Below are 72,089 nucleotides of genomic sequence, written 5' to 3'. Positions count from 1 at the left end.
TTTGGACACCGAAATAGTCTGTTCCTTTTTTGACAAGGGTAGATTCCCCAAGGTGAATAAAACTGAACTGTTTAAAAATTATGCCTTGATGAAAAAAGTGTTAATTCACTGAACACTTGAAATTTAATCAAAACCTACACGTGGTGGTGAGCACAAAACTGTTTTGCCGGATTCCTACGCAGTGTTTTATGGTGTAAAAACGCAGTTAGTACAACTGCTGTTCCTACTGACAGCATTTGACATCTCAGCAAAAATTCTCCCCTCGTATTCATTTTTAAGATGGGAATGACTGAAAAGATTTAGTATAGATAATCTTTTGACAAGCAGACCCAGGATATACTCTGGCTTTTTCCATATCCCTGCCATAGCGTCATCTTGACTATGCTTTCATGCCTGAATATTGTGATCAGTATCAATTGTAAAAATGTCTTTGTAATCGTAGTGAAGTACATGCTGTGGCTAAAACCGCAGGTTTAAGGAGAGAGAGTGCTGGGTGCACATCACACACTTCTGTTCCTTCATGTCAGGGCACCTCAGGGAACGATTTAGCCCCACTGGGCGTGTGATTCCCTCAATGGTAACATTGGGACAGTAAAATCGACCTTCTTTGGTAAAATGATGATGATGGTTAAAGTAAACTATACATTCAAAATGCCTCGGACAAAGCACGGCGCTTGGAATGTCGGGTGTAACTGTCATCCGTGATGAGAGTAAGAGCAGTTCTGGTATCCATGGCACCCATTGTGTGAGGTGGGCATGGGCCATGATTCCGAGCATGGCGGGAACGCATGAACGGCACTCAGGACTGCTGCCTCTCGCTGCAGAAGTGTCCAGAGAGGTTCAGGCTGCATCCTACTTGATAAGGAAAAAGAGATATTTAAACATTTTTCTTAACCTTCACACCAAAGGCTTTTTCTCCCAAGAATGAAGTGTAAGGTAACATAAAAATTGTTTTAGAAACTTTATTTTGCTAGGACGCATTTCCTATGGCTGGACATTCTACTTGGGACTATAAATAAGGTCATGGAGCAGTGTATTCGTTTTGAGATTCTTCCAGAGAGATACCAGATCTCGATGATTACCTATGTATACACTAAGTAGTCTTTGTCCTATAATACACAAGCTTTATACTGTTGTATGTGTTTCCAGAAAAACACTTTTAATCACTCTCCCTATAGTGGGCTTAGAAATGAATGTGTTACCGCTAAAGATTTAAACCGTTAACTGTAGAAAGGAGGATTATAATAGTATCAAAGGCTTGATCTGTCACCTTGTCTCTCTCCTTATTCGTCATTTTTCCCTTTATATGTTTCTTTTAAATCTTGAGCAAGATTAGTTTAAGGAAATAATTACTCTCTAAGGCTTATAAATTAAGAGAAAGCGAATAAACTCCTTTTGATGAAAAATTTATGAAAGACCAAGGAGCATAGGAATTAAATGACATAAATTCTTTTCCCTGCTTTATGGAAAAAGTTATTGAGGACATTTTTTTTCCTTACCTCACCCACAATTTTTTTAATTGCTCAGTGAATTAAACTTTTCATAAAAGCTTCAGATTTCCCTAACAATCCATTTCTCATTCTATGAAATTCTGGAGTCAGAAGAGATCCCGATACATGAAACACCCATAGAAATTATTCTTTATTAATGCCAAAGGTAAAAATGCCAACAATAACATTTGTCAGGTGAATTTCGGACACCAAAATTATCTGTTCCTTTTTTGACAAAGGTAGATTTCCCAAAGTGAGTAAAACGTAACTGTTTAAAAATTATACCTACTTTAAAAAGTGTTAATTCAGTGAACGCTTGAAATATAATCAAAAGCGCCCCATGGTGGGGAGCACAAAACTGTTTTTCCCGGATTCCTTCTCACTGTCTCAGGGTGTAAAAGCACAGTTAGTACAACTGCTATTCCTATGAACTGCATTTGACATCTCAGCAAAAATTCTCCCCTCAGAATTCATTTTTAAGATGGGAATGACTGTAAAGATTTAGCATAGATAATTTTTTGACAAGTAGACCCTGGGCATACTCTGGATATTTCCATGTCACTGCCATAACGTCGTCTTGAAAATGCTTTCATGCCTGAATATTATGATCAGTATCAAGTGTGAAAAGGTCTTTGTAATCGCAGTGAAGTACATGCAGTGGCTAAAACCGCACTTTTAAGGAGAGAGAGTGCTGGGTTCAGATTACGTTCTCCTATTCCTTCACATCAGGGCACCTCAGGAAACGATTTAAACTCACTGGGGGTGTGATTCCCTCAATGGTAACATAGGGACAGTAAAACTGACCTTTCTTGGTAAAATGATTATGAAGGTTAAAGAAAACAATACATTCAAAATGCTTCAGACAAAGCACAGCGCTTTGAACGTCGGGTGTAACTGAAATCCGTGATGAGAGCAAGAGCAGTTCTGGTATCCATGGCACCCATTGTGTGAGGTGGGCATGTGCCATGATTCCGAGCAAGGCGCGAACGCATGAACGGCACTCAGGACTGCTGCCCCTCGCTGCAGAAGTGCCCAGAGAGGTTCGGGCTGCATCCTACTTGTTAAGGAAAAAGAGATATTTAAACATTTTTCTTAACCTTCACACCAAAGGCATTCTCTCCCAAGAAAGAAGTGTAAGGTATCATAAAAACCGTTTTAGAACGTTCATTTTGCTAGGACGCATTTCCTATGGCTGGACATTCTACTTGGGACTATAAATAAGGTCATGGAGCAGTGTATTCGTTTTGAGATTCTTCCAGAGAGTTACCAGATCTCGACGATTACCTATGTATGCACTAAGTAGTCTTTGTCCTATAATACACAAGCTTTATACTGTTGTATGTGTTTCCAGAAAAACACTTTTAATCACTCTCCCTATAGTGTGCTTAGAAATGAATGTGTTACCGCTAAAGATTTGAACCATTAACTGTAGAAAGGAAGATTATAATGGTATCAAAGGCTAGATCTGTCACCGTGTCTCTCTCCTTATTCATCATTTTATCCTTTATCTGTTTCTTTTAAATCTTAAGCAATATTACTTTAAGGAATAATTACTCTCTAAGCGTTAGAAATGAAGAGAAAACGAATAAACTCCTTTTCATGTAAAATTTACGAATGACAAAGGAGCATAGGAAATAAATGATGTAAATTCTTTTCCCTCCTTTATGGAAAAGGTTATTGAGCCATTTTTCTTTCCTTACCTCACCCACAATTGTTTTGAATGTTCAGTGAAATAGACTTTTCATACTAGCTTCGGATTTCCCCAACAAACCATTTCTCATTCTATGAAATCCTGGAGTCAGATCTATCCCGATACATGAAACGCCCTTTTAAATTATACTTTTATTAATGCCAAAAGCAATAAAGTCAACAATAATATTTGTCAGGTGAATTTTGGACACCGAAATAGTCTGTTCCTTTTTTGACAAGGGTAGATTCCCCAAGGTGAATAAAACTGAACTGTTTAAAAATTATGCCTTGATGAAAAAAGTGTTAATTCACTGAACACTTGAAATTTAATCAAAACCTACACGTGGTGGTGAGCACAAAACTGTTTTGCCGGATTCCTACGCAGTGTTTTATGGTGTAAAAACGCAGTTAGTACAACTGCTGTTCCTACTGACAGCATTTGACATCTCAGCAAAAATTCTCCCCTCGTATTCATTTTTAAGATGGGAATGACTGAAAAGATTTAGTATAGATAATCTTTTGACAAGCAGACCCAGGATATACTCTGGCTTTTTCCATATCCCTGCCATAGCGTCATCTTGACTATGCTTTCATGCCTGAATATTGTGATCAGTATCAATTGTAAAAATGTCTTTGTAATCGTAGTGAAGTACATGCTGTGGCTAAAACCGCAGGTTTAAGGAGAGAGAGTGCTGGGTGCACATCACACACTTCTGTTCCTTCATGTCAGGGCACCTCAGGGAACGATTTAGCCCCACTGGGCGTGTGATTCCCTCAATGGTAACATTGGGACAGTAAAATCGACCTTCTTTGGTAAAATGATGATGATGGTTAAAGTAAACTATACATTCAAAATGCCTCGGACAAAGCACGGCGCTTGGAATGTCGGGTGTAACTGTCATCCGTGATGAGAGTAAGAGCAGTTCTGGTATCCATGGCACCCATTGTGTGAGGTGGGCATGGGCCATGATTCCGAGCATGGCGGGAACGCATGAACGGCACTCAGGACTGCTGCCTCTCGCTGCAGAAGTGTCCAGAGAGGTTCAGGCTGCATCCTACTTGATAAGGAAAAAGAGATATTTAAACATTTTTCTTAAACTTCACACCAAAGGCTTTTTCTCCCAAGAATGAAGTGTAAGGTAACATAAAAACTGTTTTAGAACGTTTATTTTGCTAGGACGCATTTCCTATGGCTGGACATTCTACTTGGGACTACAAATAAGGTCATGGAGCAGTGTATTCGTTTTGAGATTCTTCCAGAGAGATACTAGATCTCGACGATTACCTATGTATACACTAAGTAGTCTTTGTCCTATAATACACAAGCTTTATACTGTTTTATGTGTTTCCAGAAAAACACTTTTAATCACTCTCCCTATAGTGGGCTTAGAAATGAATGTGTTACCGCTAAAGATTTAAACCGTTAACTGTAGAAAGGAGGATTATAATAGTATCAAAGGCTTGATCTGTCACCTTGTCTCTCTCCTTATTCGTCATTTTTCCCTTTATATGTTTCTTTTAAATCTTGAGCAAGATTAGTTTAAGGAAATAATTACTCTCTAAGGCTTATAAATTAAGAGAAAGCGAATAAACTCCTTTTGATGAAAAATTTATGAAAGACCAAGGAGCATAGGAATTAAATGACATAAATTCTTTTCCCTGCTTTATGGAAAAAGTTATTGAGGACATTTTTTTTCCTTACCTCACCCACAATTTTTTTAATTGCTCAGTGAATTAAACTTTTCATAAAAGCTTCAGATTTCCCTAACAATCCATTTCTCATTCTATGAAATTCTGGAGTCAGAAGAGATCACGATACATGAAACACCCATAGAAATTATTCTTTATTAATGCCAAAAGTAAAAATGCCAACAATAACATTTGTCAGGTGAATTTCGGACACCAAAATTATCTGTTCCTTTTTTGACAAAGGTAGATTTCCCAAAGTGAGTAAAACGTAACTGTTTAAAAATTATACCTACTTTAAAAAGTGTTAATTCAGTGAACGCTTGAAATATAATCAAAAGCGCCCCATGGTGGGGAGCACAAAACTGTTTTTCCCGGATTCCTTCTCACTGTCTCAGGGTGTAAAAGCACAGTTAGTACAACTGCTATTCCTATGAACTGCATTTGACATCTCAGCAAAAATTCTCCCCTCAGAATTCATTTTTAAGATGGGAATGACTGTAAAGATTTAGCATAGATAATTTTTTGACAAGTAGACCCTGGGCATACTCTGGATATTTCCATGTCACTGCCATAACGTCGTCTTGAAAATGCTTTCATGCCTGAATATTATGATCAGTATCAAGTGTGAAAAGGTCTTTGTAATCGCAGTGAAGTACATGCAGTGGCTAAAACCGCACTTTTAAGGAGAGAGAGTGCTGGGTTCAGATTACGTTCTCCTATTCCTTCACATCAGGGCACCTCAGGAAACGATTTAAACTCACTGGGGGTGTGATTCCCTCAATGGTAACATAGGGACAGTAAAACTGACCTTTCTTGGTAAAATGATTATGAAGGTTAAAGAAAACAATACATTCAAAATGCTTCAGACAAAGCACAGCGCTTTGAACGTCGGGTGTAACTGAAATCCGTGATGAGAGCAAGAGCAGTTCTGGTATCCATGGCACCCATTGTGTGAGGTGGGCATGTGCCATGATTCCGAGCAAGGCGCGAACGCATGAACGGCACTCAGGACTGCTGCCCCTCGCTGCAGAAGTGCCCAGAGAGGTTCGGGCTGCATCCTACTTGTTAAGGAAAAAGAGATATTTAAACATTTTTCTTAACCTTCACACCAAAGGCATTCTCTCCCAAGAAAGAAGTGTAAGGTATCATAAAAACCGTTTTAGAACGTTCATTTTGCTAGGACGCATTCCTATGGCTGGACATTCTACTTGGGACTATAAATAAGGTCATGGAGCAGTGTATTCGTTTTGAGATTCTTCCAGAGAGTTACCAGATCTCGACGATTACCTATGTATGCACTAAGTAGACTTTGTCCTATAATACACAAGCTTTATACTGTTGTATGTGTTTCCAGAAAAACACTTTTAATCACTCTCCCTATAGTGTGCTTAGAAATGAATGTGTTACCGCTAAAGATTTGAACCATTAACTGTAGAAAGGAAGATTATAATGGTATCAAAGGCTAGATCTGTCACCGTGTCTCTCTCCTTATTCATCATTTTATCCTTTATCTGTTTCTTTTAAATCTTAAGCAATATTACTTTAAGGAATAATTACTCTCTAAGCGTTAGAAATGAAGAGAAAACGAATAAACTCCTTTTCATGTAAAATTTACGAATGACAAAGGAGCATAGGAAATAAATGATGTAAATTCTTTTCCCTCCTTTATGGAAAAGGTTATTGAGCCATTTTTCTTTCCTTATCTCACCCACAATTGTTTTGAATGTTCAGTGAAATAGACTTTTCATACTAGCTTCGGATTTCCCCAACAAACCATTTCTCATTCTATGAAATCCTGGAGTCAGATCTATCCCGATACATGAAACGCCCTTTTAAATTATACTTTTATTAATGCCAAAAGCAATAAAGTCAACAATAATATTTGTCAGGTGAATTTTGGACACCGAAATAGTCTGTTCCTTTTTTGACAAGGGTAGATTCCCCAAGGTGAATAAAACTGAACTGTTTAAAAATTATGCCTTGATGAAAAAAGTGTTAATTCACTGAACACTTGAAATTTAATCAAAACCTACACGTGGTGGTGAGCACAAAACTGTTTTGCCGGATTCCTACGCAGTGTTTTATGGTGTAAAAACGCAGTTAGTACAACTGCTGTTCCTACTGACAGCATTTGACATCTCAGCAAAAATTCTCCCCTCGTATTCATTTTTAAGATGGGAATGACTGAAAAGATTTAGTATAGATAATCTTTTGACAAGCAGACCCAGGATATACTCTGGCTTTTTCCATATCCCTGCCATAGCGTCATCTTGACTATGCTTTCATGCCTGAATATTGTGATCAGTATCAATTGTAAAAATGTCTTTGTAATCGTAGTGAAGTACATGCTGTGGCTAAAACCGCAGGTTTAAGGAGAGAGAGTGCTGGGTGCACATCACACACTTCTGTTCCTTCATGTCAGGGCACCTCAGGGAACGATTTAGCCCCACTGGGCGTGTGATTCCCTCAATGGTAACATTGGGACAGTAAAATCGACCTTCTTTGGTAAAATGATGATGATGGTTAAAGTAAACTATACATTCAAAATGCCTCGGACAAAGCACGGCGCTTGGAATGTCGGGTGTAACTGTCATCCGTGATGAGAGTAAGAGCAGTTCTGGTATCCATGGCACCCATTGTGTGAGGTGGGCATGGGCCATGATTCCGAGCATGGCGGGAACGCATGAACGGCACTCAGGACTGCTGCCTCTCGCTGCAGAAGTGTCCAGAGAGGTTCAGGCTGCATCCTACTTGATAAGGAAAAAGAGATATTTAAACATTTTTCTTAAACTTCACACCAAAGGCTTTTTCTCCCAAGAATGAAGTGTAAGGTAACATAAAAACTGTTTTAGAACGTTTATTTTGCTAGGACGCATTTCCTATGGCTGGACATTCTACTTGGGACTACAAATAAGGTCATGGAGCAGTGTATTCGTTTTGAGATTCTTCCAGAGAGATACTAGATCTCGACGATTACCTATGTATACACTAAGTAGTCTTTGTCCTATAATACACAAGCTTTATACTGTTTTATGTGTTTCCAGAAAAACACTTTTAATCACTCTCCCTATAGTGGGCTTAGAAATGAATGTGTTACCGCTAAAGATTTAAACCGTTAACTGTAGAAAGGAGGATTATAATAGTATCAAAGGCTTGATCTGTCACCTTGTCTCTCTCCTTATTCGTCATTTTTCCCTTTATATGTTTCTTTTAAATCTTGAGCAAGATTAGTTTAAGGAAATAATTACTCTCTAAGGCTTATAAATTAAGAGAAAGCGAATAAACTCCTTTTGATGAAAAATTTATGAAAGACCAAGGAGCATAGGAATTAAATGACATAAATTCTTTTCCCTGCTTTATGGAAAAAGTTATTGAGGACATTTTTTTTCCTTACCTCACCCACAATTTTTTTAATTGCTCAGTGAATTAAACTTTTCATAAAAGCTTCAGATTTCCCTAACAATCCATTTCTCATTCTATGAAATTCTGGAGTCAGAAGAGATCACGATACATGAAACACCCATAGAAATTATTCTTTATTAATGCCAAAAGTAAAAATGCCAACAATAACATTTGTCAGGTGAATTTCGGACACCAAAATTATCTGTTCCTTTTTTGACAAAGGTAGATTTCCCAAAGTGAGTAAAACGTAACTGTTTAAAAATTATACCTACTTTAAAAAGTGTTAATTCAGTGAACGCTTGAAATATAATCAAAAGCGCCCCATGGTGGGGAGCACAAAACTGTTTTTCCCGGATTCCTTCTCACTGTCTCAGGGTGTAAAAGCACAGTTAGTACAACTGCTATTCCTATGAACTGCATTTGACATCTCAGCAAAAATTCTCCCCTCAGAATTCATTTTTAAGATGGGAATGACTGTAAAGATTTAGCATAGATAATTTTTTGACAAGTAGACCCTGGGCATACTCTGGATATTTCCATGTCACTGCCATAACGTCGTCTTGAAAATGCTTTCATGCCTGAATATTATGATCAGTATCAAGTGTGAAAAGGTCTTTGTAATCGCAGTGAAGTACATGCAGTGGCTAAAACCGCACTTTTAAGGAGAGAGAGTGCTGGGTTCAGATTACGTTCTCCTATTCCTTCACATCAGGGCACCTCAGGAAACGATTTAAACTCACTGGGGGTGTGATTCCCTCAATGGTAACATAGGGACAGTAAAACTGACCTTTCTTGGTAAAATGATTATGAAGGTTAAAGAAAACAATACATTCAAAATGCTTCAGACAAAGCACAGCGCTTTGAACGTCGGGTGTAACTGAAATCCGTGATGAGAGCAAGAGCAGTTCTGGTATCCATGGCACCCATTGTGTGAGGTGGGCATGTGCCATGATTCCGAGCAAGGCGCGAACGCATGAACGGCACTCAGGACTGCTGCCCCTCGCTGCAGAAGTGCCCAGAGAGGTTCGGGCTGCATCCTACTTGTTAAGGAAAAAGAGATATTTAAACATTTTTCTTAACCTTCACACCAAAGGCATTCTCTCCCAAGAAAGAAGTGTAAGGTATCATAAAAACCGTTTTAGAACGTTCATTTTGCTAGGACGCATTCCTATGGCTGGACATTCTACTTGGGACTATAAATAAGGTCATGGAGCAGTGTATTCGTTTTGAGATTCTTCCAGAGAGTTACCAGATCTCGACGATTACCTATGTATGCACTAAGTAGACTTTGTCCTATAATACACAAGCTTTATACTGTTGTATGTGTTTCCAGAAAAACACTTTTAATCACTCTCCCTATAGTGTGCTTAGAAATGAATGTGTTACCGCTAAAGATTTGAACCATTAACTGTAGAAAGGAAGATTATAATGGTATCAAAGGCTAGATCTGTCACCGTGTCTCTCTCCTTATTCATCATTTTATCCTTTATCTGTTTCTTTTAAATCTTAAGCAATATTACTTTAAGGAATAATTACTCTCTAAGCGTTAGAAATGAAGAGAAAACGAATAAACTCCTTTTCATGTAAAATTTACGAATGACAAAGGAGCATAGGAAATAAATGATGTAAATTCTTTTCCCTCCTTTATGGAAAAGGTTATTGAGCCATTTTTCTTTCCTTACCTCACCCACAATTGTTTTGAATGTTCAGTGAAATAGACTTTTCATACTAGCTTCGGATTTCCCCAACAAACCATTTCTCATTCTATGAAATCCTGGAGTCAGATCTATCCCGATACATGAAACGCCCTTTTAAATTATACTTTTATTAATGCCAAAAGCAATAAAGTCAACAATAATATTTGTCAGGTGAATTTTGGACACCGAAATAGTCTGTTCCTTTTTTGACAAGGGTAGATTCCCCAAGGTGAATAAAACTGAACTGTTTAAAAATTATGCCTTGATGAAAAAAGTGTTAATTCACTGAACACTTGAAATTTAATCAAAACCTACACGTGGTGGTGAGCACAAAACTGTTTTGCCGGATTCCTACGCAGTGTTTTATGGTGTAAAAACGCAGTTAGTACAACTGCTGTTCCTACTGACAGCATTTGACATCTCAGCAAAAATTCTCCCCTCGTATTCATTTTTAAGATGGGAATGACTGAAAAGATTTAGTATAGATAATCTTTTGACAAGCAGACCCAGGATATACTCTGGCTTTTTCCATATCCCTGCCATAGCGTCATCTTGACTATGCTTTCATGCCTGAATATTGTGATCAGTATCAATTGTAAAAATGTCTTTGTAATCGTAGTGAAGTACATGCTGTGGCTAAAACCGCAGGTTTAAGGAGAGAGAGTGCTGGGTGCACATCACACACTTCTGTTCCTTCATGTCAGGGCACCTCAGGGAACGATTTAGCCCCACTGGGCGTGTGATTCCCTCAATGGTAACCTTGGGACAGTAAAATCGACCTTCTTTGGTAAAATGATTATGATGGTTAAAGTAAACTATACATTCAAAATGCCTCGGACAAAGCACGGCGCTTGGAATGTCGGGTGTAACTGTCATCCGTGATGAGAGTAAGAGCAGTTCTGGTATCCATGGCACCGATTGTGTGAGGTGGGCTTGGGCCATGATTCCGAGCATGGCGGGAACGCATGAACGGCACTCAGGACTGCTCCTCTCGCTGCAGAAGTGTCCAGAGAGGTTCAGGCTGCATCCTACTTGATAAGGAAAAAGAGATATTTAAACATTTTTCTTAACCTTCACACCAAAGGCTTTTTCTCCCAAGAATGAAGTGTAAGGTAACATAAAAACTGTTTTAGAACGTTTATTTTGCTAGGACGCATTTCCTATGGCTGGACATTCTACTTGGGACTATAAATAAGGTCATGGAGCAGTGAATTCGTTTTGAGATTCTTCCAGAGAGATACCAGATCTCGATGACTACCTATGTATACACTAAGTAGTCTTTGTCCTATAATACACAAGCTTTATACTGTTGTATGTGTTTCCAGAAAAACACTTTTAATCACTCTCCCTATAGTGGGCTTAGAAATGAATGTGTTACCGCTAAAGATTTAAACCGTTAACTGTAGAAAGGAGGATTATAATAGTATCAAAGGCTTGATCTGTCACCTTGTCTCTCTCCTTATTCGTCATTTTTCCCTTTATATGTTTCTTTTAAATCTTGAGCAAGATTAGTTTAAGGAAATAATTACTCTCTAAGGCTTATAAATTAAGAGAAAGCGAATAAACTCCTTTTGATGAAAAATTTATGAAAGACCAAGGAGCATAGGAATTAAATGACATAAATTCTTTTCCCTGCTTTATGGAAAAAGTTATTGAGGACATTTTTTTTCCTTACCTCACCCACAATTTTTTTAATTGCTCAGTGAATTAAACTTTTCATAAAAGCTTCAGATTTCCCTAACAATCCATTTCTCATTCTATGAAATTCTGGAGTCAGAAGAGATCCCGATACATGAAACACCCATAGAAATTATTCTTTATTAATGCCAAAAGTAAAAATGCCAACAATAACATTTGTCAGGTGAATTTCGGACACCAAAATTATCTGTTCCTTTTTTGACAAAGGTAGATTTCCCAAAGTGAGTAAAACGTAACTGTTTAAAAATTATACCTACTTTAAAAAGTGTTAATTCAGTGAACGCTTGAAATATAATCAAAAGCGCCCCATGGTGGGGAGCACAAAACTGTTTTTCCCGGATTCCTTCTCACTGTCTCAGGGTGTAAAAGCACAGTTAGTACAACTGCTATTCCTATGAACTGCATTTGACATCTCAGCAAAAATTCTCCCCTCAGAATTCATTTTTAAGATGGGAATGACTGTAAAGATTTAGCATAGATAATTTTTTGACAAGTAGACCCTGGGCATACTCTGGATATTTCCATGTCACTGCCATAACGTCGTCTTGAAAATGCTTTCATGCCTGAATATTATGATCAGTATCAAGTGTGAAAAGGTCTTTGTAATCGCAGTGAAGTACATGCAGTGGCTAAAACCGCACTTTTAAGGAGAGAGAGTGCTGGGTTCAGATTACGTTCTCCTATTCCTTCACATCAGGGCACCTCAGGAAACGATTTAAACTCACTGGGGGTGTGATTCCCTCAATGGTAACATAGGGACAGTAAAACTGACCTTTCTTGGTAAAATGATTATGAAGGTTAAAGAAAACAATACATTCAAAATGCTTCAGACAAAGCACAGCGCTTTGAACGTCGGGTGTAACTGAAATCCGTGATGAGAGCAAGAGCAGTTCTGGTATCCATGGCACCCATTGTGTGAGGTGGGCATGTGCCATGATTCCGAGCAAGGCGCGAACGCATGAACGGCACTCAGGACTGCTGCCCCTCGCTGCAGAAGTGCCCAGAGAGGTTCGGGCTGCATCCTACTTGTTAAGGAAAAAGAGATATTTAAACATTTTTCTTAACCTTCACACCAAAGGCATTCTCTCCCAAGAAAGAAGTGTAAGGTATCATAAAAACCGTTTTAGAACGTTCATTTTGCTAGGACGCATTCCTATGGCTGGACATTCTACTTGGGACTATAAATAAGGTCATGGAGCAGTGTATTCGTTTTGAGATTCTTCCAGAGAGTTACCAGATCTCGACGATTACCTATGTATGCACTAAGTAGACTTTGTCCTATAATACACAAGCTTTATACTGTTGTATGTGTTTCCAGAAAAACACTTTTAATCACTCTCCCTATAGTGTGCTTAGAAATGAATGTGTTACCGCTAAAGATTTGAACCATTAACTGTAGAAAGGAAGATTATAATGGTATCAAAGGCTAGATCTGTCACCGTGTCTCTCTCCTTATTCATCATTTTATCCTTTATCTGTTTCTTTTAAATCTTAAGCAATATTACTTTAAGGAATAATTACTCTCTAAGCGTTAGAAATGAAGAGAAAACGAATAAACTCCTTTTCATGTAAAATTTACGAATGACAAAGGAGCATAGGAAATAAATGATGTAAATTCTTTTCCCTCCTTTATGGAAAAGGTTATTGAGCCATTTTTCTTTCCTTACCTCACCCACAATTGTTTTGAATGTTCAGTGAAATAGACTTTTCATACTAGCTTCGGATTTCCCCAACAAACCATTTCTCATTCTATGAAATCCTGGAGTCAGATCTATCCCGATACATGAAACGCCCTTTTAAATTATACTTTTATTAATGCCAAAAGCAATAAAGTCAACAATAATATTTGTCAGGTGAATTTTGGACACCGAAATAGTCTGTTCCTTTTTTGACAAGGGTAGATTCCCCAAGGTGAATAAAACTGAACTGTTTAAAAATTATGCCTTGATGAAAAAAGTGTTAATTCACTGAACACTTGAAATTTAATCAAAACCTACACGTGGTGGTGAGCACAAAACTGTTTTGCCGGATTCCTACGCAGTGTTTTATGGTGTAAAAACGCAGTTAGTACAACTGCTGTTCCTACTGACAGCATTTGACATCTCAGCAAAAATTCTCCCCTCGTATTCATTTTTAAGATGGGAATGACTGAAAAGATTTAGTATAGATAATCTTTTGACAAGCAGACCCAGGATATACTCTGGCTTTTTCCATATCCCTGCCATAGCGTCATCTTGACTATGCTTTCATGCCTGAATATTGTGATCAGTATCAATTGTAAAAATGTCTTTGTAATCGTAGTGAAGTACATGCTGTGGCTAAAACCGCAGGTTTAAGGAGAGAGAGTGCTGGGTGCACATCACACACTTCTGTTCCTTCATGTCAGGGCACCTCAGGGAACGATTTAGCCCCACTGGGCGTGTGATTCCCTCAATGGTAACCTTGGGACAGTAAAATCGACCTTCTTTGGTAAAATGATTATGATGGTTAAAGTAAACTATACATTCAAAATGCCTCGGACAAAGCACGGCGCTTGGAATGTCGGGTGTAACTGTCATCCGTGATGAGAGTAAGAGCAGTTCTGGTATCCATGGCACCGATTGTGTGAGGTGGGCTTGGGCCATGATTCCGAGCATGGCGGGAACGCATGAACGGCACTCAGGACTGCTCCTCTCGCTGCAGAAGTGTCCAGAGAGGTTCAGGCTGCATCCTACTTGATAAGGAAAAAGAGATATTTAAACATTTTTCTTAACCTTCACACCAAAGGCTTTTTCTCCCAAGAATGAAGTGTAAGGTAACATAAAAACTGTTTTAGAACGTTTATTTTGCTAGGACGCATTTCCTATGGCTGGACATTCTACTTGGGACTATAAATAAGGTCATGGAGCAGTGAATTCGTTTTGAGATTCTTCCAGAGAGATACCAGATCTCGATGACTACCTATGTATACACTAAGTAGTCTTTGTCCTATAATACACAAGCTTTATACTGTTGTATGTGTTTCCAGAAAAACACTTTTAATCACTCTCCCTATAGTGGGCTTAGAAATGAATGTGTTACCGCTAAAGATTTAAACCGTTAACTGTAGAAAGGAGGATTATAATAGTATCAAAGGCTTGATCTGTCACCTTGTCTCTCTCCTTATTCGTCATTTTTCCCTTTATATGTTTCTTTTAAATCTTGAGCAAGATTAGTTTAAGGAAATAATTACTCTCTAAGGCTTATAAATTAAGAGAAAGCGAATAAACTCCTTTTGATGAAAAATTTATGAAAGACCAAGGAGCATAGGAATTAAATGACATAAATTCTTTTCCCTGCTTTATGGAAAAAGTTATTGAGGACATTTTTTTTCCTTACCTCACCCACAATTTTTTTAATTGCTCAGTGAATTAAACTTTTCATAAAAGCTTCAGATTTCCCTAACAATCCATTTCTCATTCTATGAAATTCTGGAGTCAGAAGAGATCCCGATACATGAAACACCCATAGAAATTATTCTTTATTAATGCCAAAAGTAAAAATGCCAACAATAACATTTGTCAGGTGAATTTCGGACACCAAAATTATCTGTTCCTTTTTTGACAAAGGTAGATTTCCCAAAGTGAGTAAAACGTAACTGTTTAAAAATTATACCTACTTTAAAAAGTGTTAATTCAGTGAACGCTTGAAATATAATCAAAAGCGCCCCATGGTGGGGAGCACAAAACTGTTTTTCCCGGATTCCTTCTCACTGTCTCAGGGTGTAAAAGCACAGTTAGTACAACTGCTATTCCTATGAACTGCATTTGACATCTCAGCAAAAATTCTCCCCTCAGAATTCATTTTTAAGATGGGAATGACTGTAAAGATTTAGCATAGATAATTTTTTGACAAGTAGACCCTGGGCATACTCTGGATATTTCCATGTCACTGCCATAACGTCGTCTTGAAAATGCTTTCATGCCTGAATATTATGATCAGTATCAAGTGTGAAAAGGTCTTTGTAATCGCAGTGAAGTACATGCAGTGGCTAAAACCGCACTTTTAAGGAGAGAGAGTGCTGGGTTCAGATTACGTTCTCCTATTCCTTCACATCAGGGCACCTCAGGAAACGATTTAAACTCACTGGGGGTGTGATTCCCTCAATGGTAACATAGGGACAGTAAAACTGACCTTTCTTGGTAAAATGATTATGAAGGTTAAAGAAAACAATACATTCAAAATGCTTCAGACAAAGCACAGCGCTTTGAACGTCGGGTGTAACTGAAATCCGTGATGAGAGCAAGAGCAGTTCTGGTATCCATGGCACCCATTGTGTGAGGTGGGCATGTGCCATGATTCCGAGCAAGGCGCGAACGCATGAACGGCACTCAGGACTGCTGCCCCTCGCTGCAGAAGTGCCCAGAGAGGTTCGGGCTGCATCCTACTTGTTAAGGAAAAAGAGATATTTAAACATTTTTCTTAACCTTCACACCAAAGGCATTCTCTCCCAAGAAAGAAGTGTAAGGTATCATAAAAACCGTTTTAGAACGTTCATTTTGCTAGGACGCATTCCTATGGCTGGACATTCTACTTGGGACTATAAATAAGGTCATGGAGCAGTGTATTCGTTTTGAGATTCTTCCAGAGAGTTACCAGATCTCGACGATTACCTATGTATGCACTAAGTAGACTTTGTCCTAAAATACACAAGCTTTATACTGTTGTATGTGTTTCCAGAAAAACACTTTTAATCACTCTCCCTATAGTGTGCTTAGAAATGAATGTGTTACCGCTAAAGATTTAAACCATTAACTGTAGAAAGGAAGGTTATAATGGTATCAAAGGCTAGATCTGTCACCGTGTCTCTCTCCTTATTCATCATTTTATCCTTTATCTGTTTCTTTTAAATCTTAAGCAATATTACTTTAAGGAATAATTACTCTCTAAGCGTTAGAAATGAAGAGAAAACGAATAAACTCCTTTTCATGTAAAATTTACGAATGACAAAGGAGCATAGGAAATAAATGATGTAAATTCTTTTCCCTCCTTTATGGAAAAGGTTATTGAGCCATTTTTCTTTCCTTACCTCACCCACAATTGTTTTGAATGTTCAGTGAAATAGACTTTTCATACTAGCTTCGGATTTCCCCAACAAACCATTTCTCATTCTATGAAATCCTGGAGTCAGATCTATCCCGATACATGAAACGCCCTTTTAAATTATACTTTTATTAATGCCAAAAGCAATAAAGTCAACAATAATATTTGTCAGGTGAATTTTGGACACCGAAATAGTCTGTTCCTTTTTTGACAAGGGTAGATTCCCCAAGGTGAATAAAACTGAACTGTTTAAATATTATGCCTTGATGAAAAAAGTGTTAATTCACTGAACACTTGAAATTTAATCAAAACCTACACGTGGTGGTGAGCACAAAACTGTTTTGCCGGATTCCTACGCAGTGTTTTATGGTGTAAAAACGCAGTTAGTACAACTGCTGTTCCTACTGACAGCATTTGACATCTCAGCAAAAATTCTCCCCTCGTATTCATTTTTAAGATGGGAATGACTGAAAAGATTTAGTATAGATAATCTTTTGACAAGCAGACCCAGGATATACTCTGGCTTTTTCCATATCCCTGCCATAGCGTCATCTTGACTATGCTTTCATGCCTGAATATTGTGATCAGTATCAATTGTAAAAATGTCTTTGTAATCGTAGTGAAGTACATGCTGTGGCTAAAACCGCAGGTTTAAGGAGAGAGAGTGCTGGGTGCACATCACACACTTCTGTTCCTTCATGTCAGGGCACCTCAGGGAACGATTTAGCCCCACTGGGCGTGTGATTCCCTCAATGGTAACCTTGGGACAGTAAAATCGACCTTCTTTGGTAAAATGATTATGATGGTTAAAGTAAACTATACATTCAAAATGCCTCGGACAAAGCACGGCGCTTGGAATGTCGGGTGTAACTGTCATCCGTGATGAGAGTAAGAGCAGTTCTGGTATCCATGGCACCGATTGTGTGAGGTGGGCTTGGGCCATGATTCCGAGCATGGCGGGAACGCATGAACGGCACTCAGGACTGCTCCTCTCGCTGCAGAAGTGTCCAGAGAGGTTCAGGCTGCATCCTACTTGATAAGGAAAAAGAGATATTTAAACATTTTTCTTAACCTTCACACCAAAGGCTTTTTCTCCCAAGAATGAAGTGTAAGGTAACATAAAAACTGTTTTAGAACGTTTATTTTGCTAGGACGCATTTCCTATGGCTGGACATTCTACTTGGGACTATAAATAAGGTCATGGAGCAGTGAATTCGTTTTGAGATTCTTCCAGAGAGATACCAGATCTCGATGACTACCTATGTATACACTAAGTAGTCTTTGTCCTATAATACACAAGCTTTATACTGTTGTATGTGTTTCCAGAAAAACACTTTTAATCACTCTCCCTATAGTGGGCTTAGAAATGAATGTGTTACCGCTAAAGATTTAAACCGTTAACTGTAGAAAGGAGGATTATAATAGTATCAAAGGCTTGATCTGTCACCTTGTCTCTCTCCTTATTCGTCATTTTTCCCTTTATATGTTTCTTTTAAATCTTGAGCAAGATTAGTTTAAGGAAATAATTACTCTCTAAGGCTTATAAATTAAGAGAAAGCGAATAAACTCCTTTTGATGAAAAATTTATGAAAGACCAAGGAGCATAGGAATTAAATGACATAAATTCTTTTCCCTGCTTTATGGAAAAAGTTATTGAGGACATTTTTTTTCCTTACCTCACCCACAATTTTTTTAATTGCTCAGTGAATTAAACTTTTCATAAAAGCTTCAGATTTCCCTAACAATCCATTTCTCATTCTATGAAATTCTGGAGTCAGAAGAGATCCCGATACATGAAACACCCATAGAAATTATTCTTTATTAATGCCAAAAGTAAAAATGCCAACAATAACATTTGTCAGGTGAATTTCGGACACCAAAATTATCTGTTCCTTTTTTGACAAAGGTAGATTTCCCAAAGTGAGTAAAACGTAACTGTTTAAAAATTATACCTACTTTAAAAAGTGTTAATTCAGTGAACGCTTGAAATATAATCAAAAGCGCCCCATGGTGGGGAGCACAAAACTGTTTTTCCCGGATTCCTTCTCACTGTCTCAGGGTGTAAAAGCACAGTTAGTACAACTGCTATTCCTATGAACTGCATTTGACATCTCAGCAAAAATTCTCCCCTCAGAATTCATTTTTAAGATGGGAATGACTGTAAAGATTTAGCATAGATAATTTTTTGACAAGTAGACCCTGGGCATACTCTGGATATTTCCATGTCACTGCCATAACGTCGTCTTGAAAATGCTTTCATGCCTGAATATTATGATCAGTATCAAGTGTGAAAAGGTCTTTGTAATCGCAGTGAAGTACATGCAGTGGCTAAAACCGCACTTTTAAGGAGAGAGAGTGCTGGGTTCAGATTACGTTCTCCTATTCCTTCACATCAGGGCACCTCAGGAAACGATTTAAACTCACTGGGGGTGTGATTCCCTCAATGGTAACATAGGGACAGTAAAACTGACCTTTCTTGGTAAAATGATTATGAAGGTTAAAGAAAACAATACATTCAAAATGCTTCAGACAAAGCACAGCGCTTTGAACGTCGGGTGTAACTGAAATCCGTGATGAGAGCAAGAGCAGTTCTGGTATCCATGGCACCCATTGTGTGAGGTGGGCATGTGCCATGATTCCGAGCAAGGCGCGAACGCATGAACGGCACTCAGGACTGCTGCCCCTCGCTGCAGAAGTGCCCAGAGAGGTTCGGGCTGCATCCTACTTGTTAAGGAAAAAGAGATATTTAAACATTTTTCTTAACCTTCACACCAAAGGCATTCTCTCCCAAGAAAGAAGTGTAAGGTATCATAAAAACCGTTTTAGAACGTTCATTTTGCTAGGACGCATTCCTATGGCTGGACATTCTACTTGGGACTATAAATAAGGTCATGGAGCAGTGTATTCGTTTTGAGATTCTTCCAGAGAGTTACCAGATCTCGACGATTACCTATGTATGCACTAAGTAGACTTTGTCCTATAATACACAAGCTTTATACTGTTGTATGTGTTTCCAGAAAAACACTTTTAATCACTCTCCCTATAGTGTGCTTAGAAATGAATGTGTTACCGCTAAAGATTTGAACCATTAACTGTAGAAAGGAAGATTATAATGGTATCAAAGGCTAGATCTGTCACCGTGTCTCTCTCCTTATTCATCATTTTATCCTTTATCTGTTTCTTTTAAATCTTAAGCAATATTACTTTAAGGAATAATTACTCTCTAAGCGTTAGAAATGAAGAGAAAACGAATAAACTCCTTTTCATGTAAAATTTACGAATGACAAAGGAGCATAGGAAATAAATGATGTAAATTCTTTTCCCTCCTTTATGGAAAAGGTTATTGAGCCATTTTTCTTTCCTTACCTCACCCACAATTGTTTTGAATGTTCAGTGAAATAGACTTTTCATACTAGCTTCGGATTTCCCCAACAAACCATTTCTCATTCTATGAAATCCTGGAGTCAGATCTATCCCGATACATGAAACGCCCTTTTAAATTATACTTTTATTAATGCCAAAAGCAATAAAGTCAACAATAATATTTGTCAGGTGAATTTTGGACACCGAAATAGTCTGTTCCTTTTTTGACAAGGGTAGATTCCCCAAGGTGAATAAAACTGAACTGTTTAAAAATTATGCCTTGATGAAAAAAGTGTTAATTCACTGAACACTTGAAATTTAATCAAAACCTACACGTGGTGGTGAGCACAAAACTGTTTTGCCGGATTCCTACGCAGTGTTTTATGGTGTAAAAACGCAGTTAGTACAACTGCTGTTCCTACTGACAGCATTTGACATCTCAGCAAAAATTCTCCCCTCGTATTCATTTTTAAGATGGGAATGACTGAAAAGATTTAGTATAGATAATCTTTTGACAAGCAGACCCAGGATATACTCTGGCTTTTTCCATATCCCTGCCATAGCGTCATCTTGACTATGCTTTCATGCCTGAATATTGTGATCAGTATCAATTGTAAAAATGTCTTTGTAATCGTAGTGAAGTACATGCTGTGGCTAAAACCGCAGGTTTAAGGAGAGAGAGTGCTGGGTGCACATCACACACTTCTGTTCCTTCATGTCAGGGCACCTCAGGGAACGATTTAGCCCCACTGGGCGTGTGATTCCCTCAATGGTAACCTTGGGACAGTAAAATCGACCTTCTTTGGTAAAATGATTATGATGGTTAAAGTAAACTATACATTCAAAATGCCTCGGACAAAGCACGGCGCTTGGAATGTCGGGTGTAACTGTCATCCGTGATGAGAGTAAGAGCAGTTCTGGTATCCATGGCACCGATTGTGTGAGGTGGGCTTGGGCCATGATTCCGAGCATGGCGGGAACGCATGAACGGCACTCAGGACTGCTCCTCTCGCTGCAGAAGTGTCCAGAGAGGTTCAGGCTGCATCCTACTTGATAAGGAAAAAGAGATATTTAAACATTTTTCTTAACCTTCACACCAAAGGCTTTTTCTCCCAAGAATGAAGTGTAAGGTAACATAAAAACTGTTTTAGAACGTTTATTTTGCTAGGACGCATTTCCTATGGCTGGACATTCTACTTGGGACTATAAATAAGGTCATGGAGCAGTGAATTCGTTTTGAGATTCTTCCAGAGAGATACCAGATCTCGATGACTACCTATGTATACACTAAGTAGTCTTTGTCCTATAATACACAAGCTTTATACTGTTGTATGTGTTTCCAGAAAAACACTTTTAATCACTCTCCCTATAGTGGGCTTAGAAATGAATGTGTTACCGCTAAAGATTTAAACCGTTAACTGTAGAAAGGAGGATTATAATAGTATCAAAGGCTTGATCTGTCACCTTGTCTCTCTCCTTATTCGTCATTTTTCCCTTTATATGTTTCTTTTAAATCTTGAGCAAGATTAGTTTAAGGAAATAATTACTCTCTAAGGCTTATAAATTAAGAGAAAGCGAATAAACTCCTTTTGATGAAAAATTTATGAAAGACCAAGGAGCATAGGAATTAAATGACATAAATTCTTTTCCCTGCTTTATGGAAAAAGTTATTGAGGACATTTTTTTTCCTTACCTCACCCACAATTTTTTTAATTGCTCAGTGAATTAAACTTTTCATAAAAGCTTCAGATTTCCCTAACAATCCATTTCTCATTCTATGAAATTCTGGAGTCAGAAGAGATCCCGATACATGAAACACCCATAGAAATTATTCTTTATTAATGCCAAAAGTAAAAATGCCAACAATAACATTTGTCAGGTGAATTTCGGACACCAAAATTATCTGTTCCTTTTTTGACAAAGGTAGATTTCCCAAAGTGAGTAAAACGTAACTGTTTAAAAATTATACCTACTTTAAAAAGTGTTAATTCAGTGAACGCTTGAAATATAATCAAAAGCGCCCCATGGTGGGGAGCACAAAACTGTTTTTCCCGGATTCCTTCTCACTGTCTCAGGGTGTAAAAGCACAGTTAGTACAACTGCTATTCCTATGAACTGCATTTGACATCTCAGCAAAAATTCTCCCCTCAGAATTCATTTTTAAGATGGGAATGACTGTAAAGATTTAGCATAGATAATTTTTTGACAAGTAGACCCTGGGCATACTCTGGATATTTCCATGTCACTGCCATAACGTCGTCTTGAAAATGCTTTCATGCCTGAATATTATGATCAGTATCAAGTGTGAAAAGGTCTTTGTAATCGCAGTGAAGTACATGCAGTGGCTAAAACCGCACTTTTAAGGAGAGAGAGTGCTGGGTTCAGATTACGTTCTCCTATTCCTTCACATCAGGGCACCTCAGGAAACGATTTAAACTCACTGGGGGTGTGATTCCCTCAATGGTAACATAGGGACAGTAAAACTGACCTTTCTTGGTAAAATGATTATGAAGGTTAAAGAAAACAATACATTCAAAATGCTTCAGACAAAGCACAGCGCTTTGAACGTCGGGTGTAACTGAAATCCGTGATGAGAGCAAGAGCAGTTCTGGTATCCATGGCACCCATTGTGTGAGGTGGGCATGTGCCATGATTCCGAGCAAGGCGCGAACGCATGAACGGCACTCAGGACTGCTGCCCCTCGCTGCAGAAGTGCCCAGAGAGGTTCGGGCTGCATCCTACTTGTTAAGGAAAAAGAGATATTTAAACATTTTTCTTAACCTTCACACCAAAGGCATTCTCTCCCAAGAAAGAAGTGTAAGGTATCATAAAAACCGTTTTAGAACGTTCATTTTGCTAGGACGCATTTCCTATGGCTGGACATTCTACTTGGGACTATAAATAAGGTCATGGAGCAGTGTATTCGTTTTGAGATTCTTCCAGAGAGTTACCAGATCTCGACGATTACCTATGTATGCACTAAGTAGTCTTTGTCCTATAATACACAAGCTTTATACTGTTGTATGTGTTTCCAGAAAAACACTTTTAATCACTCTCCCTATAGTGTGCTTAGAAATGAATGTGTTACCGCTAAAGATTTAAACCATTAACTGTAGAAAGGAAGATTATAATGGTATCAAAGGCTAGATCTGTCACCGTGTCTCTCTCCTTATTCATCATTTTATCCTTTATCTGTTTCTTTTAAATCTTAAGCAATATTACTTTAAGGAATAATTACTCTCTAAGCGTTAGAAATGAAGAGAAAACGAATAAACTCCTTTTCATGTAAAATTTACGAATGACAAAGGAGCATAGGAAATAAATGATGTAAATTCTTTTCCCTCCTTTATGGAAAAGGTTATTGAGCCATTTTTCTTTCCTTACCTCACCCACAATTGTTTTGAATGTTCAGTGAAATAGACTTTTCATACTAGCTTCGGATTTCCCCAACAAACCATTTCTCATTCTATGAAATCCTGGAGTCAGATCTATCCCGATACATGAAACGCCCTTTTAAATTATACTTTTATTAATGCCAAAAGCAATAAAGTCAACAATAATATTTGTCAGGTGAATTTTGGACACCGAAATAGTCTGTTCCTTTTTTGACAAGGGTAGATTCCCCAAGGTGAATAAAACTGAACTGTTTAAAAATTATGCCTTGATGAAAAAAGTGTTAATTCACTGAACACTTGAAATTTAATCAAAACCTACACGTGGTGGTGAGCACAAAACTGTTTTGCCGGATTCCTACGCAGTGTTTTATGGTGTAAAAACGCAGTTAGTACAACTGCTGTTCCTACTGACAGCATTTGACATCTCAGCAAAAATTCTCCCCTCGTATTCATTTTTAAGATGGGAATGACTGAAAAGATTTAGTATAGATAATCTTTTGACAAGCAGACCCAGGATATACTCTGGCTTTTTCCATATCCCTGCCATAGCGTCATCTTGACTATGCTTTCATGCCTGAATATTGTGATCAGTATCAATTGTAAAAATGTCTTTGTAATCGTAGTGAAGTACATGCTGTGGCTAAAACCGCAGGTTTAAGGAGAGAGAGTGCTGGGTGCACATCACACACTTCTGTTCCTTCATGTCAGGGCACCTCAGGGAACGATTTAGCCCCACTGGGCGTGTGATTCCCTCAATGGTAACCTTGGGACAGTAAAATCGACCTTCTTTGGTAAAATGATTATGATGGTTAAAGTAAACTATACATTCAAAATGCCTCGGACAAAGCACGGCGCTTGGAATGTCGGGTGTAACTGTCATCCGTGATGAGAGTAAGAGCAGTTCTGGTATCCATGGCACCGATTGTGTGAGGTGGGCTTGGGCCATGATTCCGAGCATGGCGGGAACGCATGAACGGCACTCAGGACTGCTCCTCTCGCTGCAGAAGTGTCCAGAGAGGTTCAGGCTGCATCCTACTTGATAAGGAAAAAGAGATATTTAAACATTTTTCTTAACCTTCACACCAAAGGCTTTTTCTCCCAAGAATGAAGTGTAAGGTAACATAAAAACTGTTTTAGAACGTTTATTTTGCTAGGACGCATTTCCTATGGCTGGACATTCTACTTGGGACTATAAATAAGGTCATGGAGCAGTGAATTCGTTTTGAGATTCTTCCAGAGAGATACCAGATCTCGATGACTACCTATGTATACACTAAGTAGTCTTTGTCCTATAATACACAAGCTTTATACTGTTGTATGTGTTTCCAGAAAAACACTTTTAATCACTCTCCCTATAGTGGGCTTAGAAATGAATGTGTTACCGCTAAAGATTTAAACCGTTAACTGTAGAAAGGAGGATTATAATAGTATCAAAGGCTTGATCTGTCACCTTGTCTCTCTCCTTATTCGTCATTTTTCCCTTTATATGTTTCTTTTAAATCTTGAGCAAGATTAGTTTAAGGAAATAATTACTCTCTAAGGCTTATAAATTAAGAGAAAGCGAATAAACTCCTTTTGATGAAAAATTTATGAAAGACCAAGGAGCATAGGAATTAAATGACATAAATTCTTTTCCCTGCTTTATGGAAAAAGTTATTGAGGACATTTTTTTTCCTTACCTCACCCACAATTTTTTTAATTGCTCAGTGAATTAAACTTTTCATAAAAGCTTCAGATTTCCCTAACAATCCATTTCTCATTCTATGAAATTCTGGAGTCAGAAGAGATCCCGATACATGAAACACCCATAGAAATTATTCTTTATTAATGCCAAAAGTAAAAATGCCAACAATAACATTTGTCAGGTGAATTTCGGACACCAAAATTATCTGTTCCTTTTTTGACAAAGGTAGATTTCCCAAAGTGAGTAAAACGTAACTGTTTAAAAATTATACCTACTTTAAAAAGTGTTAATTCAGTGAACGCTTGAAATATAATCAAAAGCGCCCCATGGTGGGGAGCACAAAACTGTTTTTCCCGGATTCCTTCTCACTGTCTCAGGGTGTAAAAGCACAGTTAGTACAACTGCTATTCCTATGAACTGCATTTGACATCTCAGCAAAAATTCTCCCCTCAGAATTCATTTTTAAGATGGGAATGACTGTAAAGATTTAGCATAGATAATTTTTTGACAAGTAGACCCTGGGCATACTCTGGATATTTCCATGTCACTGCCATAACGTCGTCTTGAAAATGCTTTCATGCCTGAATATTATGATCAGTATCAAGTGTGAAAAGGTCTTTGTAATCGCAGTGAAGTACATGCAGTGGCTAAAACCGCACTTTTAAGGAGAGAGAGTGCTGGGTTCAGATTACGTTCTCCTATTCCTTCACATCAGGGCACCTCAGGAAACGATTTAAACTCACTGGGGGTGTGATTCCCTCAATGGTAACATAGGGACAGTAAAACTGACCTTTCTTGGTAAAATGATTATGAAGGTTAAAGAAAACAATACATTCAAAATGCTTCAGACAAAGCACAGCGCTTTGAACGTCGGGTGTAACTGAAATCCGTGATGAGAGCAAGAGCAGTTCTGGTATCCATGGCACCCATTGTGTGAGGTGGGCATGTGCCATGATTCCGAGCAAGGCGCGAACGCATGAACGGCACTCAGGACTGCTGCCCCTCGCTGCAGAAGTGCCCAGAGAGGTTCGGGCTGCATCCTACTTGTTAAGGAAAAAGAGATATTTAAACATTTTTCTTAACCTTCACACCAAAGGCATTCTCTCCCAAGAAAGAAGTGTAAGGTATCATAAAAACCGTTTTAGAACGTTCATTTTGCTAGGACGCATTTCCTATGGCTGGACATTCTACTTGGGACTATAAATAAGGTCATGGAGCAGTGTATTCGTTTTGAGATTCTTCCAGAGAGTTACCAGATCTCGACGATTACCTATGTATGCACTAAGTAGTCTTTGTCCTATAATACACAAGCTTTATACTGTTGTATGTGTTTCCAGAAAAACACTTTTAATCACTCTCCCTATAGTGTGCTTAGAAATGAATGTGTTACCGCTAAAGATTTAAACCATTAACTGTAGAAAGGAAGATTATAATGGTATCAAAGGCTAGATCTGTCACCGTGTCTCTCTCCTTATTCATCATTTTATCCTTTATCTGTTTCTTTTAAATCTTAAGCAATATTACTTTAAGGAATAATTACTCTCTAAGCGTTAGAAATGAAGAGAAAACGAATAAACTCCTTTTCATGTAAAATTTACGAATGACAAAGGAGCATAGGAAATAAATGATGTAAATTCTTTTCCCTCCTTTATGGAAAAGGTTATTGAGCCATTTTTCTTTCCTTACCTCACCCACAATTGTTTTGAATGTTCAGTGAAATAGACTTTTCATACTAGCTTCGGATTTCCCCAACAAACCATTTCTCATTCTATGAAATCCTGGAGTCAGATCTATCCCGATACATGAAACGCCCTTTTAAATTATACTTTTATTAATGCCAAAAGCAATAAAGTCAACAATAATATTTGTCAGGTGAATTTTGGACACCGAAATAGTCTGTTCCTTTTTTGACAAGGGTAGATTCCCCAAGGTGAATAAAACTGAACTGTTTAAAAATTATGCCTTGATGAAAAAAGTGTTAATTCACTGAACACTTGAAATTTAATCAAAACCTACACGTGGTGGTGAGCACAAAACTGTTTTGCCGGATTCCTACGCAGTGTTTTATGGTGTAAAAACGCAGTTAGTACAACTGCTGTTCCTACTGACAGCATTTGACATCTCAGCAAAAATTCTCCCCTCGTATTCATTTTTAAGATGGGAATGACTGAAAAGATTTAGTATAGATAATCTTTTGACAAGCAGACCCAGGATATACTCTGGCTTTTTCCATATCCCTGCCATAGCGTCATCTTGACTATGCTTTCATGCCTGAATATTGTGATCAGTATCAATTGTAAAAATGTCTTTGTAATCGTAGTGAAGTACATGCTGTGGCTAAAACCGCAGGTTTAACGAGAGAGAGTGCTGGGTGCACATCACACACTTCTGTTCCTTCATGTCAGGGCACCTCAGGGAACGATTTAGCCCCACTGGGCGTGTGATTCCCTCAATGGTAACATTGGGACAGTAAAATCGACCTTCTTTGGTAAAATGATGATGATGGTTAAAGTAAACTATACATTCAAAATGCCTCGGACAAAGCACGGCGCTTGGAATGTCGGGTGTAACTGTCATCCGTGATGAGAGTAAGAGCAGTTCTGGTATCCATGGCACCCATTGTGTGAGGTGGGCATGGGCCATGATTCCGAGCATGGCGGGAACGCATGAACGGCACTCAGGACTGCTGCCTCTCGCTGCAGAAGTGTCCAGAGAGGTTCAGGCTGCATCCTACTTGATAAGGAAAAAGAGATATTTAAACATTTTTCTTAAACTTCACACCAAAGGCTTTTTCTCCCAAGAATGAAGTGTAAGGTAACATAAAAACTGTTTTAGAACGTTTATTTTGCTAGGACGCATTTCCTATGGCTGGACATTCTACTTGGGACTACAAATAAGGTCATGGAGCAGTGTATTCGTTTTGAGATTCTTCCAGAGAGATACTAGATCTCGACGATTACCTATGTATACACTAAGTAGTCTTTGTCCTATAATACACAAGCTTTATACTGTTTTATGTGTTTCCAGAAAAACACTTTTAATCACTCTCCCTATAGTGGGCTTAGAAATGAATGTGTTACCGCTAAAGATTTAAACCGTTAACTGTAGAAAGGAGGATTATAATAGTATCAAAGGCTTGATCTGTCACCTTGTCTCTCTCCTTATTCGTCATTTTTCCCTTTATATGTTTCTTTTAAATCTTGAGCAAGATTAGTTTAAGGAAATAATTACTCTCTAAGGCTTATAAATTAAGAGAAAGCGAATAAACTCCTTTTGATGAAAAATTTATGAAAGACCAAGGAGCATAGGAATTAAATGACATAAATTCTTTTCCCTGCTTTATGGAAAAAGTTATTGAGGACATTTTTTTTCCTTACCTCACCCACAATTTTTTTAATTGCTCAGTGAATTAAACTTTTCATAAAAGCTTCAGATTTCCCTAACAATCCATTTCTCATTCTATGAAATTCTGGAGTCAGAAGAGATCCCGATACATGAAACACCCATAGAAATTATTCTTTATTAATGCCAAAAGTAAAAATGCCAACAATAACATTTGTCAGGTGAATTTCGGACACCAAAATTATCTGTTCCTTTTTTGACAAAGGTAGATTTCCCAAAGTGAGTAAAACGTAACTGTTTAAAAATTATACCTACTTTAAAAAGTGTTAATTCAGTGAACGCTTGAAATATAATCAAAAGCGCCCCATGGTGGGGAGCACAAAACTGTTTTTCCCGGATTCCTTCTCACTGTCTCAGGGTGTAAAAGCACAGTTAGTACAACTGCTATTCCTATGAACTGCATTTGACATCTCAGCAAAAATTCTCCCCTCAGAATTCATTTTTAAGATGGGAATGACTGTAAAGATTTAGCATAGATAATTTTTTGACAAGTAGACCCTGGGCATACTCTGGATATTTCCATGTCACTGCCATAACGTCGTCTTGAAAATGCTTTCATGCCTGAATATTATGATCAGTATCAAGTGTGAAAAGGTCTTTGTAATCGCAGTGAAGTACATGCAGTGGCTAAAACCGCACTTTTAAGGAGAGAGAGTGCTGGGTTCAGATTACGTTCTCCTATTCCTTCACATCAGGGCACCTCAGGAAACGATTTAAACTCACTGGGGGTGTGATTCCCTCAATGGTAACATAGGGACAGTAAAACTGACCTTTCTTGGTAAAATGATTATGAAGGTTAAAGAAAACAATACATTCAAAATGCTTCAGACAAAGCACAGCGCTTTGAACGTCGGGTGTAACTGAAATCCGTGATGAGAGCAAGAGCAGTTCTGGTATCCATGGCACCCATTGTGTGAGGTGGGCATGTGCCATGATTCCGAGCAAGGCGCGAACGCATGAACGGCACTCAGGACTGCTGCCCCTCGCTGCAGAAGTGCCCAGAGAGGTTCGGGCTGCATCCTACTTGTTAAGGAAAAAGAGATATTTAAACATTTTTCTTAACCTTCACACCAAAGGCATTCTCTCCCAAGAAAGAAGTGTAAGGTATCATAAAAACCGTTTTAGAACGTTCATTTTGCTAGGACGCATTCCTATGGCTGGACATTCTACTTGGGACTATAAATAAGGTCATGGAGCAGTGTATTCGTTTTGAGATTCTTCCAGAGAGTTACCAGATCTCGACGATTACCTATGTATGCACTAAGTAGACTTTGTCCTAAAATACACAAGCTTTATACTGTTGTATGTGTTTCCAGAAAAACACTTTTAATCACTCTCCCTATAGTGTGCTTAGAAATGAATGTGTTACCGCTAAAGATTTAAACCATTAACTGTAGAAAGGAAGGTTATAATGGTATCAAAGGCTAGATCTGTCACCGTGTCTCTCTCCTTATTCATCATTTTATCCTTTATCTGTTTCTTTTAAATCTTAAGCAATATTACTTTAAGGAATAATTACTCTCTAAGCGTTAGAAATGAAGAGAAAACGAATAAACTCCTTTTCATGTAAAATTTACGAATGACAAAGGAGCATAGGAAATAAATGATGTAAATTCTTTTCCCTCCTTTATGGAAAAGGTTATTGAGCCATTTTTCTTTCCTTACCTCACCCACAATTGTTTTGAATGTTCAGTGAAATAGACTTTTCATACTAGCTTCGGATTTCCCCAACAAACCATTTCTCATTCTATGAAATCCTGGAGTCAGATCTATCCCGATACATGAAACGCCCTTTTAAATTATACTTTTATTAATGCCAAAAGCAATAAAGTCAACAATAATATTTGTCAGGTGAATTTTGGACACCGAAATAGTCTGTTCCTTTTTTGACAAGGGTAGATTCCCCAAGGTGAATAAAACTGAACTGTTTAAATATTATGCCTTGATGAAAAAAGTGTTAATTCACTGAACACTTGAAATTTAATCAAAACCTACACGTGGTGGTGAGCACAAAACTGTTTTGCCGGATTCCTACGCAGTGTTTTATGGTGTAAAAACGCAGTTAGTACAACTGCTGTTCCTACTGACAGCATTTGACATCTCAGCAAAAATTCTCCCCTCGTATTCATTTTTAAGATGGGAATGACTGAAAAGATTTAGTATAGATAATCTTTTGACAAGCAGACCCAGGATATACTCTGGCTTTTTCCATATCCCTGCCATAGCGTCATCTTGACTATGCTTTCATGCCTGAATATTGTGATCAGTATCAATTGTAAAAATGTCTTTGTAATCGTAGTGAAGTACATGCTGTGGCTAAAACCGCAGGTTTAAGGAGAGAGAGTGCTGGGTGCACATCACACACTTCTGTTCCTTCATGTCAGGGCACCTCAGGGAACGATTTAGCCCCACTGGGCGTGTGATTCCCTCAATGGTAACCTTGGGACAGTAAAATCGACCTTCTTTGGTAAAATGATTATGATGGTTAAAGTAAACTATACATTCAAAATGCCTCGGACAAAGCACGGCGCTTGGAATGTCGGGTGTAACTGTCATCCGTGATGAGAGTAAGAGCAGTTCTGGTATCCATGGCACCGATTGTGTGAGGTGGGCTTGGGCCATGATTCCGAGCATGGCGGGAACGCATGAACGGCACTCAGGACTGCTCCTCTCGCTGCAGAAGTGTCCAGAGAGGTTCAGGCTGCATCCTACTTGATAAGGAAAAAGAGATATTTAAACATTTTTCTTAACCTTCACACCAAAGGCTTTTTCTCCCAAGAATGAAGTGTAAGGTAACATAAAAACTGTTTTAGAACGTTTATTTTGCTAGGACGCATTTCCTATGGCTGGACATTCTACTTGGGACTATAAATAAGGTCATGGAGCAGTGAATTCGTTTTGAGATTCTTCCAGAGAGATACCAGATCTCGATGACTACCTATGTATACACTAAGTAGTCTTTGTCCTATAATACACAAGCTTTATACTGTTGTATGTGTTTCCAGAAAAACACTTTTAATCACTCTCCCTATAGTGGGCTTAGAAATGAATGTGTTACCGCTAAAGATTTAAACCGTTAACTGTAGAAAGGAGGATTATAATAGTATCAAAGGCTTGATCTGTCACCTTGTCTCTCTCCTTATTCGTCATTTTTCCCTTTATATGTTTCTTTTAAATCTTGAGCAAGATTAGTTTAAGGAAATAATTACTCTCTAAGGCTTATAAATTAAGAGAAAGCGAATAAACTCCTTTTGATGAAAAATTTATGAAAGACCAAGGAGCATAGGAATTAAATGACATAAATTCTTTTCCCTGCTTTATGGAAAAAGTTATTGAGGACATTTTTTTTCCTTACCTCACCCACAATTTTTTTAATTGCTCAGTGAATTAAACTTTTCATAAAAGCTTCAGATTTCCCTAACAATCCATTTCTCATTCTATGAAATTCTGGAGTCAGAAGAGATCCCGATACATGAAACACCCATAGAAATTATTCTTTATTAATGCCAAAAGTAAAAATGCCAACAATAACATTTGTCAGGTGAATTTCGGACACCAAAATTATCTGTTCCTTTTTTGACAAAGGTAGATTTCCCAAAGTGAGTAAAACGTAACTGTTTAAAAATTATACCTACTTTAAAAAGTGTTAATTCAGTGAACGCTTGAAATATAATCAAAAGCGCCCCATGGTGGGGAGCACAAAACTGTTTTTCCCGGATTCCTTCTCACTGTCTCAGGGTGTAAAAGCACAGTTAGTACAACTGCTATTCCTATGAACTGCATTTGACATCTCAGCAAAAATTCTCCCCTCAGAATTCATTTTTAAGATGGGAATGACTGTAAAGATTTAGCATAGATAATTTTTTGACAAGTAGACCCTGGGCATACTCTGGATATTTCCATGTCACTGCCATAACGTCGTCTTGAAAATGCTTTCATGCCTGAATATTATGATCAGTATCAAGTGTGAAAAGGTCTTTGTAATCGCAGTGAAGTACATGCAGTGGCTAAAACCGCACTTTTAAGGAGAGAGAGTGCTGGGTTCAGATTACGTTCTCCTATTCCTTCACATCAGGGCACCTCAGGAAACGATTTAAACTCACTGGGGGTGTGATTCCCTCAATGGTAACATAGGGACAGTAAAACTGACCTTTCTTGGTAAAATGATTATGAAGGTTAAAGAAAACAATACATTCAAAATGCTTCAGACAAAGCACAGCGCTTTGAACGTCGGGTGTAACTGAAATCCGTGATGAGAGCAAGAGCAGTTCTGGTATCCATGGCACCCATTGTGTGAGGTGGGCATGTGCCATGATTCCGAGCAAGGCGCGAACGCATGAACGGCACTCAGGACTGCTGCCCCTCGCTGCAGAAGTGCCCAGAGAGGTTCGGGCTGCATCCTACTTGTTAAGGAAAAAGAGATATTTAAACATTTTTCTTAACCTTCACACCAAAGGCATTCTCTCCCAAGAAAGAAGTGTAAGGTATCATAAAAACCGTTTTAGAACGTTCATTTTGCTAGGACGCATTTCCTATGGCTGGACATTCTACTTGGGACTATAAATAAGGTCATGGAGCAGTGTATTCGTTTTGAGATTCTTCCAGAGAGTTACCAGATCTCGACGATTACCTATGTATGCACTAAGTAGTCTTTGTCCTATAATACACAAGCTTTATACTGTTGTATGTGTTTCCAGAAAAACACTTTTAATCACTCTCCCTATAGTGTGCTTAGAAATGAATGTGTTACCGCTAAAGATTTAAACCATTAACTGTAGAAAGGAAGATTATAATGGTATCAAAGGCTAGATCTGTCACCGTGTCTCTCTCCTTATTCATCATTTTATCCTTTATCTGTTTCTTTTAAATCTTAAGCAATATTACTTTAAGGAATAATTACTCTCTAAGCGTTAGAAATGAAGAGAAAACGAATAAACTCCTTTTCATGTAAAATTTACGAATGACAAAGGAGCATAGGAAATAAATGATGTAAATTCTTTTCCCTCCTTTATGGAAAAGGTTATTGAGCCATTTTTCTTTCCTTACCTCACCCACAATTGTTTTGAATGTTCAGTGAAATAGACTTTTCATACTAGCTTCGGATTTCCCCAACAAACCATTTCTCATTCTATGAAATCCTGGAGTCAGATCTATCCCGATACATGAAACGCCCTTTTAAATTATACTTTTATTAATGCCAAAAGCAATAAAGTCAACAATAATATTTGTCAGGTGAATTTTGGACACCGAAATAGTCTGTTCCTTTTTTGACAAGGGTAGATTCCCCAAGGTGAATAAAACTGAACTGTTTAAAAATTATGCCTTGATGAAAAAAGTGTTAATTCACTGAACACTTGAAATTTAATCAAAACCTACACGTGGTGGTGAGCACAAAACTGTTTTGCCGGATTCCTACGCAGTGTTTTATGGTGTAAAAACGCAGTTAGTACAACTGCTGTTCCTACTGACAGCATTTGACATCTCAGCAAAAATTCTCCCCTCGTATTCATTTTTAAGATGGGAATGACTGAAAAGATTTAGTATAGATAATCTTTTGACAAGCAGACCCAGGATATACTCTGGCTTTTTCCATATCCCTGCCATAGCGTCATCTTGACTATGCTTTCATGCCTGAATATTGTGATCAGTATCAATTGTAAAAATGTCTTTGTAATCGTAGTGAAGTACATGCTGTGGCTAAAACCGCAGGTTTAACGAGAGAGAGTGCTGGGTGCACATCACACACTTCTGTTCCTTCATGTCAGGGCACCTCAGGGAACGATTTAGCCCCACTGGGCGTGTGATTCCCTCAATGGTAACATTGGGACAGTAAAATCGACCTTCTTTGGTAAAATGATGATGATGGTTAAAGTAAACTATACATTCAAAATGCCTCGGACAAAGCACGGCGCTTGGAATGTCGGGTGTAACTGTCATCCGTGATGAGAGTAAGAGCAGTTCTGGTATCCATGGCACCCATTGTGTGAGGTGGGCATGGGCCATGATTCCGAGCATGGCGGGAACGCATGAACGGCACTCAGGACTGCTGCCTCTCGCTGCAGAAGTGTCCAGAGAGGTTCAGGCTGCATCCTACTTGATAAGGAAAAAGAGATATTTAAACATTTTTCTTAAACTTCACACCAAAGGCTTTTTCTCCCAAGAATGAAGTGTAAGGTAACATAAAAACTGTTTTAGAACGTTTATTTTGCTAGGACGCATTTCCTATGGCTGGACATTCTACTTGGGACTACAAATAAGGTCATGGAGCAGTGTATTCGTTTTGAGATTCTTCCAGAGAGATACTAGATCTCGACGATTACCTATGTATACACTAAGTAGTCTTTGTCCTATAATACACAAGCTTTATACTGTTTTATGTGTTTCCAGAAAAACACTTTTAATCACTCTCCCTATAGTGGGCTTAGAAATGAATGTGTTACCGCTAAAGATTTAAACCGTTAACTGTAGAAAGGAGGATTATAATAGTATCAAAGGCTTGATCTGTCACCTTGTCTCTCTCCTTATTCGTCATTTTTCCCTTTATATGTTTCTTTTAAATCTTGAGCAAGATTAGTTTAAGGAAATAATTACTCTCTAAGGCTTATAAATTAAGAGAAAGCGAATAAACTCCTTTTGATGAAAAATTTATGAAAGACCAAGGAGCATAGGAATTAAATGACATAAATTCTTTTCCCTGCTTTATGGAAAAAGTTATTGAGGACATTTTTTTTCCTTACCTCACCCACAATTTTTTTAATTGCTCAGTGAATTAAACTTTTCATAAAAGCTTCAGATTTCCCTAACAATCCATTTCTCATTCTATGAAATTCTGGAGTCAGAAGAGATCCCGATACATGAAACACCCATAGAAATTATTCTTTATTAATGCCAAAAGTAAAAATGCCAACAATAACATTTGTCAGGTGAATTTCGGACACCAAAATTATCTGTTCCTTTTTTGACAAAGGTAGATTTCCCAAAGTGAGTAAAACGTAACTGTTTAAAAATTATACCTACTTTAAAAAGTGTTAATTCAGTGAACGCTTGAAATATAATCAAAAGCGCCCCATGGTGGGGAGCACAAAACTGTTTTTCCCGGATTCCTTCTCACTGTCTCAGGGTGTAAAAGCACAGTTAGTACAACTGCTATTCCTATGAACTGCATTTGACATCTCAGCAAAAATTCTCCCCTCAGAATTCATTTTTAAGATGGGAATGACTGTAAAGATTTAGCATAGATAATTTTTTGACAAGTAGACCCTGGGCATACTCTGGATATTTCCATGTCACTGCCATAACGTCGTCTTGAAAATGCTTTCATGCCTGAATATTATGATCAGTATCAAGTGTGAAAAGGTCTTTGTAATCGCAGTGAAGTACATGCAGTGGCTAAAACCGCACTTTTAAGGAGAGAGAGTGCTGGGTTCAGATTACGTTCTCCTATTCCTTCACATCAGGGCACCTCAGGAAACGATTTAAACTCACTGGGGGTGTGATTCCCTCAATGGTAACATAGGGACAGTAAAACTGACCTTTCTTGGTAAAATGATTATGAAGGTTAAAGAAAACAATACATTCAAAATGCTTCAGACAAAGCACAGCGCTTTGAACGTCGGGTGTAACTGAAATCCGTGATGAGAGCAAGAGCAGTTCTGGTATCCATGGCACCCATTGTGTGAGGTGGGCATGTGCCATGATTCCGAGCAAGGCGCGAACGCATGAACGGCACTCAGGACTGCTGCCCCTCGCTGCAGAAGTGCCCAGAGAGGTTCGGGCTGCATCCTACTTGTTAAGGAAAAAGAGATATTTAAACATTTTTCTTAACCTTCACACCAAAGGCATTCTCTCCCAAGAAAGAAGTGTAAGGTATCATAAAAACCGTTTTAGAACGTTCATTTTGCTAGGACGCATTCCTATGGCTGGACATTCTACTTGGGACTATAAATAAGGTCATGGAGCAGTGTATTCGTTTTGAGATTCTTCCAGAGAGTTACCAGATCTCGACGATTACCTATGTATGCACTAAGTAGACTTTGTCCTAAAATACACAAGCTTTATACTGTTGTATGTGTTTCCAGAAAAACACTTTTAATCACTCTCCCTATAGTGTGCTTAGAAATGAATGTGTTACCGCTAAAGATTTAAACCATTAACTGTAGAAAGGAAGGTTATAATGGTATCAAAGGCTAGATCTGTCACCGTGTCTCTCTCCTTATTCATCATTTTATCCTTTATCTGTTTCTTTTAAATCTTAAGCAATATTACTTTAAGGAATAATTACTCTCTAAGCGTTAGAAATGAAGAGAAAACGAATAAACTCCTTTTCATGTAAAATTTACGAATGACAAAGGAGCATAGGAAATAAATGATGTAAATTCTTTTCCCTCCTTTATGGAAAAGGTTATTGAGCCATTTTTCTTTCCTTACCTCACCCACAATTGTTTTGAATGTTCAGTGAAATAGACTTTTCATACTAGCTTCGGATTTCCCCAACAAACCATTTCTCATTCTATGAAATCCTGGAGTCAGATCTATCCCGATACATGAAACGCCCTTTTAAATTATACTTTTATTAATGCCAAAAGCAATAAAGTCAACAATAATATTTGTCAGGTGAATTTTGGACACCGAAATAGTCTGTTCCTTTTTTGACAAGGGTAGATTCCCCAAGGTGAATAAAACTGAACTGTTTAAATATTATGCCTTGATGAAAAAAGTGTTAATTCACTGAACACTTGAAATTTAATCAAAACCTACACGTGGTGGTGAGCACAAAACTGTTTTGCCGGATTCCTACGCAGTGTTTTATGGTGTAAAAACGCAGTTAGTACAACTGCTGTTCCTACTGACAGCATTTGACATCTCAGCAAAAATTCTCCCCTCGTATTCATTTTTAAGATGGGAATGACTGAAAAGATTTAGTATAGATAATCTTTTGACAAGCAGACCCAGGATATACTCTGGCTTTTTCCATATCCCTGCCATAGCGTCATCTTGACTATGCTTTCATGCCTGAATATTGTGATCAGTATCAATTGTAAAAATGTCTTTGTAATCGTAGTGAAGTACATGCTGTGGCTAAAACCGCAGGTTTAAGGAGAGAGAGTGCTGGGTGCACATCACACACTTCTGTTCCTTCATGTCAGGGCACCTCAGGGAACGATTTAGCCCCACTGGGCGTGTGATTCCCTCAATGGTAACCTTGGGACAGTAAAATCGACCTTCTTTGGTAAAATGATTATGATGGTTAAAGTAAACTATACATTCAAAATGCCTCGGACAAAGCACGGCGCTTGGAATGTCGGGTGTAACTGTCATCCGTGATGAGAGTAAGAGCAGTTCTGGTATCCATGGCACCGATTGTGTGAGGTGGGCATGGGCCATGATTCCGAGCATGGCGGGAACGCATGAACGGCACTCAGGACTGCTCCTCTCGCTGCAGAAGTGTCCAGAGAGGTTCAGGCTGCATCCTACTTGATAAGGAAAAAGAGATATTTAAACATTTTTCTTAACCTTCACACCAAAGGCTTTTTCTCCCAAGAATGAAGTGTAAGGTAACATAAAAACTGTTTTAGAACGTTTATTTTGCTAGGACGCATTTGCTATGGCTGGACATTCTACTTGGGACTATAAATAAGGTCATGGAGCAGTGAATTCGTTTTGAGATTCTTCCAGAGAGATACCAGATCTCGATGACTACCTATGTATACACTAAGTAGTCTTTGTCCTATAATACACAAGCTTTATACTGTTGTATGTGTTTCCAGAAAAACACTTTTAATCACTCTCCCTATAGTGGGCTTAGAAATGAATGTGTTACCGCTAAAGATTTAAACCGTTAACTGTAGAAAGGAGGATTATAATAGTATCAAAGGCTTGATCTGTCACCTTGTCTCTCTCCTTATTCGTCATTTTTCCCTTTATATGTTTCTTTTAAATCTTGAGCAAGATTAGTTTAAGGAAATAATTACTCTCTAAGGCTTATAAATTAAGAGAAAGCGAATAAACTCCTTTTGATGAAAAATTTATGAAAGACCAAGGAGCATAGGAATTAAATGACATAAATTCTTTTCCCTGCTTTATGGAAAAAGTTATTGAGGACATTTTTTTTCCTTACCTCACCCACAATTTTTTTAATTGCTCAGTGAATTAAACTTTTCATAAAAGCTTCAGATTTCCCTAACAATCCATTTCTCATTCTATGAAATTCTGGAGTCAGAAGAGATCACGATACATGAAACACCCATAGAAATTATTCTTTATTAATGCCAAAAGTAAAAATGCCAACAATAACATTTGTCAGGTGAATTTCGGACACCAAAATTATCTGTTCCTTTTTTGACAAAGGTAGATTTCCCAAAGTGAGTAAAACGTAACTGTTTAAAAATTATACCTACTTTAAAAAGTGTTAATTCAGTGAACGCTTGAAATATAATCAAAAGCGCCCCATGGTGGGGAGCACAAAACTGTTTTTCCCGGATTCCTTCTCACTGTCTCAGGGTGTAAAAGCACAGTTAGTACAACTGCTATTCCTATGAACTGCATTTGACATCTCAGCAAAAATTCTCCCCTCAGAATTCATTTTTAAGATGGGAATGACTGTAAAGATTTAGCATAGATAATTTTTTGACAAGTAGACCCTGGGCATACTCTGGATATTTCCATGTCACTGCCATAACGTCGTCTTGAAAATGCTTTCATGCCTGAATATTATGATCAGTATCAAGTGTGAAAAGGTCTTTGTAATCGCAGTGAAGTACATGCAGTGGCTAAAACCGCACTTTTAAGGAGAGAGAGTGCTGGGTTCAGATTACGTTCTCCTATTCCTTCACATCAGGGCACCTCAGGAAACGATTTAAACTCACTGGGGGTGTGATTCCCTCAATGGTAACATAGGGACAGTAAAACTGACCTTTCTTGGTAAAATGATTATGAAGGTTAAAGAAAACAATACATTCAAAATGCTTCAGACAAAGCACAGCGCTTTGAACGTCGGGTGTAACTGAAATCCGTGATGAGAGCAAGAGCAGTTCTGGTATCCATGGCACCCATTGTGTGAGGTGGGCATGTGCCATGATTCCGAGCAAGGCGCGAACGCATGAACGGCACTCAGGACTGCTGCCCCTCGCTGCAGAAGTGCCCAGAGAGGTTCGGGCTGCATCCTACTTGTTAAGGAAAAAGAGATATTTAAACATTTTTCTTAACCTTCACACCAAAGGCATTCTCTCCCAAGAAAGAAGTGTAAGGTATCATAAAAACCGTTTTAGAACGTTCATTTTGCTAGGACGCATTCCTATGGCTGGACATTCTACTTGGGACTATAAATAAGGTCATGGAGCAGTGTATTCGTTTTGAGATTCTTCCAGAGAGTTACCAGATCTCGACGATTACCTATGTATGCACTAAGTAGACTTTGTCCTAAAATACACAAGCTTTATACTGTTGTATGTGTTTCCAGAAAAACACTTTTAATCACTCTCCCTATAGTGTGCTTAGAAATGAATGTGTTACCGCTAAAGATTTAAACCATTAACTGTAGAAAGGAAGGTTATAATGGTATCAAAGGCTAGATCTGTCACCGTGTCTCTCTCCTTATTCATCATTTTATCCTTTATCTGTTTCTTTTAAATCTTAAGCAATATTACTTTAAGGAATAATTACTCTCTAAGCGTTAGAAATGAAGAGAAAACGAATAAACTCCTTTTCATGTAAAATTTACGAATGACAAAGGAGCATAGGAAATAAATGATGTAAATTCTTTTCCCTCCTTTATGGAAAAGGTTATTGAGCCATTTTTCTTTCCTTACCTCACCCACAATTGTTTTGAATGTTCAGTGAAATAGACTTTTCATACTAGCTTCGGATTTCCCCAACAAACCATTTCTCATTCTATGAAATCCTGGAGTCAGATCTATCCCGATACATGAAACGCCCTTTTAAATTATACTTTTATTAATGCCAAAAGCAATAAAGTCAACAATAATATTTGTCAGGTGAATTTTGGACACCGAAATAGTCTGTTCCTTTTTTGACAAGGGTAGATTCCCCAAGGTGAATAAAACTGAACTGTTTAAATATTATGCCTTGATGAAAAAAGTGTTAATTCACTGAACACTTGAAATTTAATCAAAACCTACACGTGGTGGTGAGCACAAAACTGTTTTGCCGGATTCCTACGCAGTGTTTTATGGTGTAAAAACGCAGTTAGTACAACTGCTGTTCCTACTGACAGCATTTGACATCTCAGCAAAAATTCTCCCCTCGTATTCATTTTTAAGATGGGAATGACTGAAAAGATTTAGTATAGATAATCTTTTGACAAGCAGACCCAGGATATACTCTGGCTTTTTCCATATCCCTGCCATAGCGTCATCTTGACTATGCTTTCATGCCTGAATATTGTGATCAGTATCAATTGTAAAAATGTCTTTGTAATCGTAGTGAAGTACATGCTGTGGCTAAAACCGCAGGTTTAAGGAGAGAGAGTGCTGGGTGCACATCACACACTTCTGTTCCTTCATGTCAGGGCACCTCAGGGAACGATTTAGCCCCACTGGGCGTGTGATTCCCTCAATGGTAACCTTGGGACAGTAAAATCGACCTTCTTTGGTAAAATGATTATGATGGTTAAAGTAAACTATACATTCAAAATGCCTCGGACAAAGCACGGCGCTTGGAATGTCGGGTGTAACTGTCATCCGTGATGAGAGTAAGAGCAGTTCTGGTATCCATGGCACCGATTGTGTGAGGTGGGCATGGGCCATGATTCCGAGCATGGCGGGAACGCATGAACGGCACTCAGGACTGCTCCTCTCGCTGCAGAAGTGTCCAGAGAGGTTCAGGCTGCATCCTACTTGATAAGGAAAAAGAGATATTTAAACATTTTTCTTAACCTTCACACCAAAGGCTTTTTCTCCCAAGAATGAAGTGTAAGGTAACATAAAAACTGTTTTAGAACGTTTATTTTGCTAGGACGCATTTGCTATGGCTGGACATTCTACTTGGGACTATAAATAAGGTCATGGAGCAGTGAATTCGTTTTGAGATTCTTCCAGAGAGATACCAGATCTCGATGACTACCTATGTATACACTAAGTAGTCTTTGTCCTATAATACACAAGCTTTATACTGTTGTATGTGTTTCCAGAAAAACACTTTTAATCACTCTCCCTATAGTGGGCTTAGAAATGAATGTGTTACCGCTAAAGATTTAAACCGTTAACTGTAGAAAGGAGGATTATAATAGTATCAAAGGCTTGATCTGTCACCTTGTCTCTCTCCTTATTCGTCATTTTTCCCTTTATATGTTTCTTTTAAATCTTGAGCAAGATTAGTTTAAGGAAATAATTACTCTCTAAGGCTTATAAATTAAGAGAAAGCGAATAAACTCCTTTTGATGAAAAATTTATGAAAGACCAAGGAGCATAGGAATTAAATGACATAAATTCTTTTCCCTGCTTTATGGAAAAAGTTATTGAGGACATTTTTTTTCCTTACCTCACCCACAATTTTTTTAATTGCTCAGTGAATTAAACTTTTCATAAAAGCTTCAGATTTCCCTAACAATCCATTTCTCATTCTATGAAATTCTGGAGTCAGAAGAGATCACGATACATGAAACACCCATAGAAATTATTCTTTATTAATGCCAAAAGTAAAAATGCCAACAATAACATTTGTCAGGTGAATTTCGGACACCAAAATTATCTGTTCCTTTTTTGACAAAGGTAGATTTCCCAAAGTGAGTAAAACGTAACTGTTTAAAAATTATACCTACTTTAAAAAGTGTTAATTCAGTGAACGCTTGAAATATAATCAAAAGCGCCCCATGGTGGGGAGCACAAAACTGTTTTTCCCGGATTCCTTCTCACTGTCTCAGGGTGTAAAAGCACAGTTAGTACAACTGCTATTCCTATGAACTGCATTTGACATCTCAGCAAAAATTCTCCCCTCAGAATTCATTTTTAAGATGGGAATGACTGTAAAGATTTAGCATAGATAATTTTTTGACAAGTAGACCCTGGGCATACTCTGGATATTTCCATGTCACTGCCATAACGTCGTCTTGAAAATGCTTTCATGCCTGAATATTATGATCAGTATCAAGTGTGAAAAGGTCTTTGTAATCGCAGTGAAGTACATGCAGTGGCTAAAACCGCACTTTTAAGGAGAGAGAGTGCTGGGTTCAGATAACGTTCTCCTATTCCTTCACATCAGGGCACCTCAGGAAACGATTTAAACTCACTGGGGGTGTGATTCCCTCAATGGTAACATAGGGACAGTAAAACTGACCTTTCTTGGTAAAATGATTATGAAGGTTAAAGAAAACAATACATTCAAAATGCTTCAGAGAAAGCACAGCGCTTTGAACTTCGGGTGTAACTGAAATCCGTGATGAGAGCAAGAGCAGTTCTGGTATCCATGGCACCCATTGTGTGAGGTGGGCATGTGCCATGATTCCGAGCAAGGCGCGAACGCATGAACGGCACTCAGGACTGCTGCCCCTCGCTGCAGAAGTGCCCAGAGAGGTTCGGGCTGCATCCTACTTGTTAAGGAAAAAGAGATATTTAAACATTTTTCTTAACCTTCACACCAAAGGCATTCTCTCCCAAGAAAGAAGTGTAAGGTATCATAAAAACCGTTTTAGAACGTTCATTTTGCTAGGACGCATTTCCTATGGCTGGACATTCTACTTGGGACTATAAATAAGGTCATGGAGCAGTGTATTCGTTTTGAGATTCTTCCAGAGAGTTACCAGATCTCGACGATTACCTATGTATGCACTAAGTAGTCTTTGTCCTATAATACACAAGCTTTATACTGTTGTATGTGTTTCCAGAAAAACACTTTTAATCACTCTCCCTATAGTGGGCTTAGAAATGAATGTGTTACCGCTAAAGATTTAAACCATTAACTGTAGAAAGGAAGATTATAATGGTATCAAAGGCTAGATCTGTCACCGTGTCTCTCTCCTTATTCATCATTTTATCCTTTATCTGTTTCTTTTAAATCTTAAGCAATATTACTTTAAGGAATAATTACTCTCTAAGCGTTAGAAATGAAGAGAAAACGAATAAACTCCTTTTCATGTAAAATTTACGAATGACAAAGGAGCATAGGAAATAAATGATGTAAATTCTTTTTCCCTCCTTTATGGAAAAGGTTATTGAGCCATTTTTCTTTCCTTACCTCACCCACAATTGTTTTGAATGTTCAGTGAAATAGACTTTTCATACTAGCTTCGGATTTCCCCAACAAACCATTTCTCATTCTATGAAATCCTGGAGTCAGATCTATCCCGATACATGAAACGCCCTTTTAAATTATACTTTTATTAATGCCAAAAGCAATAAAGTCAACAATAATATTTGTCAGGTGAATTTTGGACACCGAAATAGTCTGTTCCTTTTTTGACAAGGGTAGATTCCCCAAGGTGAATAAAACTGAACTGTTTAAAAATTATGCCTTGATGAAAAAAGTGTTAATTCACTGAACACTTGAAATTTAATCAAAACCTACACGTGGTGGTGAGCACAAAACTGTTTTGCCGGATTCCTACGCAGTGTTTTATGGTGTAAAAACGCAGTTAGTACAACTGCTGTTCCTACTGACAGCATTTGACATCTCAGCAAAAATTCTCCCCTCGTATTCATTTTTAAGATGGGAATGACTGAAAAGATTTAGTATAGATAATCTTTTGACAAGCAGACCCAGGATATACTCTGGCTTTTTCCATATCCCTGCCATAGCGTCATCTTGACTATGCTTTCATGCCTGAATATTGTGATCAGTATCAATTGTAAAAATGTCTTTGTAATCGTAGTGAAGTACATGCTGTGGCTAAAACCGCAGGTTTAAGGAGAGAGAGTGCTGGGTGCACATCACACACTTCTGTTCCTTCATGTCAGGGCACCTCAGGGAACGATTTAGCCCCACTGGGCGTGTGATTCCCTCAATGGTAACATTGGGACAGTAAAATCGACCTTCTTTGGTAAAATGATGATGATGGTTAAAGTAAACTATACATTCAAAATGCCTCGGACAAAGCACGGCGCTTGGAATGTCGGGTGTAACTGTCATCCGTGATGAGAGTAAGAGCAGTTCTGGTATCCATGGCACCCATTGTGTGAGGTGGGCATGGGCCATGATTCCGAGCATGGCGGGAACGCATGAACGGCACTCAGGACTGCTGCCTCTCGCTGCAGAAGTGTCCAGAGAGGTTCAGGCTGCATCCTACTTGATAAGGAAAAAGAGATATTTAAACATTTTTCTTAACCTTCACACCAAAGGCTTTTTCTCCCAAGAATGAAGTGTAAGGTAACATAAAAACAGTTTTAGAACGTTTATTTTGCTAGGACGCATTTCCTATGGCTGGACATTCTACTTGGGACTATAAATAAGGTCATGGAGCAGTGTATTCGTTTTGAGATTCTTCCAGAGAGATACCAGATCTCGATGATTACCTATGTATACACTAAGTAGTCTTTGTCCTATAATACACAAGCTTTATACTGTTGTATGTGTTTCCAGAAAAACACTTTTAATCACTCTCCCTATAGTGTTCATAGAAATGAATGTGTTACCGCTAAAGATTTAAACCGTTAACTGTAGAAAGGAGGATTATAATAGTATCAAAGGCTTGATCTGTCACCTTGTCTCTCTCCTTATTCGTCATTTTTCCCTTTATATGTTTCTTTTAAATCTTAAGCAAGATTAGTTTAAGGAAATAATTACTCTCTAAGGCTTATAAATTAAGAGAAAGCGAATAAACTCCTTTTGATGAAAAATTTATGAAAGACCAAGGAGCATAGGAATTAAATGACATAAATTCTTTTCCCTGCTTTATGGAAAAAGTTATTGAGGACATTTTTTTCCCTTACCTCACCCACAATTTTTTTAATTGCTCAGTGAATTAAACTTTTCATAAAAGCTTCAGATTTCCCTAACAATCCATTTCTCATTCTATGAAATTCTGGAGTCAGAAGAGATCCCGATACATGAAACACCCATAGAAATTATTCTTTATTAATGCCAAAAGTAAAAATGCCAACAATAACATTTGTCAGGTGAATTTCGGACACCAAAATTATCTGTTCCTTTTTTGACAAAGGTAGATTTCCCAAAGTGAGTAAAACGTAACTGTTTAAAAATTATACCTACTTTAAAAAGTGTTAATTCAGTGAACGCTTGAAATATAATCAAAAGCGCCCCATGGTGGGGAGCACAAAACTGTTTTTCCCGGATTCCTTCTCACTGTCTCAGGGTGTAAAAGCACAGTTAGTACAACTGCTATTCCTATGAACTGCATTTGACATCTCAGCAAAAATTCTCCCCTCAGAATTCATTTTTAAGATGGGAATGACTGTAAAGATTTAGCATAGATAATTTTTTGACAAGTAGACCCTGGGCATACTCTGGATATTTCCATTTCACTGCCATAACGTCGTCTTGAAAATGCTTTCATGCCTGAATATTATGATCAGTATCAAGTGTGAAAAGGTCTTTGTAATCGCAGTGAAGTACATGCAGTGGCTAAAACCGCACTTTTAAGGAGAGAGAGTGCTGGGTTCAGATTACGTTCTCCTATTCCTTCACATCAGGGCACCTCAGGAAACGATTTAAACTCACTGGGGGTGTGATTCCCTCAATGGTAACATAGGGACAGTAAAACTGACCTTTCTTGGTAAAATGATTATGAAGGTTAAAGAAAACAATACATTCAAAATGCTTCAGACAAAGCACAGCGCTTTGAACGTCGGGTGTAACTGAAATCCGTGATGAGAGCAAGAGCAGTTCTGGTATCCATGGCACCCATTGTGTGAGGTGGGCATGTGCCATGATTCCGAGCAAGGCGCGAACGCATGAACGGCACTCAGGACTGCTGCCCCTCGCTGCAGAAGTGCCCAGAGAGGTTCGGGCTGCATCCTACTTGTTAAGGAAAAAGAGATATTTAAACATTTTTCTTAACCTTCACACCAAAGGCATTCTCTCCCAAGAAAGAAGTGTAAGGTATCATAAAAACCGTTTTAGAACGTTCATTTTGCTAGGACGCATTTCCTATGGCTGGACATTCTACTTGGGACTATAAATAAGGTCATGGAGCAGTGTATTCGTTTTGAGATTCTTCCAGAGAGTTACCAGATCTCGACGATTACCTATGTATGCACTAAGTAGTCTTTGTCCTATAATACACAAGCTTTATACTGTTGTATGTGTTTCCAGAAAAACACTTTTAATCACTCTCCCTATAGTGTGCTTAGAAATGAATGTGTTACCGCTAAAGATTTAAACCATTAACTGTAGAAAGGAAGATTATAATGGTATCAAAGGCTAGATCTGTCACCGTGTCTCTCTCCTTATTCATCATTTTATCCTTTATCTGTTTCTTTTAAATCTTAAGCAATATTACTTTAAGGAATAATTACTCTCTAAGCGTTAGAAATGAAGAGAAAACGAATAAACTCCTTTTCATGTAAAATTTACGAATGACAAAGGAGCATAGGAAATAAATGATGTAAATTCTTTTTCCCTCCTTTATGGAAAAGGTTATTGAGCCATTTTTCTTTCCTTACCTCACCCACAATTGTTTTGAATGTTCAGTGAAATAGACTTTTCATACTAGCTTCGGATTTCCCCAACAAACCATTTCTCATTCTATGAAATCCTGGAGTCAGATCTATCCCGATACATGAAACGCCCTTTTAAATTATACTTTTATTAATGCCAAAAGCAATAAAGTCAACAATAATATTTGTCAGGTGAATTTTGGACACCGAAATAGTCTGTTCCTTTTTTGACAAGGGTAGATTCCCCAAGGTGAATAAAACTGAACTGTTTAAAAATTATGCCTTGATGAAAAAAGTGTTAATTCACTGAACACTTGAAATTTAATCAAAACCTACACGTGGTGGTGAGCACAAAACTGTTTTGCCGGATTCCTACGCAGTGTTTTATGGTGTAAAAACGCAGTTAGTACAACTGCTGTTCCTACTGACAGCATTTGACATCTCAGCAAAAATTCTCCCCCTCGTATTCATTTTTAAGATGGGAATGACTGAAAAGATTTAGTATAGATAATCTTTTGACAAGCAGACCCAGGATATACTCTGGCTTTTTCCATATCCCTGCCATAGCGTCATCTTGACTATGCTTTCATGCCTGAATATTGTGATCAGTATCAATTGTAAAAATGTCTTTGTAATCGTAGTGAAGTACATGCTGTGGCTAAAACCACAGGTTTAAGTTGAGAGAGTGCTGGGTGCACATCACACACTTCTGTTCCTTCATGTCAGGGCACCTCAGGGAACGATTTAGCCCCACTGGGCGTGTGATTCCCTCAATGGTAACATTGGGACAGTAAAATCGACCTTCTTTGGTAAAATGATGATGATGGTTAAAGTAAACTATACATTCAAAATGCCTCGGACAAAGCACGGCGCTTGGAATGTCGGGTGTAACTGTCATCCGTGATGAGAGTAAGAGCAGTTCTGGTATCCATGGCACCCATTGTGTGAGGTGGGCATGGGCCATGATTCCGAGCATGGCGGGAACGCATGAACGGCACTCAGGACTGCTGCCTCTCGCTGCAGAAGTGTCCAGAGAGGTTCAGGCTGCATCCTACTTGATAAGGAAAAAGAGATATTTAAACATTTTTCTTAACCTTCACACCAAAGGCTTTTTCTCCCAAGAATGAAGTGTAAGGTAACATAAAAAACAGTTTTAGAACGTTTATTTTGCTAGGACGCATTTCCTATGGCTGGACATTCTGCTTGGGACTATAAATAAGGTCATGGAGCAGTGTATTCGTTTTGAGATTCTTCCAGAGAGATACCAGATCTCGATGATTACCTATGTATACACTAAGTAGTCTTTGTCCTATAATACACAAGCTTTATACTGTTGTATGTGTTTCCAGAAAAACACTTTTAATCACTCTCCCTATAGTGGGCTTAGAAATGAATGTGTTACCGCTAAAGATTTAAACCGTTAACTGTAGAAAGGAGGATTATAATAGTAATCAAAGGCTTGATCTGTCACCTTGTCTCTCTCCTTATTCGTCATTTTTCCCTTTATATGTTTCTTTTAAATCTTAAGCAAGATTAGTTTAAGGAAATAATTACTCTCTAAGGCTTATAAATTAAGAGAAAGCGAATAAACTCCTTTTGATGAAAAATTTATGAAAGACCAAGGAGCATAGGAATCAAATGACATAAATTCTTTTCCCTGCTTTATGGAAAAAGTTATTGAGGACATTTTTTTGCCTTACCTCACCCACAATTTTTTTAATTGCTCAGTGAATTAAACTTTTCATAAAAGCTTCAGATTTCCCTAACAATCCATTTCTCATTCTATGAAATTCTGGAGTCAGAAGAGATCCCGATACATGAAACACCCATAGAAATTATTCTTTATTAATGCCAAAAGTAAAAATGCCAACAATAACATTTGTCAGGTGAATTTCGGACACCAAAATTATCTGTTCCTTTTTTGACAAAGGTAGATTTCCCAAAGTGAGTAAAACGTAACTGTTTAAAAATTATACCTACTTTAAAAAGTGTTAATTCAGTGAACGCTTGAAATATAATCAAAAGCGCCCCATGGTGGGGAGCACAAAACTGTTTTTCCCGGATTCCTTCTCACTGTCTCAGGGTGTAAAAGCACAGTTAGTACAACTGCTATACCTATGAACTGCATTTGACATCTCAGCAAAAATTCTCCCCTCAGAATTCATTTTTAAGATGGGAATGACTGTAAAGATTTAGCATAGATAATTTTTTGACAAGTAGACCCTGGGCATACTCTGGATATTTCCATGTCACTGCCATAACGTCGTCTTGAAAATGCTTTCATGCCTGAATATTATGATCAGTATCAAGTGTGAAAAGGTCTTTGTAATCGCAGTGAAGTACATGCAGTGGCTAAAACCGCACTTTTAAGGAGAGAGAGTGCTGGGTTCAGATTACGTTCTCCTATTCCTTCACATCAGGGCACCTCAGGAAACGATTTAAACTCACTGGGGGTGTGATTCCCTCAATGGTAACATAGGGACAGTAAAACTGAACTTTCTTGGTAAAATGATTATGAAGGTTAAAGATAACAATACATTCAAAATGCTTCAGACAAAGCACAGCGCTTTGAACGTCGGGTGTAACTGAAATCCGTGATGAGAGCAAGAGCAGTTCTGGTATCCATGGCACCCATTGTGTGAGGTGGGCATGTGCCATGATTCCGAGCAAGGCGCGAACGCATGAACGGCACTCAGGACTGCTGCCCCTCGCTGCAGAAGTGCCCAGAGAGGTTCGGGCTGCATCCTACTTGTTAAGGAAAAAGAGATATTTAAACATTTTTCTTAACCTTCACACCAAAGGCATTCTCTCCCAAGAAAGAAGTGTAAGGTATCATAAAAACCGTTTTAGAACGTTCATTTTGCTAGGACGCATTTCCTATGGCTGGACATTCTACTTGGGACTATAAATAAGGTCATGGAGCAGTGTATTCGTTTTGAGATTCTTCCAGAGAGTTACCAGATCTCGACGATTACCTATGTATGCACTAAGTAGTCTTTGTCCTATAATACACAAGCTTTATACTGTTGTATGTGTTTCCAGAAAAACACTTTTAATCACTCTCCCTATAGTGTGCTTAGAAATGAATGTGTTACCGCTAAAGATTTAAACCATTAACTGTAGAAAGGAAGGTTATAATGGTATCAAAGGCTAGATCTGTCACCGTGTCTCTCTCCTTATTCATCATTTTATCCTTTATCTGTTTCTTTTAAATCTTAAGCAATATTACTTTAAGGAATAATTACTCTCTAAGCGTTAGAAATGAAGAGAAAACGAATAAACTCCTTTTCATGTAAAATTTACGAATGACAAAGGAGCATAGGAAATAAATGATGTAAATTCTTTTTCCCTCCTTTATGGAAAAGGTTATTGAGCCATTTTTCTTTCCTTACCTCACCCACAATTGTTTTGAATGTTCAGTGAAATAGACTTTTCATACTAGCTTCGGATTTTCCCAACAAACCATTTCTCATTCTATGAAATCCTGGAGTCAGATCTATCCCGATACATGAAACGCCCTTTTAAATTATACTTTTATTAATGCCAAAAGCAATAAAGTCAACAATAATATTTGTCAGGTGAATTTTGGACACCGAAATAGTCTGTTCCTTTTTTGACAAGGGTAGATTCCCCAAGGTGAATAAAACTGAACTGTTTAAAAATTATGCCTTGATGAAAAAAGTGTTAATTCACTGAACACTTGAAATTTAATCAAAACCTACACGTGGTGGTGAGCACAAAACTGTTTTGCCGGATTCCTACGCAGTGTTTTATGGTGTAAAAACGCAGTTAGTACAACTGCTGTTCCTACTGACAGCATTTGACATCTCAGCAAAAATTCTCCCCTCGTATTCATTTTTAAGATGGGAATGACTGAAAAGATTTAGTATAGATAATCTTTTGACAAGCAGACCCAGGATATACTCTGGCTTTTTCCATATCCCTGCCATAGCGTCATCTTGACTATGCTTTCATGCCTGAATATTGTGATCAGTATCAATTGTAAAAATGTCTTTGTAATCGTAGTGAAGTACATGCTGTGGCTAAAACCACAGGTTTAAGTTGAGAGAGTGCTGGGTGCACATCACACACTTCTGTTCCTTCATGTCAGGGCACCTCAGGGAACGATTTAGCCCCACTGGGCGTGTGATTCCCTCAATGGTAACATTGGGACAGTAAAATCGACCTTCTTTGGTAAAATGATGATGATGGTTAAAGTAAACTATACATTCAAAATGCCTCGGACAAAGCACGGCGCTTGGAATGTCGGGTGTAACTGTCATCCGTGATGAGAGTAAGAGCAGTTCTGGTATCCATGGCACCCATTGTATGAGGTGGGCATGGGCCATGATTCCGAGCATGGCGGGAACGCATGAACGGCACTCAGGACTGCTGCCTCTCGCTGCAGAAGTGTCCAGAGAGGTTCAGGCTGCATCCTACTTGATAAGGAAAAAGAGATATTTAAACATTTTTCTTAACCTTCACACCAAAGGCTTTTTCTCCCGAGAATGAAGTGTAAGGTAACATAAAAACAGTTTTAGAACGTTTATTTTGCTAGGACGCATTTCCTATGGCTGGACATTCTACTTGGGACTATAAATAAGGTCATGGAGCAGTGTATTCGTTTTGAGATTCTTCCAGAGAGATACCAGATCTCGATGATTACCTATGTATACACTAAGTAGTCTTTGTCCTATAATACACAAGCTTTATACTGTTGTATGTGTTTCCAGAAAAACACTTTTAATCACTCTCCCTATAGTGGGCTTAGAAATGAATGTGTTACCGCTAAAGATTTAAACCGTTAACTGTAGAAAGGAGGATTATAATAGTATCAAAGGCTTGATCTGTCACCTTGTCTCTCTCCTTATTCGTCATTTTTCCCTTTATATGTTTCTTTTAAATCTTAAGCAAGATTAGTTTAAGGAAATAATTACTCTCTAAGGCTTATAAATTAAGAGAAAGCGAATAAACTCCTTTTGATGAAAAATTTATGAAAGACCAAGGAGCATAGGAATCAAATGACATAAATTCTTTTCCCTGCTTTATGGAAAAAGTTATTGAGGACATTTTTTTTCCTTACCTCACCCACAATTTTTTTAATTGCTCAGTGAATTAAACTTTTCATAAAAGCTTCAGATTTCCCTAACAATCCATTTCTCATTCTATGAAATTCTGGAGTCAGAAGAGATCCCGATACATGAAACACCCATAGAAATTATTCTTTATTAATGCCAAAAGTAAAAATGCCAACAATAACATTTGTCAGGTGAATTTCGGACACCAAAATTATCTGTTCCTTTTTTGACAAAGGTAGATTTCCCAAAGTGAGTAAAACGTAACTGTTTAAAAATTATACCTACTTTAAAAAGTGTTAATTCAGTGAACGCTTGAAATATAATCAAAAGCGCCCCATGGTGGGGAGCACAAAACTGTTTTTCCCGGATTCCTTCTCACTGTCTCAGGGTGTAAAAGCACAGTTAGTACAACTGCTATACCTATGAACTGCATTTGACATCTCAGCAAAAATTCTCCCCTCAGAATTCATTTTTAAGATGGGAATGACTGTAAAGATTTAGCATAGATAATTTTTTGACAAGTAGACCCTGGGCATACTCTGGATATTTCCATGTCACTGCCATAACGTCGTCTTGAAAATGCTTTCATGCCTGAATATTATGATCAGTATCAAGTGTGAAAAGGTCTTTGTAATCGCAGTGAAGTACATGCAGTGGCTAAAACCGCACTTTTAAGGAGAGAGAGTGCTGGGTTCAGATTACGTTCTCCTATTCCTTCACATCAGGGCACCTCAGGAAACGATTTAAACTCACTGGGGGTGTGATTCCCTCAATGGTAACATAGGGACAGTAAAACTGACCTTTCTTGGTAAAATGATTATGAAGGTTAAAGAAAACAATACATTCAAAATGCTTCAGACAAAGCACAGCGCTTTGAACGTCGGGTGTAACTGAAATCCGTGATGAGAGCAAGAGCAGTTCTGGTATCCATGGCACCCATTGTGTGAGGTGGGCATGTGCCATGATTCCGAGCAAGGCGCGAACGCATGAACGGCACTCAGGACTGCTGCCCCTCGCTGCAGAAGTGCCCAGAGAGGTTCGGGCTGCATCCTACTTGTTAAGGAAAAAGAGATATTTAAACATTTTTCTTAACCTTCACACCAAAGGCATTCTCTCCCAAGAAAGAAGTGTAAGGTATCATAAAAACCGTTTTAGAACGTTCATTTTGCTAGGACGCATTTCCTATGGCTGGACATTCTACTTGGGACTATAAATAAGGTAATGGAGCAGTGTATTCGTTTTGAGATTCTTCCAGAGAGTTACCAGATCTCGACGATTACCTATGTATGCACTAAGTAGTCTTTGTCCTATAATACACAAGCTTTATACTGTTGTATGTGTTTCCAGAAAAACACTTTTAATCACTCTCCCTATAGTGTGCTTAGAAATGAATGTGTTACCGCTAAAGATTTAAACCATTAACTGTAGAAAGGAAGGTTATAATGGTATCAAAGGCTAGATCTGTCACCGTGTCTCTCTCCTTATTCATCATTTTATCCTTTATCTGTTTCTTTTAAATCTTAAGCAATATTACTTTAAGGAATAATTACTCTCTAAGCGTTAGAAATGAAGAGAAAACGAATAAACTCCTTTTCATGTAAAATTTACGAATGACAAAGGAGCATAGGAAATAAATGATGTAAATTCTTTTTCCCTCCTTTATGGAAAAGGTTATTGAGCCATTTTTCTTTCCTTACCTCACCCACAATTGTTTTGAATGTTCAGTGAAATAGACTTTTCATACTAGCTTCGGATTTCCCCAACAAACCATTTCTCATTCTATGAAATCCTGGAGTCAGATCTATCCCGATACATGAAACGCCCTTTTAAATTATACTTTTATTAATGCCAAAAGCAATAAAGTCAACAATAATATTTGTCAGGTGAATTTTGGACACCGAAATAGTCTGTTCCTTTTTTGACAAGGGTAGATTCCCCAAGGTGAATAAAACTGAACTGTTTAAAAATTATGCCTTGATGAAAAAAGTGTTAATTCACTGAACACTTGAAATTTAATCAAAACCTACACGTGGTGGTGAGCACAAAACTGTTTTGCCGGATTCCTACGCAGTGTTTTATGGTGTAAAAACGCAGTTAGTACAACTGCTGTTCCTACTGACAGCATTTGACATCTCAGCAAAAATTCTCCCCTCGTATTCATTTTTAAGATGGGAATGACTGAAAAGATTTAGTATAGATAATCTTTTGACAAGCAGACCCAGGATATACTCTGGCTTTTTCCATATCCCTGCCATAGCGTCATCTTGACTATGCTTTCATGCCTGAATATTGTGATCAGTATCAATTGTAAAAATGTCTTTGTAATCGTAGTGAAGTACATGCTGTGGCTAAAACCACAGGTTTAAGTTGAGAGAGTGCTGGGTGCACATCACACACTTCTGTTCCTTCATGTCAGGGCACCTCAGGGAACGATTTAGCCCCACTGGGCGTGTGATTCCCTCAATGGTAACATTGGGACAGTAAAATCGACCTTCTTTGGTAAAATGATGATGATGGTTAAAGTAAACTATACATTCAAAATGCCTCGGACAAAGCACGGCGCTTGGAATGTCGGGTGTAACTGTCATCCGTGATGAGAGTAAGAGCAGTTCTGGTATCCATGGCACCCATTGTATGAGCTGGGCATGGGCCATGATTCCGAGCATGGCGGGAACGCATGAACGGCACTCAGGACTGCTGCCTCTCGCTGCAGAAGTGTCCAGAGAGGTTCAGGCTGCATCCTACTTGATAAGGAAAAAGAGATATTTAAACATTTTTCTTAACCTTCACACCAAAGGCTTTTTCTCCCGAGAATGAAGTGTAAGGTAACATAAAAACAGTTTTAGAACGTTTATTTTGCTAGGACGCATTTCCTATGGCTGGACATTCTACTTGGGACTATAAATAAGGTCATGGAGCAGTGTATTCGTTTTGAGATTCTTCCAGAGAGATACCAGATCTCGATGATTACCTATGTATACACTAAGTAGTCTTTGTCCTATAATACACAAGCTTTATACTGTTGTATGTGTTTCCAGAAAAACACTTTTAATCACTCTCCCTATAGTGGGCATAGAAATGAATGTGTTACCGCTAAAGATTTAAACCGTTATCTGTAGAAAGGAGGATTATAATAGTATCAAAGGCTTGATCTGTCACCTTGTCTCTCTCCTTATTCGTCATTTTTCCCTTTATATGTTTCTTTTAAATCTTAAGCAAGATTAGTTTAAGGAAATAATTACTCTCTAAGGCTTATAAATTAAGAGAAAGCGAATAAACTCCTTTTGATGAAAAATTTATGAAAGACCAAGGAGCATAGGAATTAAATGACATAAATTCTTTTCCCTGCTTTATGGAAAAAGTTATTGAGGACATTTTTTTCCCTTACCTCACCCACAATTTTTTTAATTGCTCAGTGAATTAAACTTTTCATAAAAGCTTCAGATTTCCCTAACAATCCATTTCTCATTCTATGAAATTCTGGAGTCAGAAGAGATCCCGATACATGAAACACCCATAGAAATTATTCTTTATTAATGCCAAAGGTAAAAATGCCAACAATAACATTTGTCAGGTGAATTTCGGACACCAAAATTATCTGTTCCTTTTTTGACAAAGGTAGATTTCCCAAAGTGAGTAAAACGTAACTGTTTAAAAATTATACCTACTTTAAAAAGTGTTAATTCAGTGAACGCTTGAAATATAATCAAAAGCGCCCCATGGTGGGGAGCACAAAACTGTTTTTCCCGGATTCCTTCTCACTGTCTCAGGGTGTAAAAGCACAGTTAGTACAACTGCTATTCCTATGAACTGCATTTGACATCTCAGCAAAAATTCTCCCCTCAGAATTCATTTTTAAGATGGGAATGACTGTAAAGATTTAGCATAGATAATTTTTTGACAAGTAGACCCTGGGCATACTCTGGATATTTCCATTTCACTGCCATAACGTCGTCTTGAAAATGCTTTCATGCCTGAATATTATGATCAGTATCAAGTGTGAAAAGGTCTTTGTAATCGCAGTGAAGTACATGCAGTGGCTAAAACCGCACTTTTAAGGAGAGAGAGTGCTGGGTTCAGATTACGTTCTCCTATTCCTTCACATCAGGGCACCTCAGGAAACGATTTAAACTCACTGGGGGTGTGATTCCCTCAATGGTAACATAGGGACAGTAAAACTGACCTTTCTTGGTAAAATGATTATGAAGGTTAAAGAAAACAATACATTCAAAATGCTTCAGACAAAGCACAGCGCTTTGAACGTCGGGTGTAACTGAAATCCGTGATGAGAGCAAGAGCAGTTCTGGTATCCATGGCACCCATTGTGTGAGGTGGGCATGTGCCATGATTCCGAGCAAGGCGCGAACGCATGAACGGCACTCAGGACTGCTGCCCCTCGCTGCAGAAGTGCCCAGAGAGGTTCGGGCTGCATCCTACTTGTTAAGGAAAAAGAGATATTTAAACATTTTTCTTAACCTTCACACCAAAGGCATTCTCTCCCAAGAAAGAAGTGTAAGGTATCATAAAAACCGTTTTAGAACGTTCATTTTGCTAGGACGCATTTCCTATGGCTGGACATTCTACTTGGGACTATAAATAAGGTCATGGAGCAGTGTATTCGTTTTGAGATTCTTCCAGAGAGTTACCAGATCTCGACGATTACCTATGTATGCACTAAGTAGTCTTTGTCCTATAATACACAAGCTTTATACTGTTGTATGTGTTTCCAGAAAAACACTTTTAATCACTCTCCCTATAGTGTGCTTAGAAATGAATGTGTTACCGCTAAAGATTTAAACCATTAACTGTAGAAAGGAAGATTATAATGGTATCAAAGGCTAGATCTGTCACCGTGTCTCTCTCCTTATTCATCATTTTATCCTTTATCTGTTTCTTTTAAATCTTAAGCAATATTACTTTAAGGAATAATTACTCTCTAAGCGTTAGAAATGAAGAGAAAACGAATAAACTCCTTTTCATGTAAAATTTACGAATGACAAAGGAGCATAGGAAATAAATGATGTAAATTCTTTTTCCCTCCTTTATGGAAAAGGTTATTGAGCCATTTTTCTTTCCTTACCTCACCCACAATTGTTTTGAATGTTCAGTGAAATAGACTTTTCATACTAGCTTCGGATTTCCCCAACAAACCATTTCTCATTCTATGAAATCCTGGAGTCAGATCTATCCTGATACATGAAACGCCCTTTTAAATTATACTTTTATTAATGCCAAAAGCAATAAAGTCAACAATAATATTTGTCAGGTGAATTTTGGACACCGAAATAGTCTGTTCCTTTTTTGACAAGGGTAGATTCCCCAAGGTGAATAAAACTGAACTGTTTAAAAATTATGCCTTGATGAAAAAAGTGTTAATTCACTGAACACTTGAAATTTAATCAAAACCTACACGTGGTGGTGAGCACAAAACTGTTTTGCCGGATTCCTACGCAGTGTTTTATGGTGTAAAAACGCAGTTAGTACAACTGCTGTTCCTACTGACAGCATTTGACATCTCAGCAAAAATTCTCCCCTCGTATTCATTTTTAAGATGGGAATGACTGAAAAGATTTAGTATAGATAATCTTTTGACAAGCAGACCCAGGATATACTCTGGCTTTTTCCATATCCCTGCCATAGCGTCATCTTGACTATGCTTTCATGCCTGAATATTGTGATCAGTATCAATTGTAAAAATGTCTTTGTAATCGTAGTGAAGTACATGCTGTGGCTAAAACCACAGGTTTAAGTTGAGAGAGTGCTGGGTGCACATCACACACTTCTGTTCCTTCATGTCAGGGCACCTCAGGGAACGATTTAGCCCCACTGGGCGTGTGATTCCCTCAATGGTAACATTGGGACAGTAAAATCGACCTTCTTTGGTAAAATGATGATGATGGTTAAAGTAAACTATACATTCAAAATGCCTCGGACAAAGCACGGCGCTTGGAATGTCGGGTGTAACTGTCATCCGTGATGAGAGTAAGAGCAGTTCTGGTATCCATGGCACCCATTGTATGAGGTGGGCATGGGCCATGATTCCGAGCATGGCGGGAACGCATGAACGGCACTCAGGACTGCTGCCTCTCGCTGCAGAAGTGTCCAGAGAGGTTCAGGCTGCATCCTACTTGATAAGGAAAAAGAGATATTTAAACATTTTTCTTAACCTTCACACCAAAGGCTTTTTCTCCCGAGAATGAAGTGTAAGGTAACATAAAAACAGTTTTAGAACGTTTATTTTGCTAGGACGCATTTCCTATGGCTGGACATTCTACTTGGGACTATAAATAAGGTCATGGAGCAGTGTATTCGTTTTGAGATTCTTCCAGAGAGATACCAGATCTCGATGATTACCTATGTATACACTAAGTAGTCTTTGTCCTATAATACACAAGCTTTATACTGTTGTATGTGTTTCCAGAAAAACACTTTTAATCACTCTCCCTATAGTGGGCTTAGAAATGAATGTGTTACCGCTAAAGATTTAAACCGTTAACTGTAGAAAGGAGGATTATAATAGTATCAAAGGCTTGATCTGTCACCTTGTCTCTCTCCTTATTCGTCATTTTTCCCTTTATATGTTTCTTTTAAATCTTAAGCAAGATTAGTTTAAGGAAATAATTACTCTCTAAGGCTTATAAATTAAGAGAAAGCGAATAAACTCCTTTTGATGAAAAATTTATGAAAGACCAAGGAGCATAGGAATCAAATGACATAAATTCTTTTCCCTGCTTTATGGAAAAAGTTATTGAGGACATTTTTTTTCCTTACCTCACCCACAATTTTTTTAATTGCTCAGTGAATTAAACTTTTCATAAAAGCTTCAGATTTCCCTAACAATCCATTTCTCATTCTATGAAATTCTGGAGTCAGAAGAGATCCCGATACATGAAACACCCATAGAAATTATTCTTTATTAATGCCAAAAGTAAAAATGCCAACAATAACATTTGTCAGGTGAATTTCGGACACCAAAATTATCTGTTCCTTTTTTGACAAAGGTAGATTTCCCAAAGTGAGTAAAACGTAACTGTTTAAAAATTATACCTACTTTAAAAAGTGTTAATTCAGTGAACGCTTGAAATATAATCAAAAGCGCCCCATGGTGGGGAGCACAAAACTGTTTTTCCCGGATTCCTTCTCACTGTCTCAGGGTGTAAAAGCACAGTTAGTACAACTGCTATACCTATGAACTGCATTTGACATCTCAGCAAAAATTCTCCCCTCAGAATTCATTTTTAAGATGGGAATGACTGTAAAGATTTAGCATAGATAATTTTTTGACAAGTAGACCCTGGGCATACTCTGGATATTTCCATGTCACTGCCATAACGTCGTCTTGAAAATGCTTTCATGCCTGAATATTATGATCAGTATCAAGTGTGAAAAGGTCTTTGTAATCGCAGTGAAGTACATGCAGTGGCTAAAACCGCACTTTTAAGGAGAGAGAGTGCTGGGTTCAGATTACGTTCTCCTATTCCTTCACATCAGGGCACCTCAGGAAACGATTTAAACTCACTGGGGGTGTGATTCCCTCAATGGTAACATAGGGACAGTAAAACTGACCTTTCTTGGTAAAATGATTATGAAGGTTAAAGAAAACAATACATTCAAAATGCTTCAGACAAAGCACAGCGCTTTGAACGTCGGGTGTAACTGAAATCCGTGATGAGAGCAAGAGCAGTTCTGGTATCCATGGCACCCATTGTGTGAGGTGGGCATGTGCCATGATTCCGAGCAAGGCGCGAACGCATGAACGGCACTCAGGACTGCTGCCCCTCGCTGCAGAAGTGCCCAGAGAGGTTCGGGCTGCATCCTACTTGTTAAGGAAAAAGAGATATTTAAACATTTTTCTTAACCTTCACACCAAAGGCATTCTCTCCCAAGAAAGAAGTGTAAGGTATCATAAAAACCGTTTTAGAACGTTCATTTTGCTAGGACGCATTTCCTATGGCTGGACATTCTACTTGGGACTATAAATAAGGTAATGGAGCAGTGTATTCGTTTTGAGATTCTTCCAGAGAGTTACCAGATCTCGACGATTACCTATGTATGCACTAAGTAGTCTTTGTCCTATAATACACAAGCTTTATACTGTTGTATGTGTTTCCAGAAAAACACTTTTAATCACTCTCCCTATAGTGTGCTTAGAAATGAATGTGTTACCGCTAAAGATTTAAACCATTAACTGTAGAAAGGAAGGTTATAATGGTATCAAAGGCTAGATCTGTCACCGTGTCTCTCTCCTTATTCATCATTTTATCCTTTATCTGTTTCTTTTAAATCTTAAGCAATATTACTTTAAGGAATAATTACTCTCTAAGCGTTAGAAATGAAGAGAAAACGAATAAACTCCTTTTCATGTAAAATTTACGAATGACAAAGGAGCATAGGAAATAAATGATGTAAATTCTTTTTCCCTCCTTTATGGAAAAGGTTATTGAGCCATTTTTCTTTCCTTACCTCACCCACAATTGTTTTGAATGTTCAGTGAAATAGACTTTTCATACTAGCTTCGGATTTCCCCAACAAACCATTTCTCATTCTATGAAATCCTGGAGTCAGATCTATCCCGATACATGAAACGCCCTTTTAAATTATACTTTTATTAATGCCAAAAGCAATAAAGTCAACAATAATATTTGTCAGGTGAATTTTGGACACCGAAATAGTCTGTTCCTTTTTTGACAAGGGTAGATTCCCCAAGGTGAATAAAACTGAACTGTTTAAAAATTATGCCTTGATGAAAAAAGTGTTAATTCACTGAACACTTGAAATTTAATCAAAACCTACACGTGGTGGTGAGCACAAAACTGTTTTGCCGGATTCCTACGCAGTGTTTTATGGTGTAAAAACGCAGTTAGTACAACTGCTGTTCCTACTGACAGCATTTGACATCTCAGCAAAAATTCTCCCCTCGTATTCATTTTTAAGATGGGAATGACTGAAAAGATTTAGTATAGATAATCTTTTGACAAGCAGACCCAGGATATACTCTGGCTTTTTCCATATCCCTGCCATAGCGTCATCTTGACTATGCTTTCATGCCTGAATATTGTGATCAGTATCAATTGTAAAAATGTCTTTGTAATCGTAGTGAAGTACATGCTGTGGCTAAAACCACAGGTTTAAGTTGAGAGAGTGCTGGGTGCACATCACACACTTCTGTTCCTTCATGTCAGGGCACCTCAGGGAACGATTTAGCCCCACTGGGCGTGTGATTCCCTCAATGGTAACATTGGGACAGTAAAATCGACCTTCTTTGGTAAAATGATGATGATGGTTAAAGTAAACTATACATTCAAAATGCCTCGGACAAAGCACGGCGCTTGGAATGTCGGGTGTAACTGTCATCCGTGATGAGAGTAAGAGCAGTTCTGGTATCCATGGCACCCATTGTATGAGCTGGGCATGGGCCATGATTCCGAGCATGGCGGGAACGCATGAACGGCACTCAGGACTGCTGCCTCTCGCTGCAGAAGTGTCCAGAGAGGTTCAGGCTGCATCCTACTTGATAAGGAAAAAGAGATATTTAAACATTTTTCTTAACCTTCACACCAAAGGCTTTTTCTCCCGAGAATGAAGTGTAAGGTAACATAAAAACAGTTTTAGAACGTTTATTTTGCTAGGACGCATTTCCTATGGCTGGACATTCTACTTGGGACTATAAATAAGGTCATGGAGCAGTGTATTCGTTTTGAGATTCTTCCAGAGAGATACCAGATCTCGATGATTACCTATGTATACACTAAGTAGTCTTTGTCCTATAATACACAAGCTTTATACTGTTGTATGTGTTTCCAGAAAAACACTTTTAATCACTCTCCCTATAGTGGGCATAGAAATGAATGTGTTACCGCTAAAGATTTAAACCGTTATCTGTAGAAAGGAGGATTATAATAGTATCAAAGGCTTGATCTGTCACCTTGTCTCTCTCCTTATTCGTCATTTTTCCCTTTATATGTTTCTTTTAAATCTTAAGCAAGATTAGTTTAAGGAAATAATTACTCTCTAAGGCTTATAAATTAAGAGAAAGCGAATAAACTCCTTTTGATGAAAAATTTATGAAAGACCAAGGAGCATAGGAATTAAATGACATAAATTCTTTTCCCTGCTTTATGGAAAAAGTTATTGAGGACATTTTTTTCCCTTACCTCACCCACAATTTTTTTAATTGCTCAGTGAATTAAACTTTTCATAAAAGCTTCAGATTTCCCTAACAATCCATTTCTCATTCTATGAAATTCTGGAGTCAGAAGAGATCCCGATACATGAAACACCCATAGAAATTATTCTTTATTAATGCCAAAGGTAAAAATGCCAACAATAACATTTGTCAGGTGAATTTCGGACACCAAAATTATCTGTTCCTTTTTTGACAAAGGTAGATTTCCCAAAGTGAGTAAAACGTAACTGTTTAAAAATTATACCTACTTTAAAAAGTGTTAATTCAGTGAACGCTTGAAATATAATCAAAAGCGCCCCATGGTGGGGAGCACAAAACTGTTTTTCCCGGATTCCTTCTCACTGTCTCAGGGTGTAAAAGCACAGTTAGTACAACTGCTATTCCTATGAACTGCATTTGACATCTCAGCAAAAATTCTCCCCTCAGAATTCATTTTTAAGATGGGAATGACTGTAAAGATTTAGCATAGATAATTTTTTGACAAGTAGACCCTGGGCATACTCTGGATATTTCCATTTCACTGCCATAACGTCGTCTTGAAAATGCTTTCATGCCTGAATATTATGATCAGTATCAAGTGTGAAAAGGTCTTTGTAATCGCAGTGAAGTACATGCAGTGGCTAAAACCGCACTTTTAAGGAGAGAGAGTGCTGGGTTCAGATTACGTTCTCCTATTCCTTCACATCAGGGCACCTCAGGAAACGATTTAAACTCACTGGGGGTGTGATTCCCTCAATGGTAACATAGGGACAGTAAAACTGACCTTTCTTGGTAAAATGATTATGAAGGTTAAAGAAAACAATACATTCAAAATGCTTCAGACAAAGCACAGCGCTTTGAACGTCGGGTGTAACTGAAATCCGTGATGAGAGCAAGAGCAGTTCTGGTATCCATGGCACCCATTGTGTGAGGTGGGCATGTGCCATGATTCCGAGCAAGGCGCGAACGCATGAACGGCACTCAGGACTGCTGCCCCTCGCTGCAGAAGTGCCCAGAGAGGTTCGGGCTGCATCCTACTTGTTAAGGAAAAAGAGATATTTAAACATTTTTCTTAACCTTCACACCAAAGGCATTCTCTCCCAAGAAAGAAGTGTAAGGTATCATAAAAACCGTTTTAGAACGTTCATTTTGCTAGGACGCATTTCCTATGGCTGGACATTCTACTTGGGACTATAAATAAGGTCATGGAGCAGTGTATTCGTTTTGAGATTCTTCCAGAGAGTTACCAGATCTCGACGATTACCTATGTATGCACTAAGTAGTCTTTGTCCTATAATACACAAGCTTTATACTGTTGTATGTGTTTCCAGAAAAACACTTTTAATCACTCTCCCTATAGTGTGCTTAGAAATGAATGTGTTACCGCTAAAGATTTAAACCATTAACTGTAGAAAGGAAGATTATAATGGTATCAAAGGCTAGATCTGTCACCGTGTCTCTCTCCTTATTCATCATTTTATCCTTTATCTGTTTCTTTTAAATCTTAAGCAATATTACTTTAAGGAATAATTACTCTCTAAGCGTTAGAAATGAAGAGAAAACGAATAAACTCCTTTTCATGTAAAATTTACGAATGACAAAGGAGCATAGGAAATAAATGATGTAAATTCTTTTTCCCTCCTTTATGGAAAAGGTTATTGAGCCATTTTTCTTTCCTTACCTCACCCACAATTGTTTTGAATGTTCAGTGAAATAGACTTTTCATACTAGCTTCGGATTTCCCCAACAAACCATTTCTCATTCTATGAAATCCTGGAGTCAGATCTATCCTGATACATGAAACGCCCTTTTAAATTATACTTTTATTAATGCCAAAAGCAATAAAGTCAACAATAATATTTGTCAGGTGAATTTTGGACACCGAAATAGTCTGTTCCTTTTTTGACAAGGGTAGATTCCCCAAGGTGAATAAAACTGAACTGTTTAAAAATTATGCCTTGATGAAAAAAGTGTTAATTCACTGAACACTTGAAATTTAATCAAAACCTACACGTGGTGGTGAGCACAAAACTGTTTTGCCGGATTCCTACGCAGTGTTTTATGGTGTAAAAACGCAGTTAGTACAACTGCTGTTCCTACTGACAGCATTTGACATCTCAGCAAAAATTCTCCCCTCGTATTCATTTTTAAGATGGGAATGACTGAAAAGATTTAGTATAGATAATCTTTTGACAAGCAGACCCAGGATATACTCTGGCTTTTTCCATATCCCTGCCATAGCGTCATCTTGACTATGCTTTCATGCCTGAATATTGTGATCAGTATCAATTGTAAAAATGTCTTTGTAATCGTAGTGAAGTACATGCTGTGGCTAAAACCACAGGTTTAAGTTGAGAGAGTGCTGGGTGCACATCACACACTTCTGTTCCTTCATGTCAGGGCACCTCAGGGAACGATTTAGCCCCACTGGGCGTGTGATTCCCTCAATGGTAACATTGGGACAGTAAAATCGACCTTCTTTGGTAAAATGATGATGATGGTTAAAGTAAACTATACATTCAAAATGCCTCGGACAAAGCACGGCGCTTGGAATGTCGGGTGTAACTGTCATCCGTGATGAGAGTAAGAGCAGTTCTGGTATCCATGGCACCCATTGTGTGAGGTGGGCATGGGCCATGATTCCGAGCATGGCGGGAACGCATGAACGGCACTCAGGACTGCTGCCTCTCGCTGCAGAAGTGTCCAGAGAGGTTCAGGCTGCATCCTACTTGATAAGGAAAAAGAGATATTTAAACATTTTTCTTAACCTTCACACCAAAGGCTTTTTCTCCCAAGAATGAAGTGTAAGGTAACATAAAAACAGTTTTAGAACGTTTATTTTGCTAGGACGCATTTCCTATGGCTGGACATTCTACTTGGGACTATAAATAAGGTCATGGAGCAGTGTATTCGTTTTGAGATTCTTCCAGAGAGATACCAGATCTCGATGATTACCTATGTATACACTAAGTAGTCTTTGTCCTATAATACACAAGCTTTATACTGTTGTATGTGTTTCCAGAAAAACACTTTTAATCACTCTCCCTATAGTGGGCTTAGAAATGAATGTGTTACCGCTAAAGATTTAAACCGTTAACTGTAGAAAGGAGGATTATAATAGTATCAAAGGCTTGATCTGTCACCTTGTCTCTCTCCTTATTCGTCATTTTTCCCTTTATATGTTTCTTTTAAATCTTAAGCAAGATTAGTTTAAGGAAATAATTACTCTCTAAGGCTTATAAATTAAGAGAAAGCGAATAAACTCCTTTTGATGAAAAATTTATGAAAGACCAAGGAGCATAGGAATCAAATGACATAAATTCTTTTCCCTGCTTTATGGAAAAAGTTATTGAGGACATTTTTTTGCCTTACCTCACCCACAATTTTTTTAATTGCTCAGTGAATTAAACTTTTCATAAAAGCTTCAGATTTCCCTAACAATCCATTTCTCATTCTATGAAATTCTGGAGTCAGAAGAGATCCCGATACATGAAACACCCATAGAAATTATTCTTTATTAATGCCAAAAGTAAAAATGCCAACAATAACATTTGTCAGGTGAATTTCGGACACCAAAATTATCTGTTCCTTTTTTGACAAAGGTAGATTTCCCAAAGTGAGTAAAACGTAACTGTTTAAAAATTATACCTACTTTAAAAAGTGTTAATTCAGTGAACGCTTGAAATATAATCAAAAGCGCCCCATGGTGGGGAGCACAAAACTGTTTTTCCCGGATTCCTTCTCACTGTCTCAGGGTGTAAAAGCACAGTTAGTACAACTGCTATACCTATGAACTGCATTTGACATCTCAGCAAAAATTCTCCCCTCAGAATTCATTTTTAAGATGGGAATGACTGTAAAGATTTAGCATAGATAATTTTTTGACAAGTAGACCCTGGGCATACTCTGGATATTTCCATGTCACTGCCATAACGTCGTCTTGAAAATGCTTTCATGCCTGAATATTATGATCAGTATCAAGTGTGAAAAGGTCTTTGTAATCGCAGTGAAGTACATGCAGTGGCTAAAACCGCACTTTTAAGGAGAGAGAGTGCTGGGTTCAGATTACGTTCTCCTATTCCTTCACATCAGGGCACCTCAGGAAACGATTTAAACTCACTGGGGGTGTGATTCCCTCAATGGTAACATAGGGACAGTAAAACTGAACTTTCTTGGTAAAATGATTATGAAGGTTAAAGATAACAATACATTCAAAATGCTTCAGACAAAGCACAGCGCTTTGAACGTCGGGTGTAACTGAAATCCGTGATGAGAGCAAGAGCAGTTCTGGTATCCATGGCACCCATTGTGTGAGGTGGGCATGTGCCATGATTCCGAGCAAGGCGCGAACGCATGAACGGCACTCAGGACTGCTGCCCCTCGCTGCAGAAGTGCCCAGAGAGGTTCGGGCTGCATCCTACTTGTTAAGGAAAAAGAGATATTTAAACATTTTTCTTAACCTTCACACCAAAGGCATTCTCTCCCAAGAAAGAAGTGTAAGGTATCATAAAAACCGTTTTAGAACGTTCATTTTGCTAGGACGCATTTCCTATGGCTGGACATTCTACTTGGGACTATAAATAAGGTCATGGAGCAGTGTATTCGTTTTGAGATTCTTCCAGAGAGTTACCAGATCTCGACGATTACCTATGTATGCACTAAGTAGTCTTTGTCCTATAATACACAAGCTTTATACTGTTGTATGTGTTTCCAGAAAAACACTTTTAATCACTCTCCCTATAGTGTGCTTAGAAATGAATGTGTTACCGCTAAAGATTTAAACCATTAACTGTAGAAAGGAAGGTTATAATGGTATCAAAGGCTAGATCTGTCACCGTGTCTCTCTCCTTATTCATCATTTTATCCTTTATCTGTTTCTTTTAAATCTTAAGCAATATTACTTTAAGGAATAATTACTCTCTAAGCGTTAGAAATGAAGAGAAAACGAATAAACTCCTTTTCATGTAAAATTTACGAATGACAAAGGAGCATAGGAAATAAATGATGTAAATTCTTTTTCCCTCCTTTATGGAAAAGGTTATTGAGCCATTTTTCTTTCCTTACCTCACCCACAATTGTTTTGAATGTTCAGTGAAATAGACTTTTCATACTAGCTTCGGATTTTCCCAACAAACCATTTCTCATTCTATGAAATCCTGGAGTCAGATCTATCCCGATACATGAAACGCCCTTTTAAATTATACTTTTATTAATGCCAAAAGCAATAAAGTCAACAATAATATTTGTCAGGTGAATTTTGGACACCGAAATAGTCTGTTCCTTTTTTGACAAGGGTAGATTCCCCAAGGTGAATAAAACTGAACTGTTTAAAAATTATGCCTTGATGAAAAAAGTGTTAATTCACTGAACACTTGAAATTTAATCAAAACCTACACGTGGTGGTGAGCACAAAACTGTTTTGCCGGATTCCTACGCAGTGTTTTATGGTGTAAAAACGCAGTTAGTACAACTGCTGTTCCTACTGACAGCATTTGACATCTCAGCAAAAATTCTCCCCTCGTATTCATTTTTAAGATGGGAATGACTGAAAAGATTTAGTATAGATAATCTTTTGACAAGCAGACCCAGGATATACTCTGGCTTTTTCCATATCCCTGCCATAGCGTCATCTTGACTATGCTTTCATGCCTGAATATTGTGATCAGTATCAATTGTAAAAATGTCTTTGTAATCGTAGTGAAGTACATGCTGTGGCTAAAACCACAGGTTTAAGTTGAGAGAGTGCTGGGTGCACATCACACACTTCTGTTCCTTCATGTCAGGGCACCTCAGGGAACGATTTAGCCCCACTGGGCGTGTGATTCCCTCAATGGTAACATTGGGACAGTAAAATCGACCTTCTTTGGTAAAATGATGATGATGGTTAAAGTAAACTATACATTCAAAATGCCTCGGACAAAGCACGGCGCTTGGAATGTCGGGTGTAACTGTCATCCGTGATGAGAGTAAGAGCAGTTCTGGTATCCATGGCACCCATTGTATGAGGTGGGCATGGGCCATGATTCCGAGCATGGCGGGAACGCATGAACGGCACTCAGGACTGCTGCCTCTCGCTGCAGAAGTGTCCAGAGAGGTTCAGGCTGCATCCTACTTGATAAGGAAAAAGAGATATTTAAACATTTTTCTTAACCTTCACACCAAAGGCTTTTTCTCCCGAGAATGAAGTGTAAGGTAACATAAAAACAGTTTTAGAACGTTTATTTTGCTAGGACGCATTTCCTATGGCTGGACATTCTACTTGGGACTATAAATAAGGTCATGGAGCAGTGTATTCGTTTTGAGATTCTTCCAGAGAGATACCAGATCTCGATGATTACCTATGTATACACTAAGTAGTCTTTGTCCTATAATACACAAGCTTTATACTGTTGTATGTGTTTCCAGAAAAACACTTTTAATCACTCTCCCTATAGTGGGCTTAGAAATGAATGTGTTACCGCTAAAGATTTAAACCGTTAACTGTAGAAAGGAGGATTATAATAGTATCAAAGGCTTGATCTGTCACCTTGTCTCTCTCCTTATTCGTCATTTTTCCCTTTATATGTTTCTTTTAAATCTTAAGCAAGATTAGTTTAAGGAAATAATTACTCTCTAAGGCTTATAAATTAAGAGAAAGCGAATAAACTCCTTTTGATGAAAAATTTATGAAAGACCAAGGAGCATAGGAATCAAATGACATAAATTCTTTTCCCTGCTTTATGGAAAAAGTTATTGAGGACATTTTTTTGCCTTACCTCACCCACAATTTTTTTAATTGCTCAGTGAATTAAACTTTTCATAAAAGCTTCAGATTTCCCTAACAATCCATTTCTCATTCTATGAAATTCTGGAGTCAGAAGAGATCCCGATACATGAAACACCCATAGAAATTATTCTTTATTAATGCCAAAAGTAAAAATGCCAACAATAACATTTGTCAGGTGAATTTCGGACACCAAAATTATCTGTTCCTTTTTTGACAAAGGTAGATTTCCCAAAGTGAGTAAAACGTAACTGTTTAAAAATTATACCTACTTTAAAAAGTGTTAATTCAGTGAACGCTTGAAATATAATCAAAAGCGCCCCATGGTGGGGAGCACAAAACTGTTTTTCCCGGATTCCTTCTCACTGTCTCAGGGTGTAAAAGCACAGTTAGTACAACTGCTATACCTATGAACTGCATTTGACATCTCAGCAAAAATTCTCCCCTCAGAATTCATTTTTAAGATGGGAATGACTGTAAAGATTTAGCATAGATAATTTTTTGACAAGTAGACCCTGGGCATACTCTGGATATTTCCATGTCACTGCCATAACGTCGTCTTGAAAATGCTTTCATGCCTGAATATTATGATCAGTATCAAGTGTGAAAAGGTCTTTGTAATCGCAGTGAAGTACATGCAGTGGCTAAAACCGCACTTTTAAGGAGAGAGAGTGCTGGGTTCAGATTACGTTCTCCTATTCCTTCACATCAGGGCACCTCAGGAAACGATTTAAACTCACTGGGGGTGTGATTCCCTCAATGGTAACATAGGGACAGTAAAACTGACCTTTCTTGGTAAAATGATTATGAAGGTTAAAGAAAACAATACATTCAAAATGCTTCAGACAAAGCACAGCGCTTTGAACGTCGGGTGTAACTGAAATCCGTGATGAGAGCAAGAGCAGTTCTGGTATCCATGGCACCCATTGTGTGAGGTGGGCATGTGCCATGATTCCGAGCAAGGCGCGAACGCATGAACGGCACTCAGGACTGCTGCCCCTCGCTGCAGAAGTGCCCAGAGAGGTTCGGGCTGCATCCTACTTGTTAAGGAAAAAGAGATATTTAAACATTTTTCTTAACCTTCACACCAAAGGCATTCTCTCCCAAGAAAGAAGTGTAAGGTATCATAAAAACCGTTTTAGAACGTTCATTTTGCTAGGACGCATTTCCTATGGCTGGACATTCTACTTGGGACTATAAATAAGGTCATGGAGCAGTGTATTCGTTTTGAGATTCTTCCAGAGAGTTACCAGATCTCGACGATTACCTATGTATGCACTAAGTAGTCTTTGTCCTATAATACACAAGCTTTATACTGTTGTATGTGTTTCCAGAAAAACACTTTTAATCACTCTCCCTATAGTGTGCTTAGAAATGAATGTGTTACCGCTAAAGATTTAAACCATTAACTGTAGAAAGGAAGGTTATAATGGTATCAAAGGCTAGATCTGTCACCGTGTCTCTCTCCTTATTCATCATTTTATCCTTTATCTGTTTCTTTTAAATCTTAAGCAATATTACTTTAAGGAATAATTACTCTCTAAGCGTTAGAAATGAAGAGAAAACGAATAAACTCCTTTTCATGTAAAATTTACGAATGACAAAGGAGCATAGGAAATAAATGATGTAAATTCTTTTTCCCTCCTTTATGGAAAAGGTTATTGAGCCATTTTTCTTTCCTTACCTCACCCACAATTGTTTTGAATGTTCAGTGAAATAGACTTTTCATACTAGCTTCGGATTTTCCCAACAAACCATTTCTCATTCTATGAAATCCTGGAGTCAGATCTATCCCGATACATGAAACGCCCTTTTAAATTATACTTTTATTAATGCCAAAAGCAATAAAGTCAACAATAATATTTGTCAGGTGAATTTTGGACACCGAAATAGTCTGTTCCTTTTTTGACAAGGGTAGATTCCCCAAGGTGAATAAAACTGAACTGTTTAAAAATTATGCCTTGATGAAAAAAGTGTTAATTCACTGAACACTTGAAATTTAATCAAAACCTACACGTGGTGGTGAGCACAAAACTGTTTTGCCGGATTCCTACGCAGTGTTTTATGGTGTAAAAACGCAGTTAGTACAACTGCTGTTCCTACTGACAGCATTTGACATCTCAGCAAAAATTCTCCCCTCGTATTCATTTTTAAGATGGGAATGACTGAAAAGATTTAGTATAGATAATCTTTTGACAAGCAGACCCAGGATATACTCTGGCTTTTTCCATATCCCTGCCATAGCGTCATCTTGACTATGCTTTCATGCCTGAATATTGTGATCAGTATCAATTGTAAAAATGTCTTTGTAATCGTAGTGAAGTACATGCTGTGGCTAAAACCACAGGTTTAAGTTGAGAGAGTGCTGGGTGCACATCACACACTTCTGTTCCTTCATGTCAGGGCACCTCAGGGAACGATTTAGCCCCACTGGGCGTGTGATTCCCTCAATGGTAACATTGGGACAGTAAAATCGACCTTCTTTGGTAAAATGATGATGATGGTTAAAGTAAACTATACATTCAAAATGCCTCGGACAAAGCACGGCGCTTGGAATGTCGGGTGTAACTGTCATCCGTGATGAGAGTAAGAGCAGTTCTGGTATCCATGGCACCCATTGTATGAGGTGGGCATGGGCCATGATTCCGAGCATGGCGGGAACGCATGAACGGCACTCAGGACTGCTGCCTCTCGCTGCAGAAGTGTCCAGAGAGGTTCAGGCTGCATCCTACTTGATAAGGAAAAAGAGATATTTAAACATTTTTCTTAACCTTCACACCAAAGGCTTTTTCTCCCGAGAATGAAGTGTAAGGTAACATAAAAACAGTTTTAGAACGTTTATTTTGCTAGGACGCATTTCCTATGGCTGGACATTCTACTTGGGACTATAAATAAGGTCATGGAGCAGTGTATTCGTTTTGAGATTCTTCCAGAGAGATACCAGATC

This window comes from Manis pentadactyla, chromosome 17 (assembly GCF_030020395.1).
Source record: "Manis pentadactyla isolate mManPen7 chromosome 17, mManPen7.hap1, whole genome shotgun sequence".
Taxonomy (NCBI): Eukaryota; Metazoa; Chordata; class Mammalia; order Pholidota; family Manidae; genus Manis; species Manis pentadactyla.
The sequence above is the reverse complement of the archived record's forward strand: the minus strand, read 5'-3'. Positions refer to the sequence as shown.